The sequence below is a fragment of the Centrocercus urophasianus genome, unplaced genomic scaffold, assembly GCF_019232065.1.
Source record: "Centrocercus urophasianus isolate 14NV4802_14NV808 unplaced genomic scaffold, USGS_Curo_1.0 seq_10, whole genome shotgun sequence".
Classification (NCBI taxonomy): domain Eukaryota; kingdom Metazoa; phylum Chordata; class Aves; order Galliformes; family Phasianidae; genus Centrocercus; species Centrocercus urophasianus.
The window spans coordinates 25,464,947-25,537,035 of NW_024884142.1; the positions used below are offsets into that span (position 1 = coordinate 25,464,947).

The window sequence follows — 72,089 nt, forward strand, 5'->3', positions numbered from 1 at the left end:
TAACAATATGGGTACCAGTGCTGAGAAAACTGAATAGGCTTGTACCATTTCCACAGGGTTTAAATTTAACCTCGTTGGATGATTGGCTTACATTTCTAATCCGATATATCAGGCTAAATATATCCTTTGAAGACAATTTCTTTCCATGCAAATAAACACTGCAGGCTAAAAATGAGTAAAAATGTAAATTAAGAAAAATATTAAATTTAATTATAGAGAAACTCATCTTGCTGGAATATTGACCTGAAATTTACAAACAGAAGACACCTGCAAAAGAGAAAAAATAAAAGCAGAACTTAGAATGTTTGAATATATACTTACAGAGGAAGATTTTCAGAGGCTGTCAGCAATTTCTATCAAAGATTTACCTTCAGAAGCATCGCTGTTAGCTCTCAAACCTTTCATGTTTTATTACTGCATTTTAATCAGTAACTATAAATGGAGTCCCTGGATGATCCCCAGGAGCTATGAATCATTCATTATAACTAAAAAACTCTTTCCCTCCTCCCATTAAGACAAACAAATACTAAATATTTTCCAAAAAATCAGGACAACAGAACCTTTAGGAAAAAAAAATAATATTTTGGGAAACGCTGTAAATCAATACTCCAAAAACCTACAAGGTCAGAGAAGGAACCAACAGGAAGGAAGCTGAAATTACGACTGCTTGTAGTTTTTTTGTTTTCTCCTCAAGTCTCCTGAATTCCTGGAGAATGTGAATATCATAAAACTTATTTTGTAGACAGACATAATTTCAATTTAGTAAGCCCATGCTAGTATTTTGTATTTAAGAGAACTGCTCCTAAGCAAGAACCAGCTCTGTAGCACTATAAACATATTAGTGCAAGACATAAATTCCCACATGACAAGCAAAAAAGATTTGCTTTACTTAACGAAAGTTCCTATCACTGTTGGAATTTAGTGAGGTCTAAACATAAGAGAAACATTATAACCTAGATCACTTGGTTTTATTTATTTGCTAATGTAACTTGTACCAAAAAGTATAAATAGCCCTTAGTTCCTGGGGAAGTTCATGGCACTGTTTTTGATCAGTCACACAAGAAATTTGTTTTGTATCCCTAAGGGGTTCGTTCTTAATTCAGGCACTCCAGCTTACAAGAGAAACAAAATCTTCAGGCATGGCCTTTGTTGAATCCAAGTCCCATGGAAATGAGTCTCAAGGGTACAACATCTAAATGTAGCTTTCAGATGAGACAACTCAGCTTTGGAAAGGACAGCAACATGGAGAAATCGTAAAGATGCCACTGGTAAAATGAAGTACGAGCAAGGTGGAGGTGTCTGTAGGTGTGAAAACTGCGATTAACAAGTATCTACCGCTTGTCATGCTTGACGGCTGCATCCCAGTGATTGGCAAAGTGGAAAGATTCCCCCCCAAAATACTGAGATACTGTCAGTTAAAAAATGCCTTTAAGAAAGTACAGCTGTTATACATGAGGTTAGCTGCAGAACACAGAACCACCACAGGCTTCTTGTCTCATAGGTTTGTATGGCACTCACTGTCATACACTGAAGAGAAGTCTGCTGTTTGAGTTCTGTAAGGTCTTTGCTGGACCTTGTTGCCCTCTGACTCAGTAGTGACCTAATGGATCCCTGACCCTTGCTTCCAATACAGCCTGTTTTGAAGTCCAAAAACTCTAAGAAAGAGTTTACTTCACAGCCTTTTATTTATACTTCTGTGAGAAATGTTGCATCTGATTAGGATACTGGCATATCCACAGTGGTGAGAATAACATTCCTTAGACTTTCCCAGACTGCAGTCATCAATGTTAGAAAGTTAATACCAAATCAAAGTTATATCGTGGTATTTTAAATATATATGTATATATATAAATTTTTAAGACCACAGAGCATACTGGACGTCATAGCTATTAACCACTTAGGGTCTGAAAATATCTTTGGTGACATATGTGTTCATTGGTAGGTAAAAGAATTTTTCTATACAACTAAGAAACCATTCATAACAAGTCTTTTAAAATATCACTCCCCTTTCAGGAGTTACTTAGAAGCAGCCTACACTGACCAGTTAATGGCTAAAATCGATCATGATTCCAACAGTTATGCTGTCCGAAACAGAAACTTGTTTGAATGCATTCGTCTTTTAAGTTTAAGGTTTGGAATGTATTTCTGTCTACTCTCCAACTTCCTTAATCATTTTATCTCTAAAATTTTAGCCCAATCTTTAGCATTTTTACATAGTACGGAGTCAGGTTCTGCTATCAGACTCATCACTGAAAGCACCTGAGAGCAAAAGGGTACTGTGGAGCTTAGTAACCTAACTGTTTGGCCGTAGCTATATGATTTACTTGTATCTGATATTCTAGAAGTGATTTTAGTTCAGTCCAGCTGCATTTAGAAAAAATGAGTTACAGCTTTGATGTGCTCACTCTTGCCATGTCATTGCAGCAGAAGGCCTGGCCCTGCTGGCTGCATGATGAGTTTGTTGTTTAGTGAAACAGAAAGAGTGTGTATCCTGACAAGTCTGGCCTGTGTGCTTTGATGAATCAAGCAAATAATATTTCTTGCACTGAGATTTATTCAGCTAACCTCTCATAACTTCTCATTTGGCTTGCCATGTTTGTTTTACAGTTTTCCAATGAAGACCAGTTGTGTTCCTTTCACCATCCTTTTCCAATTAATTAAAAATATGAGTTGAATTAGTTTTTGTTCTTGCTATATTCAAGTCATGCTCTGAATAGCCTGGAAGCTGTCCTAAGCTGTGCCTTCACTGACAAAAGTAATACATACTAATTGTGTCAAGCGGCAGTCCTCCCAGAAGAACAAGCATGGACACAAAGATGCCAATTTTCCTGCAAAGAAGAGCAGGTAGGGTCAAATGTGACCAGGGGTAACAGCATAGAGTTTTGTAGCTGTCTTTTGGGAAGTGCTGGAAATGCCACTTAGCATTTCCACCTCTTCAGATTTTAGAACTGAACAACAGTTACAGGCTAATTATTCATCTACGGAAAGTATTACTATCCATCCACAGCCTCCCCAGCACATTTGTAGCAGCAGAAAACACATCTCAGATAGCTCAGAGACCAAATAACAGCTGCACTGGTGTTCTGATCTCAGAAAATGTGGTTCAAGATCAGGGCATGCATAGAGCAGTAAGGAAATGTAGAATATCACAAACATAATGCTCTGAAGGCATACAACTCTGGAAGAAATAAATATTAGGAAATTCTGCAGTGTTACTTTACAAAAGAATCCAGAAGTGTATCTGCTTTGACAGGCAGGTGCACAGTCAGCTCAGAAGAGTCTGAATTGAGATGAACAGATCCATGGAAGGGCAATGATTTTTGTATGTAGCTTTTAAGAAGCTGTGTGACTTCTCATTTCTTGCTTGAAATGCAGCACATAAGTAATCTTTATCCTTAAATTTACAAGGGCTGCTCTGAAAGTAATGCCTCCTATTTCATATAGGATATGAAATATATATATTTCCTATATTCCATTATGCTGGCCCAGAATGTCAGAGGTGGATCTTGGTGGTACGGCAGTAGAGATTGAACCTTCCCACCATTTTGTTGTCATGTGGCAAGTGGCAGCAGAGGAGCCATCTAACAAAATGGCATCTCATATGGAAGTGTGTGTGAAGTGAAGGTATGGAAAAGATTTCCTTCATGAAGGAAAAATGGCACCTATGAAATTCATCCATGCTTGCTGACCATTTATGGAGACTGAACAGTGGATGTAAGTGCAGTGGGCAGTGGGTGCTGCATTCCAGCAGTGGCAACAGCAACATAGAAGATAAGCCATGATCTGGATAGCCATGCAGATTTTTATAAGCATGGCATGCAGGCTTGTACATCACAGGAGAAAATGCACAGCTAATGGTGGTGACTGTGTTGAAAAACAGTGTTTTGTAGCGGAGAATTTGTTCTATCAAATAGTTTTATTTGCTCTTTGTACCTCTTGTAGTTCCCATGGAAATAAATATGAGGCATTACATTTGGAGCAGCTATCACCTTTCCAAGTCAGATACTTTTCTCCTCTGTTCTGTGAAATATCTGAAGAATCCCTAAGTACTGGAAAAATGATCACTATTCTTAGTTTCTTTTGTGCACAGTTGTCAGTACTGATGTCTTTAACTACTCATTCTTTGACTTTGTGTATGTAAATATTATTGCTGATCCACTTCTCATGCATGCTGCCAGAATGGAGCTGGAGCATCCTGGAAAACCAGCTGAGGAAAATGGCCAAATTGACTGTGGTGGTAGAAAGCTTTTCTGAGGGCAGATGATCCCCCAAAACAGGGCAGGCAGAAGTGTAATGCGGTATGACTGCTTCCTGAGTGCACTTTGCACCTAGAATGCTTGCTAATTTAAGTTTTATTGGAAATGCTGCATAGCTGTAAGCTTACCAAATGATGAATGATTTAATACAGAAGATGTTATTACTTTCTGGATCACTTATTGCAAGTATGATGACTGGATTACATCAGATGATGAACTTTACAGGATGAATGTTTTTATTTTCAAAGGTCTGTAGTATTATTAGGAAATCACAGAGAGAATCAAAGCTGCCACAGATAACCAGTCACACTTCAACGAAAGAGCAGCAGCTGAAAAGAATCAACACTCATCTTTAGAATTATCTAGACGTGTATAGACTTAAATGGCATGAAAGAAGGTTTACTTGGCTATACGTGGTTTGTTTTTCATTTGTGATCAGCTATAAGGAGATGACACAAAAATAATTCTGAAATCAAGAACAGCAATACCTTTCTGCTTTCCGCAACATACTACAGGTTTGCAACTGTGAGAATTAAAACTTTTGTCAATATGGTTCCATGACTGTCTCATTTCCAAGGCGTCTGTTTTAGTACCTGCAGCTTTGTAGTAGTTTTTTTACTGTAAGAATAGTTTCAGAGTAATTCAAGCCACAAGAGAAAAAAAGGCATCTTGTGACAGTGTTTAGTTCTGCTGCTGTTATCTCTAAAATTTGACTGTGGAAAAAGCTGTGAAATGCTCTGAATGTAAAACTCTAGCCACAGTCATGGTATTGGAAAGCACGGCATCTTGTGTGAAACTCTATTTGCTATTGGGAGAATTTGGTGTGAATTACAAAACCTGCAAAAATATTTCTGCAAGGAACAGAGTGAACTTAACTGCTTGACCTGCTGTGGAGTCACAGTATTATGCACAGTCCACCTCTGCAGACCTTAATGCACTACTTAGAAACTGTACTCTGGAGATCTTTTCCTGTGATTAAATTGACACTTTAAAAATCCAATGATTTGTAGGAAGTATGTGCAGAATCTGGCTCCACACTGTCTTATCTTGCATGCTTTTGAGCTGTGTCTAGCCACCAAACTTCTCCACTAATGGAACAGTCCTATACTTACATTACCTTGGCCATTTTGTATTTATTATAACCTTCAAGTTACCTACATTCTCTTTGGGTTAACAATGGGAGACCAGCTGATGATATTCTGGATCCCCATTGCAGCTAGAGTGCTCTGTTTTCACTGATATTTCTCTTCTCTTGCTGCTTACTACCATGATGGGCATGTTTCTACTAAGGAAAATTGTTCAGGATTGTCAAAGCTTTAAATGACACTCTAAAGCAGTGATTCTTAACAAACTTTCCCAGTCCCCACAGAAACAACTGATAGGTACTAAGAATCTTCAGACCAGAAAACTTCTAAAATGTCCTACACAAATAAAGAATCTGCCATCTTATCCCTTTATTCTGGTCTAAATATAATGCTCAGTTTCTCCAGGACTTTTCTTCTGTGCCTGCGCATCTTGCTAAATAAACAATCTTTTATCATATTTTTTCATACATCTACAATCTTTGGTTTGTATGTTCTTTGTTACCTTAGTAGCAGTAAAGTTCTGTATAATCTTCCATGAACATCTGGCATGACAATGAATCATTCTTACAATTAAAGCTTGGAAACATCACCTCTTCACCATAAACTCAGATTTTCAACTCCAGTCTTCAAATGTAGTGTTTCTGCACCTCCTATAAACATTGAAAACTGCTTATAAATCATTTTAATTTGTTTTCATTTAGTACATTTTTTATACTTACGTAAATGTTTGTACAAATCGGTCTTCAAGCCTTTAGAATGCATAGTAGAAATGAAGTTAAAACTATGGCCTAAGGACATTTATTTACCATTGTCAGCTGTAGAATTCTAATGGTCAGTCTTAACCTATACACTGCTTGAAAGTGCAAAATGTCATGCAGCAATATCTAATGGCTTTTACTCTCCACAAAATAGTAGTTCTTAAGACCCACGTAAAGGAAGAAACTGCTCTGCAAGCTTTGAAGTTTTTACCTTAGAAGTAAATTTAGAAGTATTCTTTTCCCTAACTTTCTGCATTACTTCCATGGTAGAACTATCTTCTTAGCATACATGATCTATAATGAAGCACTAAAAAAAGAAAATGAAAGGTTGTCTGGATTCCCAGTGTTTTCTTGCTCATGCTATATCACATTTGATCCTGAGAAATTACAGATGCACAGAATATTAGACAATGACTTAGAAAAAAAACAGAATCACTTGAAAATTCACTGAAATACAAGAAAGATGTGGAGCTGTTGGGGCAGGTTTGGAGGAGAGCCATGAAGATGATCAGCGGGCTGGAGCATCTCTCTTATGAAGTAAGCCTGAGGGAACTGGACTTGTTCAGCCTGGAGAAGAGATGGCTCCAGATAGACCTCATCATTGCCTTTCAGTGCTTAAAAGGAGCTTATAAACAGGAGATAGAGCAACTTTTTAAACAGGCAGATAGTAGCAGAACAAAGGGGAATTGTTTTCAAGGAGAAGAGGAAAGATTTAGATGAGATATTAGGAGGATTTTTTTTTTTCCTCAGAAGGTGATGTGGTGCTGGCAGAGGTTGCCCAAGGGGAGCTAAGAATGCCCCAATTGCAGGTGTTGAGGGCCAGGTTGGATGGGCTCTGGGAGTGTGATCCAGTGGGTGGCAACTCATGGCAGAGCAGTTGAAATGAAATGTACTTTAATGTTCTTTCCAATCCAAGTCATTCCATGACTCTATGAAAATCTTTTCTAAATGATGTTTGAAAGGACACTTTGACAAAGCCAATCCTTTCACAGTGAAGTAGTGTGGAAGCAGGTGGGATGCCCCTTTCTCTGTGTTAGACAGAGTCTATAAATAACTGTGGAATAAGGAAGATGAAGTATTGGCTAAGTGTGTCAAATATTATGGATGGATGACCTTCATTAGCTTTGACAATTTAGCTCAACTTGGAATGTAATACCTGGCCATGAGTTTGACAGCCCAGATTCTGTTTTGAAGTTCCAGCTCTAGGAACCTCCCAACCTGAGAGCTGCAGGGAAAAAAGGGGGACTGTAGAACAGTAAGAAACACTGATACTGGCTTGGCTGGCTGAGGGTCGGTTTGGGGCATTTGAAATGGAGTAGTGTGTTTGGATTTTTCTAACAGGTGTTTGTTTTACTTTTTCCATAGCTTTTAAGAATTTATGCAGCTCAGTCATAGGCTCAAGTGCATTGAAATGAAAGTTGTTTGCTTTCTAGGTGGAAAAGGAGACTATAGTTAATTCAGTTTCCAACAAGCATTCTTATGAAAGTAATGCACAGTTACAAACGAACCTTTTCAACGTTGGCACCTGAATTCTTGTTACGCGACTTCTCGGCAGGACAGTGAAGCCGGTAGAAAGTCTTCCTAATGACTTCTACAGGGCATAAATTAAGCTCTGAGCAACTGAGTTTCCTGATTATTCTTTATTGCTCTTGATAGGTACATTCCACAGAACACGTCATATTTTGAAAAATGTATATAAATATTAATTTATATACATATATAATTAATATATAGCAAATTAAAATGTAAAGAAAGCTTTAGGAATGTAGTTGGCACTTGGAGTTGTTTGACTAGGAAAAAAAAGCCAAGTCATAGTCTGCACTGAGCTCAGACAGTGGAAATTTACTGAGGCTGGTGATAGGGCAAAGGTCTGGAAGAGCTCCACCATTGGGGTAAAACGGTGGAAAGAGAGAGTTTAATCACAGGAAATGAGTAACCATCTGGCTGCATACAGAGAATTAAGAGGATGAAAGTTACAAGTATACTAACGCATTTAAGTCTAGTAACTATGTAAGTCTGAGTCCTTAAATAAAGCCTTCACAGACCCCAGAGCTTAGGAGGGCCACAGGGTTTCCTCAATCGCTTACTGATGAGCTGACTGATCAAGATTGATTTGGGGTTATTCTGTTGATTAACAACATCTGTTCTGTCCCTGCCAGTACTTGACAGCCGTACGCCTACACCAATGCATGAAAAGAGAAGATGGTGTTTAACTCCTCTGGGATGCGCAGCAGTGCCCCACCTGCACAGCAGGCTGCCCCACATCCCGCCACTCGCCCTGACAGGAGCACAGTGTCAAGGCCTGCTTGCGTGCACATTTTTCACCACTTCGCTGCTGCAAACGGCGGACTGAGGAGCCAGACCTGGGCCTGCCAGGGCAGTGCAGTGAGGACAGGAGGCTCGGGTGCAGCCAGGTGGGATGGCCTGACATGAGGTGGCCCACATAGCAAAGCTGCACGGCATAGCAGTGAGTGTAAACGCTCCATGCACTGGAGCTGGCCACGTGCAGCCAACATGCAGACAGGGCGCTGAGGCACTGCAGCCTTCACACGCGGACTGCGGCACTCGCCTCCTAAAGTAAATCCCCCTAAAACGCAGCCGTTCCGGCGCGTCGCCCTTTCGCTCCCAAAGCACAACAGTGCAGTCCCGCAGAACTACATTGCCCGTCGGGCGCTGCGCTCCGCCCCCACCTTTCCCGCCTCCCGCCGTTATCGCCTCTCAGAGACAAGGGCTGCGGGCCGGGGAGGTGCTGCCGGGTGGGCGGCGGTGGAGCGGCGCGCCGGGTCCCAGAGCGGCGGAGCTGCGTTCGCGTGGCGTGCTGCCCGTCGCCCCGTCCCGTGGCCGCGGTGCGGCTCATGAGGTGAAGATGGTGATCCGCGTCTTCGTCGCCTCCTCCTCGGGCTCGGTGGCGGTGAGTGGGAGCGGGGCTCAGCCCGCGGCGCCGGGGCAGTGCGGGGATCGGGCGGAGCTGTCCGGCGGCATCCGGCACGTGCGGGCGGTGAGATGGGGGGCAGCCGGAGACAGGTGAGAGGGGGAGCATCGGGTAGGGAGCGCCTCTCCGAGCGAGCAGCCCTCCCAGGGGAGGTCTAATTCCCGTCCAACTCCTTTCTGAAAAGCAGCGCTGAGTCTTTCTGCTTAACTGAAGCTCTGCTTTGATTATGTCCGCGACCTATGAGTGTCCGCGTTTCCGTATAAACTGACAGGGCTGGTTTCTGTGAAGGCAGTCTGAATGGAAGCTTTCAATTAAGTTTGCTTTCCGATGAGAGCCAAGGGAAGGACTCGGACGTAGGTGCTATTCTCTGTGCCCCAGCAGTGAAGGTGGCGGCGGCGTTTTTACACCAGGTGCGGCTCTGCATTTGCCCATCCCGAAGCTCAAAGTGCGCTCCCTTCCTTTTGCCTTTCGCTGTGCGCTGTTTGCTTTCAGTTCAGTGGCACGGTGACAGGTCTGTGTCCTGATATGTTTTGGCAGGAAAGATTCCAAATGCTTAGTAACTGCTTTACAGCTAATAGCAACTCATTATCCATTTCAGTGACCAAACAAGTAAATACGGAGCGTTTTCGGAACTCCAAGTCATGTTTGTGAGGCATCCATAGCAGAAACCTCTCCTTCCCTGCACATGCAGGTGGTCCAGCACTACGAGGATTACTTTCTGTTTTGTGTTCCCGTCTCAAACAATACTGCACGGTGTCATCATTTGATTTCGTTGGGGGTGGCGTTGGGGCTGCATAATTAGCTCGTACATATCTCCTCATCTATCCATTCTGCAAGTAGGTTATTCATTGGGGTTTTTGTCTCTGCCCTCCCCTTCCACGACCTGCTAACAAGATGCATATGCTATTGGTAGTAGCACTGTAGCCCATCTGTTAACGCACCAAAGCTGAGCTTGAAAAGGAATGCACATCAGTGCTGACTTTTTTCTCCTGTGTTCTACAACACAGCGACACATAACAACAGTTTGCATACTGGTGATAATCAGCTTATTTTTGTATAGTCACAGTATGTCTGGGTGCAACCCAGCCAGAGAAGGATAGGTAGCAGAGGGCTGGAAGGTACTGCTAGCCAGGAGCAGAGCTGTGACATCTATTTACTGTCTGTTCTTTTTTCCTTTTCATCAGTGTTTCCTTGACATTAGGAACCTTCCCCATGGCTTAAGGTCCTGCTGTGCTCAGTGTTGCATCTCAGGGGCTTTATTTCTGTGAGTTCTGTATGTCTATAGACTGTGTCTTGCTGACTGAGAACAGTGACAAAGGAAAAGCTGTTATCAGTGGGTTGTGTGGGAAACCACACCTGGAGAAAGGTGCAATTGCTGTATTCGCACATTTTTAAACAGGGAAAACTTAAATATGTTTTTATCCTCCTGAGCATAAGAACTATAACCAAGCAGAAGTGAAGTGAAACAAAAGTTCCTGTCATTCTCTGTCTCCTGCTCCAGCCTTCATCATAACTACAGCAGCTACTTTTTGGGATGCAGATCATGAGATGGGATGATATCCCTGTTCAGAGAGATTGGTGCCCCCAACAGGTGCTCCTTCATCTTTTGCAGAAAAGCAGTGTCAGAATCTATGGTTTAGCTTCTACCTGTAGGTCAGCTTGTGTCAAACTGTAGGTCTGCTGTTTGTGAGAGTGGATGTAACTGAGTTTATTATCTGACTTCAGTATGAGACCAAAAAATTCTGTATGCAATATTTGCTGATAAACTAAAAGCAGTGTCATAGGGACAGGATTTTTCTAATCTAACTAGAAATGTTTTGTTAAATTGCTCTTTATTTTAAAACAAAAAGTTCATCTCATTTCCTGAGCAATTTCCTTTTGGATTTCCTTGTTACCTGCAGTGTGCTGTTCAACCGGGGATGTTTTTCTGTCCTTTTTCCTCTTTGTGCCTGGAATAGGTCTGCTTTGAATGTATTTGCAAAAAGGGAGTGGTAAAGACAGTTGTTTATTTAAATAAAAGTAATATACAGCAACTTCCTCATGCTACTGGAGAAAGGGCTGATGTGAAGCAGTAAATATATTGAGCTAACTCTTCTAGCATGACTCCTTTTGAATACTCAGGTTGGATGATATGAGTCTTAACTGTGGTGTTCCTGAGAAATATGCTGGTCCTGGAGTCAGCAAAGACTCCTGTTTCCATAAGTATGACCTTTCTTGGCAACTTTGATGTGTTTATTGATCATGTTGCTTGCTGCAGTTTGTTTCAGGCTAAAGATAAACATACGTGATAGCTGTACCTAGTTGTGAGAATTCAATTCATAAAGTGGTTTGGGAGTGATTACGGAGAATGAGGAAGGGAAGTTATCAGAGTGGGTGGGAAGGGACTGAGAACAATGTGAACTTTCCCTCCCTTTGGTCACAGCCTTCTCCCTGCAAACCTTTCTCACATCTGAAAGTTCTCAGATCATTGAGAGGTTAATATTATTAGTATTATTTTACAAGAAAACTTGTGGTTGTAAATTTGTAATGAGCTTGAAAGAGCCCGCAGGTCACAAGACCCAGTTATGTAGCTATTGCTTGAGTGGAGACATTCTTCTTCAGTGCTTTCTGAGGGTGGACTGTGGGTTTACCCTGTGGAAATGCCGAAGAGAAGTTCCTGAGATCTTGTTGTGGGAAGGCAGGAGAGAGGCATGAGGCATCGTGTGTGTGTGTGTGTGTGAGTGTACTCTTCTAAATAGCACCATGTTGTTTTTTTTAAGCATGCATTAGAAGGATCCAGCTGAATCACAGTGGGAAGCCTATGCTTAGCCAGACGGGCATGTTTTTACAAGCTTTACCATCTTCTGCTTTTTCTGACCTGAATTTCTATTTGTTGCTGGACAGCTGGGTCTCAAATTCCAGGCACCCTGTGGGCTCTGGTGACAGGCCTTGCTGCTCCTCTTTATTGAAAGCAATGAATGTTATTTTATGACTAAGAGAAAAGCCACTTTAAAGTTAGTCTTTGCTTTTCTCTCCTAACAGTGCTTCAATATTTTGAGGAAATACATGGTGAAAACCAAGGACAACTAATTCTGAGGTGAATGTAATTTAATTCACTTCACAATCCACAATGCAGGATGTATTGACTTGGCTAAATGGTTTTCAGTGTTTTAAAGCCAGGTCCATCTTTGACAGGAAGCTGCAGTATGAGCAAATTACCAAACTCTGCCTGGAATTCCTGCAGCTATCTGGAAATACTGAACTGGAGGGGGCTTCAGTTCTCTTGCAATCAGAAGACCAAAGGTCAGGTAAAAGGAGGGTTGCTGAAGGGCTTTCAATGGAGAAACCCTCAAAAAACTGTCTCGCCTGTACTTTCTTCTTTCTAGTAATAATTTATGGCCTTGGAGGTTCCTTTAAGCTGAACATGTATTGTAGGGGAGCTGCTAACATAGCAGAACAGAGAGTAGAATCTATTCTGACTAGTGAGAGTTGCAAAACGCTTTCCCATCAAATTTTTTATGTATTCTTGAGATGCAAAAACAACTGAAATCAATTCCATTAATGTATGAGAGCAAACACTGCTCGGATATGTTCTTCATGAGAATGTGTTTAAGGGAACTAGAAGTTTGGAAAAACATAGCATGAGACAGTGAAAAAAATGGACTTTAAGGAATGATAGCAGATTGAACTTTGATTCTTTCAATCGAAGAGAATAATGGATTTTTTTTTTTTTTTTTTCAACTAGGAAGCTTGATAAAAGTGTAGCTGTAGTTATATTGTCTATACTAAATATTAGTTTTATGAGATTACAACTCTCCTTTTGTTTAAGCATATTACATAGATCAATGCATAAATGCAAACAAGTTGGAATTTTTGCTTTCTGGAATGATTTTAAACTACAGTATAAAGCACCAGAATGCCAAAGCAATCACAATCATGTTTAGTTGGAGACAAATCAAAAGCTAAGATTCTTAAAGCAAAGCCTATCTCCTACCGATAATGAGAACTTTTGTCTCCACCCTTATTTGTACAGTCCTTGCAACTCAACATCTCTCATTATGCTTCTCAGGAAGAACATGCTTCTTGTTTAGTGGCATGCAAGGTTAACTTAGAATGTATCACTTCTAGAGTATTTACCATCTTATTGGCCTTGTTTTTGCCTCTCTGCGTCTCCAAAAAGCTCAAATGGCTTTGCTGGTTTCTGTCAGTCCTGAGTGCAAGTTACTGTGGCAGTGGAAGCCTGAGAGCTTGTGGCTGACTTCTGCCAGGTGGGGAGGTCAGTGCTGAAGGCTCTGTCTGGTCCTTAAGGACCTCCTGTGGAACTTGCTCAAGTCTGAATTCTAGAGAAGTCTGAGTTCTAGGTGTATCCTCCTTCCCTATGATGGAGAGCACCAAGAACCTCCAAACAGTGGTTCAGAGACTGGAGGAATGTGTACAGCGGGGAGCCCAGCATGAGCTCTGCACACAAGAATACAAGTGGAATTCAGACCCTTTGCAGATGGTATTCAGTACCCAACTGTTGCACCATTCGCTCCATTGCTTTTCAAATATTTACCTTTCTTCTTGGCAGGTAGATTATGTCAGAAACAATGTCAGTACCTCGTAGAAATGCTTGAGGCTAGCTACATAGTAACACGAGCAGTAGGACTGTTTCTGACCTTTGTTTGCAATTGTAGCTGTAATAAAACTTCAAAGGAAGTATTGTTCTGACCGGGTTTCTGAAGACTGAAACTTGCACTTTGGCTCTCCATATACTGATCTGCTTTGTACAGACATATGTTTAAATGCCTTTAACTGCTGTATAATGCCATTCTCATCAAAGACTTAGCCCACTGTTTTGATTATATTCAAGTGGTCAGGAAATGGAAAAAAAAATAGTGTAATAAATGGTAACTTGCTTACTTTAAGTCTGTCTTCTCGCCCCCTTCTCCCCCCTCCCTTTTTCCTCCCTTTTTTTATTCTTCTTTTTTTTCTTTTTTGAGAGTATAGCAGTGTGAAAGTGACAGTGACCTGTTCTCCTTAATCTTCCAGCTACACCATCAAAGCCTGGAAAAGCACTTTTGTAACCCTGGTCATGATACCAGTGATTGTGGGGGACTGCATATGACAGAATTTGATTACATTAATTAAGATGAAGTAATTGAATTTATTGAAGTAATAACTAACTTATATGCAGCTTAATGGTATGAATGATTTTTGGAATATTTTATTTTCCTTGTAGTTTTGGGAACTGAAAAACAATTTGTGCCAGTAACTCACCTGCTTGTTTTCTGTAAAGCACAGCCCAGGAGGAAAGGCAGGGAATGAAGCACATGCCACTCTTCAGGCATCCTTGTTTTGTTATCTGGCACTAGGACATCAGCTTATAAACTGCCATATTTACAATTGTTATCATTGCATTATTCTCTGCCAGCACTGCTCCTTCAGAGTCAAGCTCCAACAGAGGAACAAGTGAGGCAGCTCTCGTGCTGTGAAAGCATTGGATCACTGCAACTGCCTGCTTCAGTGAAGCTGAACTGGAGCTCCTAGTACTAGATAACCTCATCTGTTGAATTCAGGTTGAAGGCACTGAGCTTTCCACGTGCAGTTTACTACAGGCTCAGTGTTTGCCTTCTTGTTGCTACAAAGGTCACTGAGCCAGGGGATGCTCATCTGACTTCTGTTACTTTTGTATACCACTGTTGGCTTCAGCTCTGAATTGCTCCCATCTGCAAGCAGTGTAGTCTTCTCACTAGCAGTACGGAGAAATGAATTTCAGGATGAAATCTTTCGTTTAAGATGAAAGAGCTAGAGTGTTGGTGGGAAAGCTGTATTGGGCGACTGAGGCTCTGTCCTTGTGCAAACCACAGCAAGGCAGTGCTGGTTGCGTGATTTACAGGGCTCCTTCAGGAGGAGACCTTAATTTCCTGTAAAGTACATCTTCTGGTGGACTAGAAACAAATTGCTGCAATTTTTGTGAAAGCACATATTTTCTGCATTCCTGAATACTTCTCCACTTTTATTATTTAAGGATTTGTAGGTGAACTTCAAGAAACAATGAGGGCATGCCAGTAAAGACAGAAACGTAAAGCTGAAGTAGCAAAGCTCAGAATAGAAAACTCCACACTGCAAGAAGACACACTTATTCAAAGTATCAAAGCATTCAAATCTTTGTCAGTACTTTTAAGTACTTGTAGTTACTAAGAAAGTACTACTTCATGTGTTAAAAAAATAATCCTTGCTTTTTTATGGGTATGTTGAATATTCCAGTTCTAGAATTCTTGTCAGAGATAATGTACTTCTGTATAAATCCAATTCACTTGTTAAATGGATGCTACTGATTTTAATTAAAAAAAAATCTAGAATGCATACTGTCGCTTGCCCTCTCTTAGATTCTCTCTTCTTCTTTTCCAGTTTGTTTATTTCAGATGATTCACACTCATATTTACTGGAAGAGGGTAATGTAAAAGAAATTAGGATTTGTGGAGAAATAATCAGTATTTAAGGTAGTTCTTTACTGCAGAAAATCAGGACATCTTTTGTCTTTAGCAAACTGAGTTCAAGCTGGAAATATAGAGTTGTTACTAAGCTGGTAACCTAGGCTGTCTATCATTTTACCAGCAAATTCACTAAGGGCAGTGGTTTTCTCAGCTGCAGCCTCCAGTGCTGGCTCCTGTGGGGATCTATCTCAAATGAAACACTGCAATCTTTGTTTTGCACATGGTGTGAAAGTTTGATAAGAACAGTAATGAACACAGAAATGTTGTAGTGCTTGGAAACTATCCCTAGTTAAAATCTACCGTGTGTCCAAAACCTCCGTCATGTTTCAGTAGGTCAGCATTTTCTTCCAGCTTAACATTTAGATAGTTTTTACAGGAGGTGGTTAACATTTAGCAATTCCCTGAAGCTGGTATGTTTCATACTTAATGATATGCAGGGAAGCATATAGCTAGTGGTGGTGTTTTCTCCTTGTTTCTCCTTGTGACTATTGATGAAAACAGTTTACAATTACTTTCGATTGTAATATTTGAAAATGAAAATCAGATTAATTTCAGTGGGGCTTAGATAGATGAGCAGTATAACCTGATTTTTCTTGAAATGCTGGCCAACTTCAAGTGCTTTGAGTGGAGGAAGGGGTGACTGATGTGCAAGATCAGCATGGGAACTCACTGAACATGGAGTTTGTCTCAGACAGAGGTACTGTGAGCACAAAACTAACTTTCTTGTCTTTTGGACCAGCATCTTGGGGTGAAATCTTTTGATTCTTGTCTTGCAAGGCTATGGTGGTGTTTCCATTTGGATGTGCTGCTCCATTCATCGCCAGTCAGACTGAGCTGAGTCTAAAGCTTGTAGATGTCATATTTCTCAGGTGATTGGTGTTATAGTGATGAGAATCTTTCAAAAAATGAGTTATCTCTTCCTGTTACTGATGATAGAAGGAAACAACTGGATTTTAGATCAGTGAACAAGTGTTTTTCACCTACACTTAATATTGTATGACACTGCAAAGTAATTGAATTTGGCACAGAGAAAACAGTAGCTGTGTTTCTGGCTAATTTATGAAGAGAAGCTCTTTGGAGGCACAGGTTGTTCAGTGACTCATGTTAATAATCAATAACAGCATGCCCTTCTGTTGCTGTCCATCTCCCCTGGGTAGCACAGAGCTTGTCCTGGCAGTTAACAGTTCCAGGAATTGTTGGTAGTTTTGTTCTTTTACCTCAGGATAACTAATCTCCATCACTCCTGCTAAGAGAATTTGGAAAACTGTAGGATGTTTCTCATTTCAGTACAAGGAGTAAACTTGTAGAAGCTAATGTCTAGGAGAAGCCTCTACAAATCTATTGATCTACCTTTGCAATGTTTATATGTAAGTGTGGATTTCTGCATGCAATCTTGGTGCATATGTATATATTGTGTATGTTATGCACGTACATAATGCATCTGCATATATATATGTGCGCATGCTTCTTGAAATTGCTGATAGATGCTAACTTAGTAAAATCTAAACATTGGTTTTTACATCCATGGAAGAGTGAAAACAACAATATTGTTGTGCCTCATGCTGGTTGCACCAGCATCTGGCTGGGCCCTGCCAAAAATGACCCTTCTTTTATTTGAATGGCTAAACCTTATAGCATTGTAAACATGGATTTATGTCTTTTGTGTAAATTGCAGTGCTAAAGCTGAGATGCTCACTCAGCTCTTATTCTGAGTATCTGGCCTGTGCTTAAGAGTAACTCACGGTGCTTAAGTAACTCATTTCAGATAATGAGACATCTTCAAAATGTCACAGTAGTTACACAAGTTTAAGTAATTCACCAATGTAATTGTAGTGGCTGATAGGGACATGTGGTGGCATAACTATTTCCCTTCCTCCGTAATGGAAGAATATCTCAGTGTTCTGAAGAGCTCTGGCATGGTTAGCAGTGGCACACGGTTAGTAAGTTTCAGACCTTACTGCTGATAACTTCAAGGTTGCTTTTCTGCCTGTTGTAAAGCCTCTGGAGAGAAGAAATGTCTCTTTGCTTGCAGCTCTTTGAGTCTGCCTTTGCAGCTGCTGAAAATGGGCTGGTTACACTTTGAGCTGTGAAACTGAGCATCTGAGTACAAAGACAAGTCCGATTTTGCCACTGCTGCAGGGTAAGTGATAGCTGTTGGCAAGAGGGGAGTAGCAAGCTTCTGCTTGCAACAAAGCCATCAACAACCACAGCGTCTGGCTTTCTGAGCATCCCATCTTATGGACTGTTCTGTCACAAACTCTGCTGGAAGAGTTTCTGTTGGAGGCTTTTGTCTGTAGGCAGAGACCTGAAACCACAAACTTGTACTGTGTGTCAAATCCAAATCAAAGCACGTGATCCTGTATGTGTCCTTTACACATGCTGATAAGTTCTTCCTGTTTGCTTTCGGCTTTTTGAGCTTTTACAAAGAGACAAAGCTTTGTTTACCTTCACATGCCAGGAGGTACAGCCTGGGATTCTTTTTACCAATCTTTTAACACAAGTCCCCTGAGTTAACCAAGTGGGTCCCTCTGGGAGCAAGAGAACACGACTGGAAAAATATTCACAATTTTTCGTTGATGGAAGTTCCATCACAACACTCATGAATTAGTTTACTTTATTTCTTGATGTTTTCATACGTTGCAGAGTACATTTGGTATCATCTGCACTTTCAAACTTTTTGAGTGAATATTTGGAATGCTTTCAAACTCAATGCTTACAAATTAATTAAATACTGGTTTCTTAATCGTTTAATTGGGTCTGTGTTTTTCAGACAAAGGCAAATGAATTTTCATATGCCAATTTGAAAAAAAGCTTTCTTTGATCTGATGAACAGTAAAGTATTATCAACCAAAACCTGTCTTTCTGTCACTGCGGGGCTAGTGCAGTTATCACCCCTGTCTCACCTAAACAAACCAGGATGTATGAAACATTTGATCTGGATCTGCATCTCCTAAGGCCAGACTATCTTCCTGAACAATCTCTCAGTGATCTGCTATGTTCATATGGAAGCAGAGGCAGGAGTGGCATTTGAAGGAATTAGAGAGCATCAGATTGTTCAGGAGGAGCCTTGTAGGAAGTCAACACTCATTAGAAGGGAGATGCAGAACTAGCCTCTGATGTGAGAAGGCAGCTGCCTCACGGCCCTGCTCTGTGGGAAGTCCTTCCTGCTCAGCGAGGCTGACTTGCCTGCACAAGGACTGGTTTCTAGCAAAGGTGCCCCGCATCAGGCCCTGGGGGAATCTGAAACTATTTGGGTTGTACTGAGTGATACCTTTGGCTGTGTGGAGGTGACTCCAGCTGGCCTCACAGGAGATCTACCTGCAGTTTGTGGGATAGTAATCAGTTGTCTGCTGTGCTGGGGGTGATCAAGAAAGGGATCTGAAGGTGTATATCCAGGAGCTATAAGAAGACATAATATCCTATATAACTATATCCATAATACATGGATATAGTTGTGTTTGTTGGTAAAGAAAAAGCATTGATGTTTATTAATAAAGTTACAAGCTTCACTCTGCTCTCAGTTGAAGCAGAGGTAATTTTGTTATTGATCTGAATAATAGCACTGGCAATCAGCTCTTGTTTAGAGACTGATATCAACAAAATCCATCATCCCAGTCTCACGCAAACATATTTCTAGAACTTTTCAGTAATGCAGTCCAATTTTATCTAAAACTTGACAATCTTCTGGAGCCACTAATGCATTTTTCTGTTGCTATTTCATATAGTGCTAGGAAAACCTTTAAATATCCTTAAAAACTTAGCTTAACCCGTTCCAAATGACTGGTGTTGCTGTTGCTGCTGTCACTTTAAAGTGCGTTATCAGAGGTGTGTGTATCTAGTTGGCAGTGGCACGCCTGTGCTGCACGGATAGTGGCTCTCAGAAGAGAAGGGCGGACGTAGGCAGATTCATTGCACAAACTTGTTTTTCACATCCTTGGGAGCATTGTGGAATCCTGATGTCTCTGATCCTTCAGGATTAGAAAGCAAATAAGTGCAACCATTGTCTTTCAGAGAGAGAGGCAAGATGTCTTTTCTAAGTGTTTGGGCTGACTTAGGCCCTCGAATGCACAGAGGAGGATTGGTGGCTGTGTGAGAAAAGTGCAGATATAAGCTGGTATTGATGTGAGAGCAGGTTCTCCATGAAACCCTGCATGTCTTGCTGGGGTTGGCAGTACTTTAACATGAACAGACCTGCTGGTCTTGCAGCTTGCCTTTATGTGTCTTTGAAACTCTAGGGGACTGTGAGGATGCTTCTGTTTGTGACATCGTGTGGCTCCACGTTATGAGACAACAGCGAGCTGATGAGCAGCAGTGAGCTCCAGATGGGTGCTGCTGAGGGGTGACTTCCAGAGACCCTGCCCTGACAAAACAAAGCTAATTTAATTACTTGCTCCACCTTGGGAGCTGCTAGGTGCCTGTATGCATTCTATTGGATAAATACTCCTGCACCACTGGGTTTTGATGCTTAAGCTGATGAGAAAGAAGAAACATGACCTACTTTTTGTTCTTTTCCAAAGGGTTTGCTTTTATATCTCATCTGCAGTACGTACAGAAAATACAGCTGGGAGTGCTTTCTTCATTGTTACAAAACAATGTGGCTGATAAATACATAGAACTAGTTCACAACACGTTCAGTGCTCTGCTGACTCACCATGTCACAAAAAAAAAAAAAAAAAAAGGAAAAAAAAAGCAATTGTTTGTTTTCATCTTAAAAGTCTGGGTGATAAACATATTACATAAAAGGAAGTGTAAATGAATTAGTTAGGGGACTCTTTTGTGTGTTTTATTTTTCTTTGCAGAATTTGAGTATTGTAACACTTGCATACCTTCCAAAACATGCTTATGAAATGGCTCTCTTCAGTGCTTTTTCACTCTAATCAACAACCAGATATTTAATATGTTCTAAGAAAATTAACTAAACATAGCTATCATGTTTTATTTCCCACAAAAAAAAAAAAAAAAACCAAAAAAAAAAACATAATTCAACCAAGCAAGCATGATTCACACTAACTGACACCTCTAAAACTCTACAAGTTTTCAACCATAGCAGTACTGGACTTTTGTGCAGCAAACTACTCTCTACCAACTGGGGGAGACTGAGATTCAAAGATCAGTTTTCTACTCTTCATTATTGAGCTGAGGACTGAATTTACTGTAGTTCAAAACTTGGCAACTTCTTATCTACTTGCTGAACTGGGACTTTACTGGGAAGAAAGGATACCCTTCAGAATCTACCTACAGAAATAAGCATATGAATAAAGATGATATAATGTGAAGGTCAGAGAACAGCTTATATTCTGTTAGGAGGAAAACTCTGCTATCACTAAAGAGAGGTGAATGAGTAAGGGTTTCAGTTGTCATGTTTATGCACACATTTTGAAAAGGAAGATAGATGTTACTAGTTGGAAGAGTTTCTTTCACAATGCAAAAAACTTGCTATAAACATGCCAATTTGACAAAAGAGAATAGCACAGAGGGAGTTTAGTGTAGAATACTAAACAGGAGTTCCAAATTATTCTCTGGCAACTTTGAGAGATGTCTGTTGGAAAAGTGCATGAAAATAGCACTTTCTTTTTAACCAGCCTCTTGAATCACTGAAACATATGGTAAACCATGAGCAAAGACGTCTGTATCTTGAAAGAAGTTAGCTGCCAGCCATGGTTTGATGTGTTAGTGTTTTGAAGTGAGTTATTCTAGTCCTGCAGGATGGTTCCTTCAGGAGGATGGAACTGACAACATGCTTTATGAATCCCTAACGCCTTGCAGGATGCTCAGAGATCCATAGAATTGTCAAGGTTGGATGGCTGTGACCATCAAGTCTAACCATCAGCCTATCCCCACCATGCTCACTAACCACTCATGGTGTCTTCTGTTCTGTGCTGGCCACCAAGGCTCCAATGTCATTGGAACTTCCGAGGTCTGGCTCAGCTCCTGTTGCAAAGTTTCCAGGTTTTGCTTTGTATTAGCCGTTTTTTATTTTCACAAGCAATGCTATTTTTTGGTTTTGCATTGGTGTCTTTTCACCATCTCTGCGTGGTGGTGCTGGTAGTTGATATTTCTGAATAACCTTCCTTTATGTATGTATGTATGTATGTATGTATGTATGTATGTATGTATTTGTTTATTTATCTATCTTCTTGGTCTTTCCCCTTTCTGTTTGGTCTCTGTCTGCCTCTGCTTCTCCATTACAGACCCACTGAAAAAAGGAACCCCCCTCAGCACTCACCTTCAGTTATTTTGAAGGCTCCTTTGTGTTTACTCGAACAGAGAATAAAATTTTCTTACAAACTGTCCTAAATAACTGTTCCCCTTCAACTTGTAGTAGAAACATTTCTACACAAAACCAGGCTGGATGTGGCTCTGGTCTAGTGGTTGGCAACCCTGCACATAGCAGGGGGGTTGAAACTAGATGATTTTAATGGTCCTTTTCAATCCAGGCCATTCTATGTTACGATTCTATGATTTAAATGTATTTTATCACAGTTCAGCATCTAACAATAGGAAGATGAGGCTAGCAGGCATTGGGCATGGAGCAAATTTTACTCTCTTTTGTTGTTTTTTTTTTTTTACAGAAATAACCAAAGATGTTTTCTTTTGCTCACTGCATGTAGTGAGGAGTCTTAAAACCCAAACCTGGCTCAACTGTAATTGCATTTTGGAAATGCTGGACTCTTTCAGAGGTCGCCTACTAAGTATTGTGCAGAGGTAAAGGTATGCAGATTGCCTCACAAAGCAGTGTCTCAGCAGCTCCCAGGGATCTGCAGACTGATTTTACATTAAGCTGAGCAGACTGAGCAGATTGCCCTCCCAGCTTCATAACTATTTCATATGGTACGTCCTTAATTATGCCTCTGTATGCAAGCGGCTGATTGCTGCTAGTGTAGCCCTGGGCACTGCAGGCTGCATGTGGCTGCTGCTCAGGGACTGCTCTATTTATTTTCAGCCCGAAACATTCTGGGGTCAATTTTTAGGATTTTGAAATATGAATATATAGTTTTTCTTCAGGATGAAGTGTTGAGCTATGTGGGGGTCTGTTCCGAGGAGACTCTTCTATCGTGTAACGTAGTGGTGACTTTGGCAGTTAGCCACTTATGTAAGTATTCCCACCAGCAAAGAAATACTGACTTTCTATCTTTTTTTTTTTTTTCCTACCCTCCTCCATCAAGGCACAGTTTCTCCTCTCCTTTTTCCCTGTGTGTGTGGCTGAGCTCTATTTTCCTGTGCCAAGAACAATGAATTAATCATCTGAATCTTTGTGTCACAGCCCTGCCATCTCTCTGCAGTAAAAATTGCCAGGGCCACTTGTGCTCTCCAGCCAAGCAGAGAAAGATGTTCAGCAGAAGCTCAGTTGCTGCATGTTGCAAATGTAATGGAACTGTGAGGATTTGCATGTTAATCTCAGAGTGTGTGAGATGACAGTGGCAATTCTCAGTGCAACAATCCCTTTGGGTATATTCTTTTGACTTAAAAAGGCAATGGCTCCACGTCTGGTATTTTCAGCTGTGGCAGTGAGCTGGGTTGTGTGTTTGTGTTACAAAATACTGCTTTTTCAGTTTGTATTTCAGGGACCTGTTGCTTGTCATGCTCAGCTTCTGCTGAGTCTTCTTGGGGTGTGGTTTTGCTACTGATAAAGACTGAGCAGATGGTAAAGACCTGACTGCCTCTCCCTCCCTTGTCCCACCGTTTCCTGCATTATGCTGCTGCAGGGGAAGCTGTAGGAGCTGCATGATAGGAGGGAGCAATGTTGCACCACCTTCATGACAGCCAACAGTGAGATCTGCTTAGCTGTGTCATTGTGCTGCATGCTGAAGGTGCCCCTGCCCAATGCATTGCATCCCATTCTCAGCTGAGTCAGTGAGGGGATAGTGTGACTGCTGCAGCACTAGGGTAAGGGCACGGATCAGGAAAGACTGACCAGGTTTGAGAAGGAAAGGAACAGCAGGACCACCTCTGCCTTGAGATACCCAGGTCTCAATGGATGCATTTTGGCTTCTTAATTGTCAGACTTCTAAAGTGCATTTGTAGGCTCTCATCTAATTTTGCTGAATTTCTAGGCCATTCTGGGCATGACTGGTGATGATAACACCCTCATTTTGTTATTCTGCTGTTAAGGGAGAAATAGGTATTTTGTTTTTACTGGAGGTCACTGTTCAGATTAGCTGGGAGATGGTTAAGCAGTGACCTGAGCTGATTAAAGTTGTATGGGAAGCAGTAATCTTATAGTAAAAAAGTTTTTTTCAGTCTAACAGAAAAAATATGGAAGTGTAAGTGGCTGAAATCTGGAGGTGAGGTAAATTCTGAATTGAAGCAGGCAGGGATTTTAAGCAAAGACAATTAGCTTTGGGAACAATTAGAAAACATTGCAGGTTCTCTGTCATTTACAGTTCAGGAATGGAGCTTAGGGGAAAACAATTTGCAAGAAATTTCCTACTCCTAAGAGAAATTAATTCAGGGATGCTGAAGGTCAGACCAGATAATCCCAATGGTCCCATCTGGCCTGACAGTGCCTCTGAAGCATTATCTGCAAAGCAGACTGTGGTGTAGTCTCCTGTACCTGCTGCACATCATCATGAATCACAGAATCAGAGAACTGTAGGGATTAGAAAGGACCTCCAGAGATCATCGAGTCCAACCCCCCTGCCAAAGCAGGTTCCCTACAGCAGGTCGCACAGGTAGGCATCCAGGCAGGTCTTGAACATCTCCAGAGAAGGAGACTCCACCACCTCCCTGGGCAGCCTGTTCCAGTGCTCCGTCACCTCACTGTAAAGAAGTTCTTGTGCACATATGTGTGAAACTTCCTATGCTGCAGTTTCCGGCCGTTTCCCCTTGTCCTGTCTCCACTCACCACTGAAAACAGTCCGGCCTCGCCATTCTGCCCCCCACACCTCAGATATTTATAGACCTGGATCAGGTCCCCTCTCAGTCTTCTTTTCTCAAGGCTCAACAGACCCAGTTCACTCAGCCTTTCCTCATAGGAGAGATGCTCCAGGCCCTTCACCATCTTTGTGGCCCTCCGCTGGACTCTTTCCAAGAGATCCCTGTCTTTTTTGTACTGGGGAGCCCAGAACTGGACACAGTACTCCAGATGAGGTCTTACCAGGGCAGAGTAGAGGGGGAGGATCACCTCCCTCGACGTGCTGGCCACGCTCTTTTTAATGCACCCCAGGATGCCATTGGCCCTCTTGGCCACAAGGGCACACTGCTGGCTCATGGCCAACCTGTCATCCACCAGGACACCCAGGTCCCTCTCCGCAGAGCTCCCCTCCAGCAGCTCATCCCCCATCCTGTACCGGTGCATGCAATTATTCCTCCCCAGATGCAAGACTCTACACTTGCTTTTGTTAAACCTCATCCAGTTTTTTTCTGCCCAGCTCTCCAGCCTGTCCAGGTCTTGCTGAATGGCAGCACGGCCTTCAGGCGTGTCAGCCAATCCTCCCAACTTCGTATCATCAGCAAACTTGCTGAGGGTGGCCACTATCCCCTCATCAAGGTCACTGATGAAGATGTTGAACAAGACCGGATCTAGCACAGACCCCTGGGGGTCACCACTGGTTACAGGTCTCCAGCCAGACTCTGCACCACCAACAACGACCCTCTGCACTCTTCCAGTCAGCCAGTTCTCAATCCACCTTGCTGTCCACTTGTCTATCCCACACTTCCTCAGCTTTGTTATAAGGATGTCGTGGGAGACAATATCGAATGAAGAAATGAAAGACAGGGGAGAAGGCCTGTATATATTAGCTGAGGTGGGCTTTTTTTTTGTATATTGAGCTACTGAACTAGTGATTAACTCATTTCAACTCTGTATATCAGAATGCACAGTTTATTATTGCTGTTTTTTAATCCACCTAAGCAAACTGTCTCCAATGCTGGGATGAATGGAGACATCTTTGAGTGTTTCTTTCCTGTCTTATATTTGTGAGTGAATAGAAATGTAAATTAAAAGCAAGACTAAATCCATGAAAGCAGAAGTTCAGAAAACAATCATCCTGCTTAGAACATGAAAGACAGCCATTGGATTATCATAGCAGACTGTTAGCTTAGAATTTTCTCCTCCGTGCTGGAGAGAGATTAGAATAACTTCATGTAAAGAGATACTGATTTTTGTTTCATGATCAGTGTTGCTGCTTAACCAAAAGATATAATAGTGCCTATTTGTGTTTGCGCTTATGGATAATATTGATTTCATAACTACGAGGGAATTAAAAAAACAAATCTATGTTTAATTGCATGCTTTGAAATGAGAGGCATAGGTTGCGTATTGAAGCTGGAGTTTCATGGAATATAGAATGAAGTGTGGAGGATTTTGAGACTTCACAGGGGGTGTTTATTTTCATGGTTTATCTTTCAGCATCTTGTGATACTTTAAGATGTATCAAAAGCAAAATATTTTGGTGCTAAGGCGGCGGTCTGTTATCTAAGGATATAAATGCTTTCACAAATTATTATATAAATAGCCATAAACTGAGGTTTTGTGATCTTGTATTTCTGATTGTATGAACACTTTTTTTCAGGATCCTTTAAGTTGCATTGAGTCCTAGAAAGCCAGGAAGAAGCAAGGTGCAAAGCTTAGTTGCATGAAGAGGACTAAAGCGTGCACCTAGTTTGTCACCTGAGGCTGCATTAATCCTCCCTGGGCTTTGGGCAGGAGCTCAGGTCCCCTGTGTAGGCTAGTGAGGAAGGAGAAATTGTCACTGCCCTTTGGGGCATGTTGGCCTGCTGAGGGCTTTATTTGGTTGAATGCTGGAGGTTTTTTTAGCTTGGAGTAATCACAAACAATAACTACAGGCAGGATTGTGAGGCTGACGCATGCCTGAGGCACAGATCCAGTTGTATGGGAAGACAAAGATCCTGTGGTTTTCTTGGGGAACAATCAGCTGGTTTCAGTTGCCACAGATGCTCTGAGCATCAATCTTAAACAACAAGGCATAATTTAATAGGATTTTTAATGTAAGCATTTTTCCTGCTTCAGTTTACAAACTTCAATCAAATCACTTGGAGGAGGAGATGATGTTGCCTCTCTGCCTAAAATTTTTCAAGGCATTTTGTTTCAATTTATACAGCTGCCACATCCACAGCTGATAACTCCTGCAGATGTCGTGTGCAGAATTGCAAATCTTCTGGCTCAAAAACCCCCCAACCAATTTATTTCCCTTCAACATCTTAATTAGTTTTATAAAAATAAAAGAGAGAGATTAGGAAGTGTGTGATTGTGGGAGAATTCTCATAGTGTGAAGGGTAAAATATGAGGGAGCTGCTTAAAACTGAGCTGCAGTTCGCTTTATAGTGAACTGGCAGACAGCAGATGAAATGATTACATATACAGCAAAATGTGGCTTGGGCATGGAAAGCTTTGCCCAAGGCTGCCTTGGTCTCACAAACAGCTTACGGCAGTGACTTGAATGTCACAGCATGCCAGGGATTGTCCCAGCTGTGCAGTCAGTGCACGGCCACTCTGAGGAGTGCAGGTCTGAAAGACTTGGCGAGGGCATGCTGCTCTGCACTGGGATGCTGCTCTGTCATCTGCTGGCTAGACCAACCTGTGAAGCTGATGAATGCCATAGAGGCAGAATTCAAGATGGTTTTAGCAGTACTTCATTGCAAACAAATGACATCTCCACATGTTTCTTTAGGTGTCTTATTTCTATTTTAATAAATGCTTGTTAATCGCCATTAAAATAAAATAAATCCTACTTTGGTCTTCTCTTGAAACTTTGCTCCTACACTGACCATAAATTTCCTTATCGCAGTTTTTAGGGAGGCAGTAGAAGTCAAGTATTGGTGCCAGCAGTGATGACAATGCAGGAATTTACCTGTTATTGATATGGTATTAATTTCATGCAACTTTTGGAGCTGCCTTCTGTATGAAAAAGTGATTCTTTTATGGTATGCCTAAAAACTAATATAGCTTATGTAAGAAATAGAGAAAAAAGCACCACCACGAACAAAAAAAAACCCAACAGCTACAAATTCACGTAGAAAGGCAGTAATCATTTAAGACTTTTGTATTTCTGGTTTGTTGAGATGGCTACTCTTTTAGTTCAAATGAGCAATGATACCATCACTGTTACCTCCAAAAGATGTGTGTTTTTGTGCTGCATTTAGGTGGATGCAATGGGCTGTGTGACAAGAGCATCTAGCACATGCACTTTAAAGATCCTGATTTCCAGATAGTATTTGGGTCATATGATGCCCGCAGGCATGATTCATCCACCTGGGCTTTATGCCAATCAGCAACTGTGTGGACAAAACACTCCAGGAATACTGTAAAATTATTAAAGTGCTATTTTTTCTTCAAATAATGCAGTTGATTATAGCTGTAAAAACACAGCATATAGCTTCCTTCTGAAGGAGATTGTTTCATTAAGTAGATGCAGAAGATACAAAATGAACTGAAGAGAATGCAGAGCAGGTTGAGACAGATGAGCACAGCTAGTTTTCCTCAGCTCTGCAGACTTTCTTTTCAAAGATTGCTGTCTTGCTATCACATCCTGTTTGAGGCAGAGATGATCTTCACCTGATGGATCTGCTTGAAGCCCTGCAAGCTGTTAAGAGCTGACCTTAGCTGCAATGAGCTAAAAACTTTTGGTGTTTTGCCTCTATTAGGCTTTCATATGAAGATGATAATCTCTTTGGAGGGAATAAGCCCTATACATTTAGTATGTACCTAGTGCGTTTTTTTGTGGTGAAATTAATTTTCAAGAGATGAAATCATGCTTATTTTTAGACACATGCATTATGCAGACGGACGCTCTTAATTAAAGATTCAACAAGCCTTGTTCAGGGAACCATGGAGCTGCATTTTTATGAGATATCTTGGTGTCTAGGAAAACAAATATGTGCAACTGATGGTTTTTTTTTTTCACGCATGCCAACATGTCTATCTCAGTGATCACCTATAGGAGTGGACTTTTCTCAGATTTGCTAGGTTGCTTACCTTACATTTCTATCTGTCTTTATGCTTCAAAAATTTAGCCCCCAGTCGTTTTGAAAACCAGCTATATCTTTTAATTTCTACTTCTTGTTCTCACACACTTCATTTATTTATCTTTTTAAAGATTCATCAGAGCGAAAGGCTGAAAATTCCACAGTGGAACTAGAGAGACAGCCTTCTAAAAATGGGATGAGAAGGTACCTTTGTCAACTTGTAGAGAAACAGCAGTGTTTAATGTCTATGAACTTAAAACTGAAAAAAAAATTCCCCTTTCTTCCTGAGTTCTTGACTTTCTGTCATGTGGAAGTAGGACAGGAGAGAAGGAATGTACTCAGGTTTGTAACACATCTGGGTTATGGTTGACTTGCTCTCATGTATTGTGTTTTTGTTTTTTTTTCTTTCATCTAGATAAAGAAGAGGCAACAAGATGTGGTGAGATTTCTAGAAGCCAATCGCATAGAGTTTGAAGAAGTGGATATTACGATGTCAGAGGAGAAAAGACAGTGGATGTATAAAAATATTCCTGAGGACAGGCAGCCTGCACAAGGCAATCCATTGCCACCACAGATATTCAGTGATGATCGATACTGTGGAGTAAGTAGTTGTTACAGTTGTCAATGAACAGTGTGGCTGTATATCCTAATACCTCAGCATGTTGGAATTATAGGATCATTGATTGGCTTCAATTGGGAAGATGACCTTAAAGATGATCTAGTTCGAACCCTGCTGCTGTGGGCAGTATTGCCAACCACTAAATCAGGCACTAGAACATCTTGCCCAAGGCCCCTTCACCTGGGCATAGAGCAGCTGACTACAACAGTCTGGTGCTTCAACCATCCAGCCAATTCTTTATCCACTTATTAGTAAACCTTCAAATCCATACTTCTCTGATTTAGAGATAAGAACATAGAGTGGGACAACATCAAAACCATTGTATACCCTCTTGGCCTTCTAAATAGGCAAAACTTGCTGTTGAGCTTCTTCAGTAGTACCTAGATTAATGTACAACCTATTGGTGGTAAAGTTCTTTTGTTAGACCACTGGACTATGGTGATTTCTGGTTTTGCTACTTGAGGGTAGCAAAAATTCGGAAGGAAATCTTTGGTACCACAATTGAGAACATTGACTAGATTGAGTCATATTGTTATTATAATTTAGCTCCCTCTGTGTTGCTGTTGCATAATATATGCATAATATAGTGCAAATTTCATTTATGCTCAAAGAACCCTTGCAGTCTGAATCCCTAGGAAAATTGAATGCTATTTGCTACTTGATTTGTAAAATAGTTTTATTTTTTCCCTTAAGAGAAGCAACGTGACACTTTTTCTGCTGAAAAACTAATAATCTTGAGAGCTTGTAAATCTGACAACAAATTGATGGGTGAACTGATTTCTCTGGTGGTGTGAGCTGCAATAACATCTATATCAGCTAGTGCAAGCTGAAGTGGTAGCCTTGGACTGTTACATTAAGAATGGCACCATATGGATGTTTTACTTCCCTACTTAGTCTGCAGCCCTGAGTCTTAGGCTCTCTTGTAGCCCAGGAAAACCTTCCCGGAACTTAGATTCTCCTTAGAACAAAGTTTAAAAAGATCTGTGTCCTCTCTTCCTTGCTACATTCTTTTGTACTTCAACTGTATGATTTGTATATCCTTCAGGAGGCAGGTTTTAAGGTATTTACTGAATTGTCTGATGGGAGACCCCCTGATTTAATGTACCACTCTCGATGCATTGAGAAGTGATTTTGTAAGGTTTGTATGTGAGTTTAGTAGGAGGATGAAACAGGAAAGTTTGTGTTTGGGTTGTAATAGATGGATCAGGGTAAACGTGGATACAACGGGATGAAGAGACATCCAAACTAGTTCTAACTTACTCCTGTCTGACTCTACTGCAGTGCAAGTAAGCTGCTGCTAGCTGATGGATCATTCAGATCTGCTGAGAACCTGTTAGCTGCACTGTGATGGCTAGCTTAATGCAGGAAGAGCACAAGAACTGATTCAGGATCCTCTGCAACAAATTACACAGAATCACAAAATTGCAGAGGTTGGAAGGGACCTCGAGAGATCACTGAGTGCAACAACTCTCCTGCTAGTGCTGGTCCCCTACAATGGGTTGCACAGGTGTGTCTTAAACATCACATGTTTGTTTGGAACTTCTTATGTTCAAGTTTTAGGCCGCTCCTATTGATACACACTGCCGGGAAGATCCTGGCCTCATCCATTTGTCCCCCACCTCCCTTTAGATATTTATAAACATTAATCAGGTTCCCTCTCATCTTTTCACCAAATTGTATATGATTAACAGCTAAGTGGCTTTTTTGAAGAAAAATATTTAACATCCCTCTGATATGTAAACAAGGCCAATACAAGACCTCCTACCTCAGCTATTTAACTCATACCTTCCTACTTCAGAATATAAAATGTCCATTGAAGAAAATTATCTGGGACACGGAAGGGATTTTGACACTCTTGTAGCAGCTCCTCACTTGTGGATATCAGCATTTATATTGTTCAGTGTGATTTTAGTGAACTTGGGTAGTGCAGTGTTCTAAGCAGTTGTTTCGTATCGATTCTGCATTTTTGCAGTTTTTCTTTATGGTATGTTTTAAAAAAGTCTTAGAAATTGCAGTTTGGAATTAGTGAGGCAGAAGATGTCATGCAGCATGTGAGATGATCTTGTTAATCTGTCTGCTCAGCTGATAGCTCTTCTGGAGCAGAGTTAATCTTACCAGACCTCACTGGCTACATGAACCCCTTCAAGGAGCAAATATGTTTGTTTTTGTTTGTTTGTTTGTTGTTTTTTTTCAAAGCAACATATTTTCTGGGATGAAGGAAAAAGTATGTGCTGGATCTTCAAAGTTCATTAGTTATCCTGCTAGCATTAATTAATGAAGTTCTCAGGTAAAAGGGAAGCAGGACATTAGGCAGGAGACAAAGGATGTCAGTGCTAGAAAGGAGATTATAATACTGTAGAAGTTAGATGAAATCAGCAGGCATTACACATCATGTCCCCTTTCTGATTTCCACAGTGAGGATTTCCATTGGTTAATCTTTACATAATATTAAACAACAACAAAAATGCTACTGCATAATTTAAAAATTAACTAAAAAATAACCACAAAAACTTGTTAATTCTGTTACATTGAAGCTTTCATTCCTGATTTATGTCCAGCCAGTTTCTATTCCATTATGCTCTATTAACCAATACTGTCTTTTTTCTGTCCCTGCCAGTTCCACAGTCTCAGCATACTACTAGGAGCTACGTATGTACTCGGTCTGACTTGCACATTATCACTGACAATGCAGACCTAGAATACAGACTGATCAGATCCTTTGCTGTTTCCATAAAAATATGAGGGCTAGACAAGGAAAAGAAAATATGCTTTTGTTCACAGTTTCAAGAGAGATTCATAGGAGTATGACATAGGAACCCTGAGTACATGTTATGTTCATAGCCATACAGTTGTTTTGGTTTTTTTTTTTGTTTGTTTGTTTGTTTTTTCTGTGAAAAGTCATTACTATTTGAAATAATAACTTTTTAGAATGCAACTGAAGTTTTTCTTCAGTGTTTCCAGTTAGTATCCCTGAAGTGTTCGTGTTGTCCATTAGAATATGGGATAGCTGGTATAGAGAGGAAAAAGGTTTGAGGTGACTCATCCCCCTCTCCTCCAAACAAATATGCAAAATACAGGGAGGGGGATCCTTCTGGCACTAACAGACCAATTCCATGTTTTGAAGCATAAGCGAGACAGTGACATTTTCCTGAGCTGCTGTAATTGCAGATATGATCATTCATCTGTCTTTTTCTTAATCTGACATCCACTTTCCAATTTTTCAGTAAAAAGCTTTGTTAATAGGATATTGAAATAGGAACTTTTTTCAGTGAGAATCATTTTTTTATTTCCTGTGAGCAAGCTAGATAAGAGCAGAGAGCAGACAATAACACAAATCATTTTGCTGATAATCCAGTATTATGTCGTAGCAGTGACACTATGATAATTTGGATATTTCTGTGACTCTACAATCTGTTATTTCATCTTAGTGATATTGCTGTAATATTGTATGTCTATGAGAGAAGTCTATATTTCAGACACCATGCACATGAACCTCATTTAATTTACAGTGGTGTGAATCTGAGGTGACTACAGTTACCTTGCTATAGCAAGTATCATGAAAGAGTTAGGAAATGTCAGTGCTTGAGTGCATGCTCCTTATACTCTTTGCATACAGAGAAGTAAAATTAAGATACTTTGGAAAGACTGTAAAAACTGAACTTTTTTTTCCTCAGAAGGCACCATGTGGCCTTTTGACAGCACGATTTTAGTTCTCTCCACTGCTAGAGTGTAGATAGACATTATAATTTTACATTGAACATCCCTCTCTACCATTTGTCAAATGAGTTTTACTGGAGTCCTTGTGTGCAGTAATGGAGGACAGAACAATGACTCCCTCCCCCTCCTCTAGCAGCTAAGGACCTACATAGATTCTTCTTCACTCACCTCCCTTTCTACCCCTGGCCCCTCACAGCTTCCTGCCCAGGGCAAGCAAGTGTGGAATTGGAGGAATGAGTAAAAGAACTTATGGGTTGAGATAGAGACAGTAAGACAGTGTAATAGGTAAAGGAAAAGGGAGAGGATGGAGCAAAAAACCAGTGGTGCAAATGTAATCACTCACAACCTTGAAAAGAGAACCAATGCCAACCTAGTCTAAAAGTGATAGCTACTTTGTTTTATTGCTTGCTGGCATTCAGTATCTATTTGGGCAGTTTGGATCAGCTGTCCTAGCTGTGTATGCTCCCAACCTGTTGCCCACTCCCAGCCTACCCATGAGGGAGGTAAGAAGGGAGCCCACTGAGAAATGGAAAAGGTTTTGCTGCTGTGCAAACACAGAGGAGCAGTAGCAAAACACTGATGGGCTATTTCAGTCACAGACCCAAAACAAAGCACCATAGTATGAAGACAACTCTATGCCAGCCAGACCCAGTAAAATCTCTATTTCTTATTCTGTACTATTTGTAGTTCATATCCAATACATCCTCAACACCCTCCTTCCCCCTGGTATTTTTATATATACTTAAGTATCATTCAGTTAGTCTATGGGCCATCCCCATCAGGTGTCTGTTCAGTTCATTTTTCCATGACTTGGAATCCATCTGTTACAGTGCTCATCCAGGAGAGGGGTTGGCTTGGACTGCTGGGCATTAAAGCTAGCTCAGGTTTGTTCACTGGCACACTTACCCAGTCCTTTACAAGGCTCACGCACCTTGCCACCCAGGGATTGATTTTCTCGGGTCATGTTCCTGGACAGCATTTCCAACTGGCTACTTAATTTTATGTGAAGTCATCATCAGCTGCAGTGCATACAATAATACTTAGCAATTTGGTTACATAGGGGTATTCAAGAAACTGGAGGCCCGTTGTGATATGGGTGGGAGCATCTGCCCTGGAGGAGCAGAAGATTTCATTCTTCCTTCTTTCATGAAATGGCTTTTGGACTAGAGGAGAAAGAGCTATTTGCCAATTGTTTCCACAAGATGGTTCCAGAGTACTGGCATGGTAGCAATGCAGGGGCCACATACAAGATTAGGCTGGAGGCCAATTTTTTTATCGTAACTCTCCCAGGCAAAGCAAAATTAAGTGATAACACTGCAAAAGATGAAAGCAGCCATTAACAACCCTTCACATTTATACAGAAAGAAAAGGAAAAAGCAGTGGAGCAAGTAAGAGAACAAGAAACTTGACTGAGAACAGCATTGTGATCAGCAGCAGAAAGTAAGAGCCTGCCAAATAACAGCGAGGTAAAAAGTTTGTTCTAGCACGCTATTATCAAGTCTATTGATGTCTTGAATGCATCTTGAGTTCCTGTTCAGGTGCCAAAGCAGGCTGCTATGAGTTAACCTCTGTCAATACCAAGCAACAGTACACCTGCTTGCTCATCTGACACTCCAAGCAGGTCAGGGCAGAGAATAGGAAGGGCAAAAGTGAGAAGAACTTGTAGGTTAGGGGAGACAGCTTAGTAAGTGAAGGAAAGGTGAAAAAACACCAAATAATGCAAACACAGTCACTCATCACATCCCAAAATCAGACCAATCTCCAGCAAGTCTCTGAACAATGGCTACCTTAGAAGACAGTTCTCCCTGGTGTTTATTGCTGAGCATGTATTTATATGGTCTGGTATACCCAATGGCCAGCTCAGGGAGTTGTCTCAGCTGTGTCCCTTCCCGACTTCACTGCAGGAGGCAGTGGAGAGCAGAGTTGGAAACAAAGACTTTAATGCTGTGCAAGTGCTGCTGGACAACAGCCAGAACGTTGGTGCATTATCAAGGCCAGACCCAAAGAAAACAAGAAATTAAAGACTGTAGTTCATTTTCTAAGTTTTCCTAACTCAATTATTAGCTTTCAAAGTTAAAGAAAAATTCAGTGCTCTATCTCTCATTCTATATTTCCCTAACAGCCAGATCAGTAAGTTTGCTCATGAGTTATTCAGATTCTTATGTAAAGAACTGCTGATAGCATAGACTATGACACTAAATCAGTATCCTGCAGGTTAAAAACACTGTTGAAAAAATGAATGGATAAATAATTACCCTGCTTACTGTTATCTTTCTTGCACAAACACAGGAAAGTCCAGGCAAATGGAGAGGTCATTGCAGACTGGTACATTTGAGGCAAATTCACAGGGGGACTATAATATGATGCCAAGAACTGAAATGCCTTAATTTTGGGCATGTGGCTTCTGGAGTGAGGTTTGTAGACGCTGAGCAGGGCTTTAGCTTCTTCACCTGATTGGCGAGGAGCTGCACCTACACGAATCCAACCAGGATCAGCAGTAGCCAGAACACTGGGCATGGGGAGTTCTTAATGTTGCAAGCAAGAAATACTGAAAAAGTGGTGTCTGAATTTAGTCCTGTGTCTCACACCTCCTTCTTCTGTTCTATTATATCTCCACATTTGAATTTGCAGTCTTGTTAGTCTAGAAGTGAATCCTGGATCTGTTCTGGAGGTTAGAAATCGCCCCTTTCCCTGTGAAGCTGCACTCTGATTTTAAGCTTGAAAAAGGTTTAAGTTAGTGCTTTGAAACAGTGATAGTTTTCTACACAGAAAATCTGCCACTGATGTGAAATTGTCTGAAATTTAGGCTAACCAAAATTAAAAGGAAATCTGTTTCCAGATGGGAGTTGTAGGGAAAATATTTACACAGCAGACTGACTCTTCTTTCTCTTCTTCTTCCTTTTTTTTTTTTCCCCTCTTGGAAGCTGTCCAGATGGTTTAGTGTATTAGGGTAAGCACTGATACACTGTCCAGTGGGCACAGCAGTAGAGACAGAGATAGTTGATATTTATTGTCCTTCCCTGAAATGCAATATGTGACTATCAACGCCATCAAAACAGTGAAGGCCTATAGACAAAGAAATAAAATAGGTCAATGAAAGGGGGTCAGTGTTCTCAAGAAACTATTCAGTGCACAGTCAAATACTGTTGCAGTGATTTCTGTGTACTGTTAAATTTCTGTCTTTTTTATTTTTTAAGATGCTTTTTTTTTTTTTTTTTTAAATGTGTAAAATGACAAGCTGGTAACTACTCTCTAATAAGGAGAAAAGAGAGAATTTAAGAAATCTGACTAGAGATCATTCCAGAGTTTCTGCTCTGGCCTGCCATTGTGGAGCTTGTTATGCAGAGTTTGAAAGATGTTTCTTTGGATCCTGAAGAAAAGTGGCATAATGCCCTTCCAGCATGACTGCTGTATGGTCTTCAGTTCCGGAGCCAGGGCAGTTGTGAGGCTAATGTGGTATCCAGCAAGGCTGCATACAGGTCCTTGCAGCCTTGCATGGATATTGTCCAACTCAACAACTTGGTGGTCCAGTTTAGCCTTCAGAAGAGTGATAATCTCACTAGATAAAAGTTCAATTGAATGCTCAGGTATTGTATAATGTCTGTTTAGATTAATGATTAATGCTGCTGAAATCTTCTTTACTGTAGTGGAGAGAGTAAATTTCTGAGCACTGCAGTTTTAGCCTGAATTTTCTGCTTTCTGAACATTACGTATAGCTGTTTCAAGGTAAAGTAGCAGGCATGTTCCTGTAAATTATCCCACCATTTAAAGGTAATAGCTGTCAAAGACTGGATACATTTTGGAGATATCTTAGTCTGTTTCAGATACTATTTCCTAAGTAGAGTAATACAGAGTGTTTATGTAGTTTGAAGGAATTAAAGATGACCAGTATAAAACTAGAACTGTTACTGTAATATAGCAAAGAATACTGCTTCATTTTTTATTTTTTTTTTTTAAATTACATTGATGTTTTACAGACATAGGCCACTAGCAGTTTTGTTTGTGATCTTAGCTCTCCTTTTGCCATACTTTTTTGGAGAAAAGGGATTTATTCTTTAGTGGGTCAGGATGACTTTGACTACTGACTTCTGTAAAAGACCCAGGCTTCTAAAATATGCTAAGGATGAGAAAACTCATTAAGTGGCAGTAATATACCGAGAGTGCATAGTATAGTGCAGGATATGGATGTAGCAGTGTACTGGAGCAGTACCTACAGAAGGCCATGGCAGTGGTCAGGGAACAAGAAGATGGAAACAAGTAATACACTACACCATTGTACCACTTGTAATCATGCTAATATAATTAAATTTTAAAAAACACTTTGAAGATGCAGCAGTTGTAGTTGATTTATAAGCAAACATTACACCAATTCACTGCAGTACCATTACAATTTTTGTGGCTTTCTTCTTTCTTTAATACCTTGCCATTTCTGTTCTTCCAAAGACCAAAGAAAACAAAGAAAAGGCTGAAAGATGTTTCTGACAGTCTCATTCCCAAAAGAAACAAATGGAAGAGGGGAATCCATTATTTTTCCTTCAGTGCTCTAAGATGTCACCTGATCTCAGTAAAAGTAAAATGTTCTAAGAGGAAAATCAACTAATGTAGTTGGCATGTCCATTGTAAAGTTATAGGTGCCTTGAAACATGATCAACATGAAATATGTGCATGCAGAGTTTTTGTGTAGGATGGTTAATTTATATCTTTTAGCCGTGGTTTCTTGTGAGAGGGTGACTACCACAGTTCACTCCCTGGTGTTTCAGCTCCTCCCTCCTTTCAAACTCGTGTCATTGTCAGATTGGATAATATTGAAATTGTCTAAACAGCTTAACAACATGATAAATCATAGAATCATTAAGGTTGGAAAAGACCTCTAAGGTCATTTGGTCTGACTGTTCACCTTCCACCGATACTGCTTACTAAACCATGGTACACAGCTGGATCATGTTCAGCCAAGTGTAGACCAACACCCTCAGGTCCTTAATCTCTTCACAGTCTTTCAGCCATTCTGCCCCAAGCCTGTAGTGTTGCCTGAGGTTGTTGTGGCCAAAGTGCACCTCTTGTGACTGGTTGCCAGCTGTATTTAACTCCATTCATCACCAGTCTCTGGGCCCAGAACTCCAGCTAGTGAGTCTCCAGCAGAGTCTACTTGTCCACGAGCAGCCAGCTTCTCCAGTAGAATACCATGAGTGACAGAGTCAAAGGCTTGGCTGAAGTTTAGGTAGACTACATTGAAGACCTTTTCCTCATCCACCAGTTGGATCACTTGATCATAGAAGAGGTGAGGCTAGTCAGCAGGACTTGCCTTTCATAAACCTGTGCTGGCCAGGTCCGATCACTCAGCTTCCTGCGCATGTTGTGTGATCTCACTCAAGATTATCTGTAAAGGTGCTGAAAAAAGTTGCTAGAAGGTGCACAACAGTGACATACCTGTTATCATCCATATTTCTTGGATGTACACTCAAATATTTCCTGCCCAGGTGGGCATTCTACCACTTTGATATCTTAATTTTGAGAGGCCTTTCTGCGCTTGGACTCCCTGTGCAGAGGTGAGGGACGTTAGCTCCTGGATATGTGATGACTGTGTATCCTTTAGTGATTGTTGAATGAATGGCAAACGTAATAACAGCCTGATTTTAGCATGTAACTGTCCAAATAGTAGAGCTGTAGCTGATATGGGCCTCCTTTTTATAAAAATATAAAATGTTTTTGGAAGCTACAACTGGAGAGATTACAGAAATAAGTATTTAGCCCATGGGAGAGGACTAACAAATTGCTTTGTAGAATCAGTTATATAAGCTCTTTAAAAATCCTGTCCATAGATCTTATCAGGAAGTTAGCTAATGGAAAACTAATGTTTAGACTGCCCTGTGTTGTGCAGGAAAGATTTTCTTAGTTTTGTGTATTTATATAATACTGAGAATACACGTGCACATATGTTCATTCTCCAAGGAGAGCTGTGCTGAGTAAGGCTTTCCATTGTAATCCTAATCAGATCAGTGAATGAATGTCATCTGTCCCCGAGAACTGAGCTGCCCTTTTTAGGAAGGATGCTAACAGCTTGTTCTCAATGGCCCACAGTATTCACTTGGTCAGTAGCAGAGTGCTTGTTCAATGTGTTTAAATTATGAATTGCCCATTATTTCTTGAAGAGTACCTTATCTCTTTTATAAGAATAGAAAGGTCATGATCACATATATATATATATGTTAAAAAAAAAAGGTTGCTAAAGAGAAACAAGTTAAAAAAGCATGGCAATAGAGGTCTCTTTATATGCTGTCCAATTAACGATTACATTTTTAAAAATCTGCATCAAAAAGCAGTGCAGGCTACTGGGCAGGCCGCTTGTTTTTCTACTTCTCTGTGTGGTGAACACCTGATAAACAATAAGAATCTGTTCGAAATGTTTAACAAGTTCCCTCTTTCTCTTCTTGCAAATTAAAAGCTAATGTGAAAAAAAAAAACAACTTGCTCTTTTAAAAATGCTTACTGGAAACATTTCTCTCTGTGCACACTGTCTTTGAAACTGCAGTAGGTAAAAAGTTTCTATTCTCAATTGCATTAATGTATAGACAGTGTCTGCATAATTGCTGACTAGTAGACAAAATTTGCTTTGTGCTAATGTTTTACTTTGGCCCAATGCCATCACTCTTTTGTTATTACCCTTGAAGGACAATTATTTACGCTGATCTACAGCATCATCAGTTTTTACTTCGATGTGCAGCCAATATTTTCTAGCAGCAATTGTAGTGTTATTTAAACAAGTCTCAGTTTACCTGCTTAACAAATGGTCAGCCACATTATTTATGGCAGTGTCTGTAATCACAACATTCAAATGATTTGATCTCATAACAATAGGAATACAGCACACATAAAGAGTCTGCATTATAGTCAAGATGCGGCTGCTCCTGTAGCCAGGTTGAGCTTTGTGAACAACTTGGTGGTTGCTGCTGAGAAAAGAAAAGCTACCCTGGAAGTGGAACTTCTAAAGAGCAGAGATTTCCCAAGGGCCAGCAGCTTTCCTACCAGGATAAGCTGGCATAAAACCCACATAAATGCCAGGAAGCTGTAAGGCATTTGTGTTGTAATAAGCCATCAAATCCTAATTACCAGAATGCTCTCTACCAGGTCAAAGAATAAGCAGCTCTTGCTTCACTGTAGCATTTGGGCAGTGAATGTGAATTACCACCTGGGGCAACTTTGCTTCTGAAGACCTTTTCAGACACAGTCTGTCTCTATCCTGGTTGGAGTCACACAACAGGAGCAGGGAAAGCAAAAATGAGCTGTATGCTACTGTCTTGAAAGGCCAGCAAGGTCTTGCATTGCTCTGAAGGTGAGCAGTTGAAACTTAAGTGTTGTTAGCTTTGTTTATTTTCAACAAAGCGAGAGCTCATTATGTCCGCTAATCTGTTCTCCAGTAGCTCCTCCTGCATCTTTACTGCCCTGGTGGTAAAACAGAGGCTGTATCCTGGTCAGACTGCTTGATGATCAAGCTGCTGCCACCTTTACAGATGAGAAGCCAAGTCTGAAGCAGTCATGTGGCTGGTATCCTGTTAAGCATTTTCTGTCTTGAAATATCCTTTTACCAACCCCATTTGTTGTCCCATTGCTTTTCCATCCCCTCAAACCATCCAGAGATATTTTTTTTTATCCTGTCTAGCACTCCTTATTCTATGTAACCTTTCAAACCCTCATCTTCATGATTTATCACTCATATTTTTTTGTCTTTTCAACTTTTCCAGAGGGATTGAGCGTCTCTGTCATTGATTATTCATGTCCACTGTCCCATTTATTTTATTAGCTACTAAATTTGCCATGGTTTTATATGTTAATAAAGTGTAATTAGCAGCTCTGGGAAGCACAAGGATTGTAATAAGTAATACAGTCACATTTCTGTCTGTGCACATAGCTGCCTTTTGCACTGGGGCTGTGGGTGCCAGTTTGCCACATCTGTGCACTTTTTTAGTTTATCAGCTGATTTCTGAGTGTCTCCAGGGCATGGGTGTACCAGGGTCAAGACAGCACTACTCTGCTGACTCCAGCAAAGCCTCTGTGCCTGTGGATTTGGCAGCAAGGACATGGTAGTGAAGCCCAGTGCAGAGCAGGGAGCCATTGCCTTGCCAAAAATAGTGGATGGTGGGTTACTTCATCTTTAGGAGTCCCATGGAGTGTTTTAAAGGGGAACCCCTTAGACTGCAAATGTGCTGTGCTCCTGCCTGACCTTAGCACCATTTTCCTTCCTCAGCCTCAGTCACTGTCTTTCTATTTGGCTCAAATATCCACAGACCTCCTTATAAAGGTCAGGTGAATGATGGGGTGTATTTAGAACATGTTATCTTTCATATATTACCAGGAAAGCCAGAGATACTCACTTTGAACTCTTGCCACACACAGGAGTACAGCAAAACTGATGAGTCCTTGTGACTATAGTACTTGAGATCACGTTTCTCAAAAATCTCTTAAGAAACTGCCTTACCAAAGTGATTTCTGTCAAATTTTATAGAGTTATTATGCATTTTTGTAATGTTTTTTCAAAGTATTTTGAGGTCATATATTTTCATTGCAGTCATTAATAAGAAAACTCCTGTTTGAAATTTTATTGCTGCTTTGAAAGTGTGGTGCTTTTTCTTCCTAACCCGCAGTAAAGCATGAAAGTGTCAAAAGCATTATAGTGAGTTTTGTAATGCAGATATTTCAAAGCATGGGAGAAATTTCTTCTAGCTGATCACCTTTAGGTCGTTCAATGTTCTGTTCATTTTAAAATGAATGAATGTGTTGGGTTCTGTGCTCTTATAATCATATTCTTAGTTCATCTCATTAGTTAACCTTCAGGGTGTTTTTAGATAGTGAGTCCAGGTCTGATAGTCAGCAAAAATGTGGGATAAATTTAGGCGTTCTTCTAGAAGTAAAAATTGATAATTAGCACTTGCAGAAAGCTTTTGATGATTGGTTTCTGGAGGTTAATGTTCATAGATACTGGTGCATGAGCCAGTCGCAAAGTCACTGTCAGAGCAAGGAACGCAGCTCTAATCCTTATGATGCTATTTTCTGGCTGTCACTATTTCCACACCCTGTTTTTCTTTCACATTTCTTATGAAAACATGAAAAGAGCATGGTCTTAAGTGGTGATGGATGTAAAGCTGATTGAGACATCAGGATTAGGAAAAAATATAGGACTTGAAAATGCTGATGCAAGATGAGGACTCAACTGAGCGATCTTCTCTTGGACACTTCTGAGGCAAACAAGTCACTGGGGGCTCATAAAAACTGTTTGTGCTTTTGAAAGGAAAAAAAAAAACTCCTGGCGGGCTGTGAAAATGATGTTTGCCTTGAGCCATGCAGCTGCAGAAATGCTTGCTGTAGCTGCCTGCCTGCAGGTTGGTTGCTAACAGTCTTCAGGTTTAAAAAGAGTAACCTAAGCCAATTTAAACCTGCCTGAATGCCAAAAGGGTGCCCTTATTTTTCTCACTGTGGGTTGTACTCATCCACTGCTCCCCTACCTTTGTCTCCAGAGACAGATGACACATGTAAGGATAAACCCAGGGTGAAAACAAAAGGCTAGTTCTCAGATCATACTGTCTTCACATGTGCTTGCTTATACAGCTCATGCTCCTCATGGCTTTTCATCTGCTTTAGCAGAGCCAGGCTGGATCCTTTTTAGATTTAGCAGCATCTGTGCAATTTTCTGGTTTTATTCTTAGAGGTCAAGGGCTTAATTGATTGTCTTTTGGCAGAGCTGCAGTATTTAGGTAAAAAAAATTAGGTATTTGATGATTACATTGCTCTCTTTTCATCCGTGGCATTGTTGGTTTTGCTTCCAGTAATGTTTCAGCTCATACCATGGCCTAGTTGTGAGATCTGTCAACTTTATCTGGATTTACTTTGTGCCTATTAATTTTAGATATATGTTAAATCAGAAATTAGCATCAGCTCATCACCCTCAAGGATTTTTCATTAATGGAAACATGTCTATTTCCTCTATTTAATTGTATGTTGTCAAAGTTAGGTAGAACAGGCTGTCCCTAAAAGTAGTAAGGAAGGAACTTACAACTGTCTCATATATCTCCATATGTTAGCATTTTAAAACATAATGGTAATAGTTCTGTGCTCATAATGATAAGCAGCATCTGTCTGCAAGGTCTATTTTCCAATCCATGATGCTGATCAGTGCAGGAGACTGTAATTTCCTATGCTCCGGTGTGGCTTTATTCCTTCAGGCATTTAACTCCCCTGGCAGTGAAAGCAAATAAACTTGGCATTTCTCATAGGGCCCAGAGAGTAGGTGGCATTCATTGGAAATTGTGTATCACACTTGGAGAAACATTTTTTTTTGCTTCCTACTTAGGAGCTGAGAAGGCAAAATGTAAACACGAGTGATGGTAGGCTAGGCTTTAGTAAACTTTGGTTGGAAGATAGAAGGTTCTTAATCTTACTATAATGATACACCATACAATACACCATTATGGCCTTCCAACGACAGCCAAGTGAAAGATTTTTTCCTTTTCATCTAGAGCTTCTTTTGCTTAACTTACATGGTCCCCTGTGATTGTGGGTGGCTTGTGAGTTTACAGGTTCAGGAGAAAGCAAAGGTGGAAGGAAACAAGTGGGCAAAGCAGATAATGCTGGGCAAAAATTGAGGTTGAATTTCAGTGATAGCAGCACCTGTAACTATTACAGTGAGAAATCAGTCTCAAAAACTAACAAGATCAGAGGATAGGAGCAAAAGGAGCACTAGCTTTTGAGGTCAGGAGCATTGCAAACCACTACCATGCAGATGGCAAGTATGTGGAGGTGCAAAGACTACCTGTACTATTCTGTACTGAAAGTGTACATGTGCACAGTCAATATTTAAAGGGATTTCTCTTAGTGGATACATTTAAGTTAAGTGTAACTACTGATTTTAGATATTTAGAAATAATTGCCACATAATGAGCATATAGCTGACATTTCCTGACACATACATGGTATTTTACTTGTCAGAAGTAGTTAAGTAGGGAAGTAATATTCCGCTTTATAGCCATGTGTAGAAGGAAAGGAGTCCGAACTGGGTGCTTTTATTGTTTGTCAGTGGCCATAGAGGAAATCTTTACTAAACTGCTAAGAAAACCTGAAACTTCCTGGCTTCTTGCTATTTGCCAATTCACTAAATTGTGCTCTGTTGTTCACTATTTTCCTTAAAAACTGAAGTCTATCAGCTTTCTGATGATAGAAGAGCAGCAGTTGTCCTATGCAATAACAGTAAAAGCAGTAGTAACACTTTGAGATCAGACACTGATTTTAAGCAGCTCAAACCTAAAATGAGCATAGTTATGGCAATGAAACTTTTTTTTTTTTTCAACCTTTCTATAAAATAAAATTCTTTATGGTAACATTTCATTTATAATCATGTGATGTGTCCAAATCTGAGGTAAAATTGCTGACTTCAAAGGATGAGAGTTGTAGTGAAGTCTCTTCCACCACAGAAGAAGTGGAGAGGTCATCTGGAGGTTTCCACATTAGTTTTTTGTTTGCTGAAATGCATGTTGGAAACCTCATAGGAAGCTAGTTTGAATTTTTGGGCACCTAACTACTTAAAAATATATCTGCAGTGGATTTCTTGTTCATGCAAATCCATGTTTATATTTCTCTACCAAGTAAAGTAGTGAAAGGTGTTTCAGTTAGAGAATATGTGCATTTTTTCATTTCCTTTGGAGTTGGTGATGTCATTACCTTTCAGAATAAGTTTGCACGGGAGAGAATGGGTAAGTATCAATATTTTCCTGAACTTTGTTATGTATCACCCTTAACTCTGATCTGGGAAGATCAAGCAGGAAAACACGAACACAGATGTTGACTCATTTTTTTTATTTTTTATTTTTTTCTTCTAGGATTATGATTGCTTTTTTGAATCGAAGGAGAGCAACACTGTCTTCTCCTTTCTTGGACTGAAACCTAGTTTGGCACCTAAGGTCGGTGTAATATGGCAGACTTTTCATGGAATACTTGAAATATTGAGACTGAACTTTCCTTAAACTGAATGAACTTTGCATCTAGATGCACAGCTACCATGGTAGCTATTCGTGTTAATGAGGTAATTGAAATAGTCACAAAGAGAAGTAAAGCATTTAAAATAAAAAAAATTCACATAATGAAGTTTGAGAAGTATATTTTTGTGTCACATCATCAGTGTAAATTGATAGCAACTGGCTTTTTTAACTGGACAGAGATAGTCTTGATCACTGGAATGTCTGGAACTTAAGTCACCAAAATGTCATTGTGCTGGCCAACAAAGACAGCACTTATGATTATGCATTATTGTTTTTTTAAATGCTGACTAGATGGAGCAGCCAGGAGTTGCAGAAACTTTTTGGGTAATAATTAAAATGTAAAGAATACGAATTTGCAGAACAGAATACAAATCCAGTAAACATATTTCTGTTGAGGACAGTATAATATATGAGGTTTTATTGCCACCTGGAAGCCTGAATAATACCTTCAAATGGCTGTATAGAGCACCTTTGAGCATTAGATTAGAAACACAGGAGAGGATTTTCTTCCCTTTGCTGCTGTAATACAGCTGTGGTTGGTAGTAGTGCTGCTTCAGGCCTGGATGGTAGCTCTTTTGTATATACAGAGTTACACATCTGTCAGGAGTCTATTTCTGGACTGCCTGGAGGAGAGGAGTAGGAGGGAACTTCATCAGGGAACCACAAAAGCAGGTTATTTTGGCAGCATGCCTTGCTTTGGAGCTTGAATAGTCCTAGGAAAAAGATGTTCTACTGCAATCAGAAATAGCAGCTGGTATGCAATAATATTCCTGGGAAAGAGCCTGCTACAAACCTGGAGGATTGTCATTACAAGCTTGGCTAGAACACTCTATCAGTCCGATATTGTTTCAGAGGGATGTGTCCTTAGCTGTTTTGTGGACCAGGGGTAGGAACATCCTATTGTGAGAGTTACAGACACAGAAAATGAATATGTATTCATAGCGTTAATAATCTTTTTTTCCCACTCTCTTTTCTTTTAAATAGGAGTCATAACCCCAGAAAACCTCTCTGAAGTATCAACAACTGCATCTTCTGGATGAATGACCTTGTTCTTTAGCACGTGACAGCTTCACTTATGGATCACTGTGATAGAGCAAACGTATCCTTACTAGTAGTCTGCTTGCTATAAGATGGTGCTCTCCCACCAGTGTGGAGTTAATAAGATGTATATGAAATAGGATTAAGGCTGGGCTACGCATCTTCCTTTTTAAAAATACTCATTGATGGTAGCACTTCTATCTTTGCATTGCTTTTGCAACTAGCACTGATATTCTAATAGACACATTGGTTTAAAGATAAGAAGTGGAAGTGCAGGGCTTCTGTCATTCATGAATAAATTCATACAGACAGGTTCCTTATGTTTTTAATTCTACCAACTACTGTTTCTGAAATTACCTCATCAGCACAGTTAAAATGCTGGTGGTTATTAGAATGATTGTGCTAACTACTATCCAGAAACAAAAAAAACTGTTGATCTTAACATCTTAAGATCTCAGTTCAAGCCAATAACTGCTGTATTTTTATTCTACATTTATTTATTATTATGTTTATGCTAGATCATTTTTATTGTAAGAAACATGAGTTGCTAACCTTTGTCATGTAAACCTGATTTGCCTCATGATACCGGTTCTTTAAAAACAATTGTTATCATGAACGGGGTGCCAAAGCAAAATATCTTGACATGGTTCCTTTTCCAAATGAGTGTGAAATGCATGTGAAATCATGTGATGAAACTGTACTGGTTAGTTCAAAAGAAGAGGTCTCATAGCTAAAGATTACATCGTTATCTGTTTACCAAGAAAGATTAAACACCCGAAATTGGACAGTTGGACTGTCTAAAAATGAAATTTTGCCAAAACTTTGAATTGACCTGTTATCAAGCACATCTCCACCATTAGCCACATAAGAGTCAGAGAGATACTTTTGGAGAGAGCGTTCAGTCCTCTATATTGGTAAACACTCTGCCACTGCCCATCAGCATACCTAACTCGCCAGGCTGTTGTCCTACCTATGTCCCCATGTATGGAATGGTGGAGGTGCCTCAAAGACAGTGAGAAAACTGAGCTTGTACTTTGCTGGACGAGGCCATGAGAGTCAACTCAACTGAGGAACAGGAGCCAGGTGGAGATTGTTTCAGTAGAACTGTTAATGACAAACATAGCAGATGCAAGGCCCATGACTTGCCAATAACCATTACAAAACGTGTTCTGGAAAGAAGTCAAATTGCATTCTGTGTTTTGAATCAAGTCTGGCTGTTAAAATAAGAGCTATGCTGTAAACTGTCTGATTCTTAAATGACTTCATAATGACTGGATAGTGCTACTCAAATGCACATCCTCACGTCTTTGCATAAATGAAGGACAACCAATCATGTGGGAAAGCCTTTTTACGATCACAGAATCTCTGAAGCCCAGCTTCTTCTAAAAGGTGTCAGAAATGAACCCTGTCTGTGTAACAAATCTCATGTTCTATAAAAGTCAATAAACATGCCGTCCTATGTGAGTTAGTTGGAAAGGACAACTAGCGATCATCTGGTCCAGCTTTCTATAAACCAGGACTCACACCAACACTAGCTCAGGTCAGATGTGGACTTGTTTAGCAGTGTTAAAAATGTCCAGAGATGGAGGTCTCATAACTGTCTATTTAAGCAGTGCTGCAGTAATCTCCTACCATCCAGCCTGTTCTCCCAGATAGTAACTTGCAGCTATCTTTTCCAGCTCTCACAGGAGGAGTTTGGCACCACCTTTTTGTGACCCAAGATAGTAGCAGGGTACCATTAGATCACCTCTTAGTCTTCTTGCTAGACTAAACAAATGCAGCTTTGTTAAACTCTCTTCATAGACTCTGTGTTTCAGGTCCCTGACTGCTTTGGTTTGGTGGAGGGCTACTCTCTCCAGTTTCTCCTACTGGAGAAAAAGTGTATAAAATGTTTCAGAAGTAGCACTCATCAGTACCAAGTAGTGCATTGCTGGCCTATGCCCAACCTGATTTTCACCAAATCCCGCAGTCACCACCTCGAGGACAGAACTTTGCTTTTGTTCTTTTCAAACTTCAGGAGGTTCCTGTTAGCCCAGTCATCATGGCTATTGAAATCCCCCTGGACTGAAGCTCTGCCAGCTGTTTTCAGCCACTCAAGTTCTATGTTGTTCGCAGTTTGCTGAGGGTACATACTAGATATTTCTCCAAGTCCCTGCCAAAGATGCTGAATGATAGAACATTAGCCTCTCAGATTTTGGATAAGAGCCTACTCAAGACTATAGAGGTATGATTTGAGAAATGTTCGTGACTACCAGTTTCTGGAGTAAAGAACTGGTTACCTTCCTTTCGGTGTTGTCTCAGTTACAAGCTGCTTACATCTCTGTGACTTTTCCCTTTAGTACAAAGACAAGAAAGCTTTATAAAAGGAGATGTTAAGCTTTAAAATGATATCCATCCATAAATCTTTGGACCCTCTTTGGTCCCTCTTTAGACCCTTGTTTATCTCTTCAGCTCAGCTAGGGGAGCTAGATGGAACAAGAGCACGCATGGATTTCGTGTCCATGGTGGTATTTACCAGACAAAGTCTTGGTTAGAGCATCTTCTCTAGAGGACCCCTTAATGGGGGTTGATAACATTCATATGTATGTCTGTGTGTATACAAGTATATATATATGTATTTTTAGGATTTATGTTGTATGTAGTAAGTTATTATTTCACTCTTGTCACCAATCCCATATTTTCATGAGACTTGACCTTTAATATAATATAAGAAGGGAATGTGACACGAGATAGAGCTGTACATTAACAAGTTCTATGTAATTATTTTTTTTTAAGTTTAAGATTCTTTAACTTAGAAAAAGAATACAGATATAAATTGAGATAATTACACAGTTAATTACAGAGAAGCCATCCTGGATTTATCATGTACTTGATATATTGTAAACTTAGAAAACTGCCTGAAGTCCCACTTTTGAAAAATCGACACAAGTGAGTAAATCCACTTGAATAATCCCAGGGGAAATCCCTGGCTGCCTGTTGCAAAAGGCAAAATCTCACTGAATTCTCCAGGGATGAAATTAGTTTTATAGAATTCTTCTTGAACACTACTAACTATAGAATAGAAATCTCCAGCTCAATGGAGAGCAAGTTCTGTCACAGCCAAAAGGTGAAAGTAGCTTATTTCAGAGCATTCCTGTGGGTGCAATCAGTTGTATGGTGGGCAACACTAGCTCCGAAGATATCCTGCTTGTTTGCGTGGATTGGTGGTGTAAGTCCCTTGGAATGTTTGCTTTTGAATTACAAGAGGCTAGCTAAAAGCCAGAGAGTATATATGTTGCTTGAATGTGAATTTTGTCTGTTGTGCAACAGCCTTATTTTTGTAATTAAAGCAAGTAGAGTTCTAGTTTGTTACACAAGATGATCTGGAATTTTTTAAACCAGTTTTGTAATAATGAGATGTAACTATTGGATAATGGAAAAGTTCTGTGGAAATGAGCTGTTTATTGAAAGAAATAGAAAATTCCTAATTTTGTTTAAAATATTTTGCATATAAAGGTGATCCCAATTTTTAGCTAATATTTGTAATTACCCCACTTTTTAAAGGAGAGAGTAGTGTGAGCTAAACTTTAAATATTTATACCTAGCTGAAGTTGTTGTGTGGGCCTATGTGCGTGCACACGTTCACTGTATCAGTGGCTTTATAGAGATGTTTTTGCTTGTGCCACACACTGCTGGATAGTGCCTTGTCAGAGAGGGGGCTGTTACTGTAGGGTCTTCTCAGATGTGCTCAGCTTTCAATTCACAAATGGGTAGTTTCTATTATCTCTATTTTTTTAAATAAATCACTATGTTGATTCTGTGGCCTGAGTCAAGAGACACGTGCATTGGCTGTTTAGAATCAAACCTTCCAAGGAAGTGGATGTGGAATAAAGCCCCTAAATCTATCTCTATGCTTTAAAGTAACTCTCTTATGGAAGCATTGAGCAGCCCAAGTGTTATCACTAAAATGGAAAGAGGCTGCCAACTCTTTGTGGGTGTCTTTTTTTGTCCCTCCCAGTTCCTCCACCCCAGTCAGGCCTTTCATTTAGGGAGTCCAGTTCTTGTTGGAATCCCATGATAGCAAAGTGGGAGCCTGAGATTTTAGGCAGTGACTTGAGAACTGCCTTCACAGGAGCACAAGACGGGGATCTTCACCAGGTGATGCCAAATCCTGTCAGTTTTAAGCAACTTCCCCACTGGTTTCTCTAGAGCTTGGCGTGCGCAGTGCAGGGAAGTGTAAGCACGAGCTGCTTGCCTCTTCACCCTGAGGAATTTGGGAGGGGAAATGGAGAGCTGCTTCTTGAGGGCATTCCTTCAGCCAGGGCAGATCCACCTCATTCCTTTCATCCTGTTCTTTGCCTCATCCTCATATGCTTCATCCCATCCTGCGCATACCTGTGTGCAAAGCTCCTGCTCCCCACCGCTTGTAACACTGCAAGAGCAGAGCTGGTGCTCGCCTCGACGCGGCCTCGGTGTTCTGTAGCTCGGTGCGGGAGGGAACATGTTGCATCCTAGACTGTGTACACGTGGAGTTTGAAATTGTGTATTAAAACTGTGCTCGTCTAATAAAAAAATGTAATTCGGAAAAGGCGTTTGGACTGTGTTGTGTGTGCCAATGAAAACCACGGCGAAACGCCGCTCTTTGTCCTTGCTGCGGCTCCCTCTGGTGACAGCCCGGTGCTGTGGCTTGGGATAATTGATAGGCACTATGGAAACGAGGCGTGGCTTGGGCCAGCAGCTCTACTGGGAGTGCATGCAGTCCTCTCTATGCCACAGTGCCTGCAAGAGATAGGGCTGAAGGCTTGTTTTCTTTTTGCTGCTCTTAATTTGTGTGCTAATGAGAAGAGGAGAGAAGAATGTAGTTTGTGAAGAGGCAGAGGTGAATGATGTACTGATTTTGGCTGTAGGAACTAATATAGCTCATTTACTTTTAAGTATGATATGAGCAGCATACTAATATGTTCATATATACAATTTTTATCGTTTAATTATACACTTTCTAATTAAAATTACATCTGAAGAGGATATAACTTTATGATGGAATCATAAGATCTTTTGAATTGGAAGGGACCCCTAAAGGTCATCTAGTCCATCTCCTCTGCAATTAACAGGGACACCTACAGCTAGATCAGGTTGCTCAGAGTCCCATCCAACCTGACCTTGGCTGTCTCCAGGGATTCCTCATCCACCACCTCTCTGGGCAACCTATGCTGATGCCTCACCACCTTCATGATAGAAGACTTCCTCCTTATATCCAATCTAAATCTTCCCACCTATAAGTCTGAAACCGTTTCCCCCCTGTCCTATCAGTATTTTCTGCCTCAGCTTCCTTTTTGAATATACCCCCAGTGCCCTCTCTTTACCCACTGCAAGTCTCTCTGCTTGGATGGGCATTGCAGAGAATGCACAGCTCTTTCTGTGTGTGGGGGAAACCCAGACTCACACAACCTGAGATGTGAAACAAGTCTGGCAGAACCAACCTGCTGGTGTGCACTTGTCATGAAGAGATTTAAAGAGCGGTGGTGGCAGCAGGAGAAGCCTTCAGAGTTATTTTTGGCACCCAGATGGCACAGCAAATCTGCTCGGGGAGCCAGTGCAGGCAGGCTTGGAGGCTGCTTGGAAGTGATGGGACTTTCCCAGTGACTTATCCCTGGTTCCTTGCTATGCTGAAGGCTCTTAGGTGCCCCTTGGGGTCTACTGTCTCCAGTGCTGTGACCAATTGGTATGGGCTGGACATTATAATCATAGAATCATAGAATCACATAGAGATTACATGGAGGTGGAGGAGGCTGAGGTGGTGCCAGGGCCTCTGGGCAGTGGCAGTGTCTCATCCTGCAGTGGGCTGCTGGCACCTCTGGGACCTGGGGGAAATTCAATCCCTGGGATGAGGAGTTCTTCTTTGTACAACAGTAGCACCACAAAGCACTTCTCAGCGGGTGCTTTAATTATTGCAGCAAGCAGAATTCATAATTGAGAGATGAAACAAAGACAGAGACGGTGTTGGTATTTGCTTTCAGTATTTGGCAGAAGCCTTGTCACTTAGCAGTTTCTCATTTTAGCACTGCCTGAGCTAATGCTCCAGTTTAGCATATTTCCAGGGCATGTTGTGTGGGCAGATGAAAGAGCTGCACTTGCTAAATACATGAATTAAACATTCTCTTGACACACTTTAACCTTTGATTAATTCAAGGTGTCAGAAAAATCGATAGACAGGGATGTGTTCCTTGAACTTACACCACCTGCAGGGCTAAAACGAAGATCTTGGAAAGACCTGAAATATGCAGCAGTCTTTTAAAAACCCCTTCTGCTCTCCCCAGGCATGTACCAAAACTGTGACTCTCACAGCAGCTAAGTGCTGTCAGCTGAGGCTGAGGAGCTCAGCCCCTTCCCGCTCCTTGGCCATCTCTCCTTCATTTCCTGTCCGCCTGCCCGTCAGGCCAAAATCACCACATTTTCTTTTCTTGCTCTTGCTGTATTTGCTCTAACATCTCTTGTCATGTCTGAATCTCATAAGTGGGCTTACAGCATGTTTATTGGTCTGTTGTCTGTCTTTTCCTTGTTTCGCTCTCAGTCCTGGCTTCAAACAGCCTCTGTGTGGTGTTCAGGCCCTTTTGCCACCCTGCATGCCCATCTCCCCACCTGATGTCACCAGCGGGAAGGTGATGAAGCAGGGGAGATGCTGTGGGATATCTGGTAGGCAGAAATCAGACCAAACAGTGGCTACTTCAGTTTTTTTTCCCCCAACTTATGAGCTGGTGAGGATTTTGATCACAGTAACTTTTCAGATTCTGCTTTGCCATTAAGAACTGCTCAACGCTTCATCATCCTCTCGCAAGTGAGCAGTCACCGATAGAAAAACCAGTTTGGTGCTCAGATTGCCTTTAAGCATCTCACCTAAAATGCTGATGTTACAATTTTTGGCCTGTGAGACATCAGCACTGCTATTTCTTCCGGGGATCTGCAGCAGGCTCAGTGTCCTCTCCTACGCAAGGATTTAAAGTCTGAGGCTAGCCAAACCAACTTTGCACCAGTGGACATTTTCTAATTGTATCCTTTAGGACCCCAAAGCCTAAGGGCTTCATCTGACTGGCTGATGGACACTGAACTCCAGGAGAGTGTGCGTGCGCTTGCTTGGCACCACGGTGTCAGCAGGTGGCTGCAGGGCAAGCTGAAGAGGTAACTCTGTCTCAGGCAGCAGCCAGGAATGCTGTGAGATCCTGTCATCACTCCTTTGTTTGGCATATTTTACGCTTGCCTATAAAATGTCTGTAACAGTTAAGAGAATATATTGCTGAAGCCTCTGTTAATGGAAGCTAAGTGAGCTTTTCAAATGAAAGAAAATAAGTAGGGAGGCTCCTGGGAAATTAATTTTAATTTTAGAGATGTATTTTCACAGTAGGCTCCTCATCACAGCACACCTAAGATGAAGACAAAAGTTTTTATAGCCAGGCCACCTCTTCATGTCTTTATCCTACATTTTGCAGATGTGGGAAACAATACAAGAGTTGAAAGCAGCACTTCATACAATTTACAGAAAGCTTTGGTGTCTCATTTTAACTCTTTGCAGCTCTTTGGAGTGGGAGGGCTGGTTTTGCACCAGGAGATGATTGGTAGTCTTGCCAAGACAAGGAGACACATCTCTATTCAGGGTGGGGGAACACGAGCACAGCAGCTCTTCAGATCATGCCAAGTTGCACCCACTGGGGGCAGTCCACTGGAGTCAATGGATTATCCCACGCCTTTCTTTTTTCTAGCATTCAGGAACAAGGTGTCCTCATAAGAGAGTGTGAGTAGAATAGCAAAAGGATGAGTAAACCATTTTGCAGAAAGCTAATAAAATTTTTAGAGCAATTATTTGAACTCCTGACAGAGCTCTTCACTGCCAAAAAAGAGCATGTGTGAGAGGCCTCTCCTTGCATCAGCACACAGACGTGGGGAACACCCTGAGAATCTCAGTGTGGCTGTTGTCAGACAGCAGTTTAGGCTGAGATTAGTGTTTCTGTTAGATGCATCAGGCTAAAATTCTGTAGTTTGACACAGATTCAAACCATTATAATAGCACAATTTTCAAATATTTAAATATTTGCCACTTCCCTTCAACATCAATGGTGCAATCAAGATCATAGCAGATCATAGCAGTGAAGTTCCCAAAATTTGATTCCTAAAGCAGAACCTAAAACATACGTAATGAACACTTGCCTCTGCAGAGAGCTGAATCCTTATGTGACTTGCTTCCAACAAAGAACTAACCTGACTTCACATACCAAAGAAGAGCAGAACATCCTTGAAATATTCTTGATGGAAAGATAGGAGAACCAGAGAAAAGAACAATGCCATCATTCCTTAAACAGTTGTTTTTAATAGTGTTTAATGGACAGCTAGCAGCATCTGCTGCTGACTCTGTGTGGTTCAACTAAAAGAGGCCACAACCCTCTGGAGTTTACAAATGCTTTGTAGCAACTGAAACAGTCTAGCTGACATCTGCTTTTACAGCAGATTTCCCATAGCATCCAGTCATTCCAATTTGTTCATAATCGAATGACATCAGACACATCTGCCTTAAAAGTGGAAGCAAGCCTTCCTGAGCAGCAGCCATAGCTGCATGATCTTTAGTTAATTTTCAAAGCAGTGGGACCATCCTTCCAAAATGACCTTTAATTAATCTCCCTTTTCTAACTACCTCTATAAATACTGCCATTGTCTGTGTCTTGTTACCACAGTGAATTAGTGAACTAGAAGCAATAAAGAATGACCTTCTTTTGCATGAGATTGCTGGGGACGGAGCTGCCTCTCCACAGTGCATCGGTAGCAACAGGAAGGAGCAGGAGAGGCAAGCAGAAGTAACACCAACACTAAAAAAATCTGACCTGGGCAGAGCTGGAATTTCACCTGGAGGGAAGGAAGAACAAGCATATAGAACAAGTGTTCCTTCCCAGTGACCAACTCCCTTCATTAAATGTTTTTAAAATGATGATGCATAGTAATAAAGTTTCTCCCTAAGAGCAATCAAAGTTCTTCCTGCCCTTTCCTGGGAAATGAAATATCACTGCCTTCTTTTTTTTTCTCAGTTTAGCTTTGCTTCCAAAGAAGCCCAATTTCACCTACATTTCTCTCTACTCTCCCATTGGCTATCCTGGTAACAGTCTAATATTTTCAGCTTCACATACTGCTGGTCTCAAATTTGCTGTCAGTGGCACACCCCTCTGAGAAGGTCATTGCTGGTCTGCAGGAATAAAGGAGGGCACCCAAGGCTTTTCTCCTACTGAAATTGCTATAATAAATTATTTACAGCCTCAAAAAAAAAAAAAAAAATAACTGCAAATAGAATATACCTTTCTCAGCTATTATAAAGGGAAATTGTATTGCTCCCATCAGATGGCAAGTAATACGGAAAAATATTTCACTTTTTACTACTTCCTTTAGTCAAACTCAGTCAAGATGATGCATCTGCAGAATTGGGATGGTATCCCACTCACATATGCAAGGCAACAATTTCTGATGGAGAAGCTAAGGAGGAGCAGGATGTGCTGTGAGCACAAGAAGAATGGAGAACATAGTACTAGATGATATTTGACAATTGACTAGTTTGCATACGAAGAAAAAACATGCTTGAATTTAACTGGAACCAACCAGAGGCATCGAGGCCAAAGTAGCATGCTATTCCTCAGAAAGCATACAATACAAGCAATGTGAAACCAGACGGGGGAATTTAGAAGCTTTTCTGAGGCATAAAGACTTACAAGAGCAGCCTAGGAAACCAAATCTTTAATGCCATATAATGCTGAAATTGCATAGGTAATAGTATAAGAAGTACTGGATTTAAAAATAGTATAGCAAAATAAGGGTAAAATATTTGCATTTTTAGGAGGCTGAGTGGAGAAAGGGAACTAAAGGTTATAAGAACACGCTAAGAGAACTGGAGCTATTCATCCTGGAGAAGAGAAGGCACCGGGGAGACCTGCAAGCGGCCTTTTAGTATCTTAAAGGGGGCTTAAGAAAGAAGGGGACAGACTCTTCAGCAGGGTCTGACATGATAGGACAAAGGGAAATGGTTTCAAATTACAGAAGGGAGATTTAAACTCAATATTAGGGAAAATGCTTTTTACAGTAAATGTGGTGAGGCACTGGGACAGGCTGACCAGAGAGGTGGTGGATGCTCCATCCTTGGATACACTCAAGGTCAGGCTGAGCAGAGCTCTGAGCAACCTGATCTAGCTGTAAGTGTCCCTGTTCATTGCAGGGCATTTGGACTAGATGGCATTTAAATGTCTCTTCCAACTCAAATGATTCTATGGTTCTAAATCAGTTATAGAACAAAAGGCAGGAAAGTTCATGGTGGGAATGTGGACACATACATGAAGATCTGATGCTGATGGGCACATTCAATGCCTTTTGGGGCACTGGAGGAGAATGCTGGCTGAGCTGCCAGACTCTCCATCAGGTATGTTTGAGAGACTTGTGTGGAAGACCAGAGAAGGGAGTGGAACTGTGCAGCAGTGTGATGTGAAAGGCAGAGCAGGGATTCAGCGGTCATTGTGTTTAATGAGCAAGTATGAAAGTGATTAACTGTAACTCAAAAATTACCACTGTACCACTGTAAAGAATGATAGAAGGGTGAATCAGTGAAAGTGCTCTGCTCTTATTTAATTAGTTGATTGATCAGGTAATTGGTTTATTAGATTATTAGTACTGTGATGGTTAGTCAATAAGTGTTACAGTCTCTTAAAAACCTCTCTCCCAAAGCTGCAAAATAGCTGGGAGAGCTGGCCCTTGAGGCAGTGGTAAGCCAGCCAGCCCAGTGTTTGTAAAGCATCCCTGCAAAAAACCATACCAGTTAGCAATAGGGACAAGCTATCTATTTCTTTATTTCAAAGCAGAAACAGTTATGCACCAGCAGGGTGAAGGCAGTCAGTTTCTATCAGATGAGAGGGGAGTACAAAGTTTAAACAAAGCTGAGAACAGGGAGCCCAGAGCTACTGAGGGGAAGCAGGTGAGTCTGGACAAACTGGAGTGGAAGTGGCTGAGGTATTATCTGCCACAGAGTAACAGCTTCCCACTGGAGCTTTCAGTCTCACAGATAGGTAAATAAAATCGTAGGCAGTCACTGCAGAATCATAGTGCTATCACCCATTCTAAAAAGAAAAAAAAAATCTGAAAAAAAATCTCTCTTATTAAAAAAGAAAAAAAGAGTTTCAAAGATCCTTCTTGTTGCTGAAAAAGCCATCTTGTCATTTAACACAGTCTTCTTAATGCATAGACAGTTAAAGTGAAATGTTTGTTGACAGACACATAGTTATTTTGGGTTTTTCTCTTTACCATGAATGATGGTGAAACACAAATGCATTTAGAAAGCGTCGAAGTAGCATCCATTATTTATGAGCTGGCTGGTAAACAAATAACAAGGCATGTTCCTTGTTTACCAGCTGTTCTGGCAGATAGCAGTTCGACACTCAACATCATCTGATCAACAGCACGAATGTCTCTGTAGTTTTGCACATCAACATGGATCTGGGAATGCAAAATGCTACAAGGCTCTCATTGGGTTAAGCAATCAGAAACTCTCCAAGCTTGCCCATAATCTGCTTACCGAGTAAGCTGGTCTGGAATCAGGCAGAAGAGTTCCTGCTGACCTTGCCAAGAGGGTCATTTCAGTCCACACACAACTTTAGGAGAATCTGTGCAAATGTGGCAAGCTGGCCCCGCTCAGAACGGCTACCAGTGCATCAGTCAGAGATGTGTTGTTCTCTGGCTTGCATAAGCATTTAGGAGAAATGTGTGTGTGATCACAGAATCACAGAATTGTAGAGGTTAGAAAGGATCCTTGGAGATCATCATGACCAGCCCCTCTGCTGAAGAAGGTACCTCCCTGCTAAAGCAAGTCATGTTGTTAACTTGAGGAGACAAAATTGACTAACAAATCAACACAAAATCTCCTGTCCACTGTATTACATTCAGATTTTTTAAATACATGTAAACATATGATCCAATTCAAGGGGGCTGATTAACTTGTTAGCTAGTTACACTTTCAAACCAGTTAGGTTAGGGTGTATAGTGGTTCTTGAAAATTCATTGTGATATGAAATTATTACATCAATGTTCAAGTTATTACTGAAAATCTGACATTATTTGATCTTTTATTTTAAGTATTTGTTTATACCTCAGATGTGTTAGCTATAGGAACCAGGGATCTGGTTTTTCACTTCCTATTCCATGGAGAAAGTTGCCTTCAATCCCAGGGGTTCTTGAAGGCCAGTTTTACCAATAAAGCTCAAGTAAGAAAGAGAAGTCACTGAGTGCCTCATCTTCTTTCATCACCTTCTCAGTGACTGAGGTGAGACTGACCAGCCTACAGGTCCCTGGATGCTCACTCTTGCTCTTCTTGAGGACAGGAGTGGTATTTGTTCTCTTCCAATCCTCTGAAAACTCAATCATTTCTGTAGTCTTCCAAGGATATTCAAGAGTGGCATTGCTCTGATACTGGCCAGTGTCCTCAGCACATGTAGGTGCATGCCACCCATCCCACGGACCTGTGTTTGCTCAGTCTGTTGACATATTCACTAGCCTGATCAACCTCCATGGAGGGGAAGCCTTGCTCCAGACTTCTGAGGACGTAGGGCTCCTAGAGGCTGGTTTTACCAGTAAAGACAAAGCAAATAAGGCACTGAACTCAGCTTTTTCCATGCCCTTTGTCTCAGTCATCAGCATGGCATCACTTCTGCTGCTAATACACTTTAAAAAGCCATTTATAGCTATTGTTGATCTTTGAGTACTTTACTGGATCCAGCCCTGGAGGGGTTAAATTAGTCAAATCTCTTTCCATCTGAGTTATATTCCCACAGAGACTTCCCACATTAAATGTTATCAATCTTCTTCTTCTTTTTTTTTTTTTTTTCCCAGTAATTCTGTATGATTTTCTATAATCATTTTTCTGTTACTGACATAGATTTGTTTTAAATTGACAACATACTGTTGGCAGATAATTGTATGTGACTGTTTGGGATGATTTCTTACTCCTTTGGAAGAATTTGCAAAAGAAGCAAGCTGTTACAGTTTTAAGGGTTTCATGTTCGTATTATCCTTTAGGCCTAATGTGTTGGGGAAGAGAGAGAAGTTGAAAGTTAGAATTTCTTCCTTCACGTGTACCTTCATTTTTGTAAAGTTGATCAAAACAGATTAGAAACACTCAGCAGAAATATTTCCCTACTTGAAATCATTTCTGTTTTCTGGCTCTGAAATGTTTTGTTTGCCTGTTTTTGTTTGGTTTATTTATTTGTTTTCTTGTTTTTCTTCCAATGAAAATGTAAAAACATTTATATTCTTACACTTATCTCTATTGTGATTTTTCTCCGGAGGCACAAGTTATTGCAGAGGCACACATTTCATTCTAATGGGAGAACAGTAGACTGAAACCCCCAGATTCATCTGTGGCCCTGTGTTGCTTGGACTGTGCCTTGATGGCCCTCACACTGCCGTCGCTCTTGAAGGGCCTTTCAGAGTTTTTTGCCATCTCACAGGACTTTCAAGATGCATTTCTTTTTGCTGTGATGCTTGCTTGAAAAATTCCCATCCAAATGCCTTCGGCTGAGGCCGCTTGCTCACCTTACTGGCTTCTCCATCCAGCCATCAGTCACTACAGTTTGCTGCCACTTGCATAGTGTTGCTACATGGTTTTTTTTTAGCTCTCCCTCATCTCCTGTTTACAGCGTGGACCTCAGTGAACAATGGCTGAACCAGGGAAAGAATGTGATCTGAATAAGAGGAATATTGGCCCAGACAAGTGGCTTTGGGTCTGAGGAGGACTGACAATTCAGTATTGTATGAAGCCAGTCTACTGTGAAATGAGGATTTTGGTGGTCGGGGGTTGGTGGTTTGGTGGTCAGAGAGGATCAGAGGCTTCTCCAGAGTTTGATGAAGTAGCCACAGACCTTATGAAATTCTGAAGGATCGTGGAAGGAAGAAAATAACGTTCTTGTGAAATGAAGTCATATTCTATTTCTCATCTTACACATAAATGAGAAATGAGAAACCAGCACGTGTGGGAAGTGGAGAATGAGGACAGATTTCCATATGCTGGGAGCCAGGAATTCTTGAATTTCTGTTTGTTTTTAAGCTGGATTTGGCAAAGATTTGTGCAAGATTTATTCACGGTTTTACAGGAATTATAACTCCATTCCCAATTTAAAAACATTGCTGTGCCTCATCCATTCACCCCTCTGGAAAAAGATTGAATTATTTGTGCTCATAGCAAACTTCATCTCCTGTGTCTCTACCACCTTGCCCAGACATTAATACAGAACTCCTTAAAAGTCCCTTTGGGGAAAACCTGTACTTACTCCAACAAAGAGGTTAAAAACATCTCAGTGTGCAGGGGCAGACACCTGCTGTGATTCCTGATATTTCAACAGACCTCTGGCCATTCTGAAATTGTGTCCTTTTTGTTGGGCTCTATTCTATCAGCACTTTCACAACAGAAATACTGAAAGCTTTTAAGAAGCCAAGTAAACCAGACTGCCTTTCTTGCTGCCATGGATGCATTCCTTTTTTAAAAGTGGGTTTTCTTCTGAAGAATCCTCACTTCTCTGAAAGAAGACTTCAGTTTTTCTGAAGTTTGTGCTATTCTGGCTTGACAGGACAGATTGGCCTCGGCTTGGTTGCCCATAAAGTTATGTTTGGTGTGTCAGGATGCTCCAGGCATCTACCTGCCTGGGTTCTGAGCCACTGCCAACAGCACCACACGACATCTCAGACATCCTGTGATACCTTGAACAACACAAGACATGGCTATGTGGGTAAACATATGGTACTACCTTCATCATTTCTGGGACGCTGGCTGATGGCCCGTGATCCTTTGAACTTTCTCTGGTGAGAGGCTGGAGAAGGAAAAGGCATTGCAAATGTCTACTCCATGTAGCTCTCTGAGGGTTTGCACATAGATTTTTTCTTGAAACAAACAAACAAAAAAAAAAAATGATGATGGGAATATCTGATTTTATCAGCTATATACAGACTCTGAGTTCATTTAAGATTCACACTTGAGAAGCATATGGATTCATTCCTTTTAATCACTGATTTTTTACTAACTCTACATATTCTGATATTCTATGTCTTGACATGGTAAATATGCCTTTGCTTGCAGACAGCCTGCACAATTAGTCCTAAATATCCACTGGGAAGAAAGTGTTATATGTGCGTAGGTCTAGTTAATTTGAATTCTGCTAACAGCTTCATTTCAGTTTATTTTTTTCTGCAGTTAATGACCAAAGCTACACACTGATGACCACTTTTAATATATTTTCTCCAGTAACGTTTGTGTTTTCACTACATTTCTAGCTCTTATGAGGCTACTCATCAAATTTGTATTTCCAGTTTGATTTTACAAATCTTGGCCCATGTGAACCTCATGAAGTTCAACAAGGCCAAGTAAAAAGTGCTGCATCTTGACGTGGGGCAATCTCAAATATCAGTTTGGGCTGGGGGATGAATGAATGGAAACTCGACACAAAGGAGCTGGGAATATTAGTGGTTGAAAAATTGAATGTGAGTCAAGAGTGAGATCTTGCAGCCCAGAAAGCCAACCATATCCTGGCCTGCACTATAGCCAGTAGGTCAAGGGAGATGATTCTAACCCTCTGCTCTTGTGAGACCCCACCTAAAGTACAGCGGTCAGTTCTTGGACCCCCAGAACAAGAAAATCGTGGAGCAAGAAGAAAAAGAAAACAAGTAAAATTGTTCAGGCAGCCAGGCCTGCTCCTTCATTCCCAGACTGAAGTGAAAAAAAAAGTGTTAAAAACCTGGCTTCTGGTAAACTCCTAAAAGTGAGTGTTGTTGATTGCATTTGCAAATGGAGAATACTGCACATTTTTTCAAAACATGAGCTTCTGGACTAGATAAGTGCAATTAGATGTACATTTTTTAAAGAATAAAAGAATGTTTACTTCAAGTTCTAAATTAAATGAACTTTAAGAACAGAAGTGATTTTTCCGTATCAAGATACTATTAATAGTACAGTGTGAATGACTTATTACTTCAAAGCTGTTATAGGATAATCAATTTGGATATTTTTAGACAATGAAGAAATTTTTTTAGTCCTGCCCAATTGGTTCAATTTGAAAGGAAATTCTCATAATTTAATAAAAAAATGTAAAATAGTGAAAATTACATATGTGATTTACATCCTAAGCTCTCATTTTTAGGAGAATTTTGACATTCAAAACTGAGTGGTAAATCAAAGTTGATTGTGAAGTGTTTTGTCAGAGGGGATTGGCCAAGGGCATCCACTGCCCTAGGAGAAGCATGAAGTCAGATTCCTGAACTACCTATTTTAGAAAATCACAGCAAAAATTTAAATCACTGGGCACAGAAGAGCAGAAATATTATCTAATAAGAGTTCATATTAAGTCTACCCACGTCTTTCTCCTAATCCTCTGTCTCCCTTCTCTTATTTGATCTCCACAACTATTGTTGCAATGTAAAAAGCATACCCTGCTTTAATAGGGCTTAGGTACATAATTCCTTCTCTTCGGATGGTAACGGCCATGCGAGTATGAGAATGGTGAATTCAGCCCCTGGACAGCATGGGAAGATATTTCATGATTAATGCAGCATGAGAGCCATGTTTAAGAATTATGCATCACTATTATTCACAGTTTAAATTTGACCACAAAGGTTAAATGAGTGGCCTGCACTCTATGTGGGGATGAAATCTGGCTGTGGCCCAGGCAGCACAGCGTGGGCTGATCTCTAGGACTGATCTGTGCCTCTGAAAATTGCTACTTTGAGTCTTTTGCAAGGACAATATGGTAACTTCAGTCCTGTCTCTTGTGCCTGAGTGCCACAGATACCTAAACGACCAAGTATCAGCTCTGAGATGGCTAAAATTAGTGATATATTTTGTGCTTTTGATTTCCAGTGATGTACTCAGATTTACTGTAGCTAGTGAGGACTAAGAATGTACAGATACAAACATGTTCTCCCTGGAGACCATTTAACCCACCCTCTAGCATACCTGAAGCATCCTCAATGGAAGTCTCAGTGACCTAAAAGCTTCCTTGGTGGAAACCCCTCCTGCTCCCTGAGTGACCCATGCTAGGGCTTCATCTCCCTCATGGCTGGAGTGCTCCTTCTGATTTTTCAGTTGCAGCTTCCCAGCTCTCTGTGGCTAAGGCTCGTGCTCTTCGTCTTTGTCACTGTAAACACGAGAATGGATAATTCCCTTTCTCTTTTTGATAGACTTTTAGACATTCCTTACTCTGTCCTTCTGCACTCATCTTCTCTGCTTAGCAGTTGCAGACCTGCGGGCTTGCTGTTCATTCTTTTCTCCTCTTCTGAGAGGGGCTTCTCTCAAAGTCTTCTCCATTTTCCAAGTGCATTCATCTTTTATAATTACAGCTTTGAAATCCTAAATCTAGTTGTCATTTACGGTTCCTTCTATCTTCCATTTTCTGGCAAGTAACTCACAAAGTAGCTTCTCAGAAGGAGTCTACGCCATACTTCTAATCCATTTTGCATTATTTTTAGTTGACTGCCACAGATAAAGCAGCAGGAATGTAAGCTGTGTGATTGAAAGGTATCTTTTATAAAGCCAGGGGATGCAACCTGCTCCTACCATTTCACTGAAAGCTCTGCTCTAGTAGCATGTGTTATCTCTGCTGGAAAGCAGTCACATTGCTTCTCTGGGTGATATGCTCCTGCAAGGATTTGTTAGTGCAGTCGCAAAGAAGTAGCAAGGCTGGAGCCTGCTTTTCGTTAAAAGACAATGTGTACCTTATTTCAAGTAAAGTATCTTAGTTTTGAAGTAGGTAGTAAAAAAAAGAAAGTTTACTCCACAGTGCCTGCCCCTACACCAACTTTTATTCTAATTCAGAGTGCCTATATTTCATATATTTCCTGTAACCAGCCTTATAGTATGAGGGAATCTGAATCCCATTTCTCTGGAATTCTAGATGCATTTTTGAATTCCCATATTTTCTTTTTCTTTTCTTTTCTTGTCAGGGAAGTCAAAGCAAGAGCAGAGAGCTTTAGGGGAGTGTTAGCCTTCCTTAGCCTGGAAGACCTGTAGCCAAATCCTTCTGCACTTACCAACCAAGATGGAATTAGTATATAATTGTTTAGTTGGAAAAAAAAAACAAATATTATCAAGTCCTGCCTGACCTTTCGGGTTTAAGGAAAAGTTACAGCATATAATGGAAGCATTATTTGAATGCCCCTTGAATACTGACAGACATAGGGTATCAAACACCTCACTTGGAAGCCAGATGCAATGTTTGTCCTGTGCCTGCAGGTTCTGTAATTGGTGAATGAAAACACGTGTATTTTCACTTTGATTGCAGTAATGCCTCATCCTCGCTGCATAGCTCAGTGTTGAATGATGTAGTTGCATGGAAAAAGCAAAAGGTCTGGAACTATTTTTTGTTTCCATAGCAGTGATTAAGTTTTTAGCTTTAAAAATATGGGTTGAGTACTCCAGGAGAGATTGATCTCTGCCAGGGTCCCTTGGTTGTCCTATGCCAGCATGGGGCTGATGCAGGAGAGGTGGCCTCCAAAGTGTCATCTTTTCTTCATGGACATGATGGCAGAATGAGGAGTATCAGCACAAGGCCTGGGGGCTCACCACTCACCACAACCCTGTCATTCTAAGGGGGATGTGAGGTGTTACAATTTTAGATGCAGAGGCTGGTGGTGGTTGTTTTGCAGCACAGCCTCTTCTGAAAGCCAATAAGAGCAGTGAGAGAGTGCTGGAAATAAGAGTAGGTAGTGCTTGCTGCTATTTTTGCTTATATCCTTACCAACCTGCCTTGTTTGTCCTGCCGAGACCTTTGAATTAGCAGGAGACTTGGTGATGCAAAAGGCAGAACTGCAAGTCACAGTAGTTCTAGGAGTAAGTGGATCAAAGCTTCACTGTCAGGTTGAGGGTGGCCCTGTTTCCCACTTCCAGCTGCCAGAGCACTGCAACAGCATTCAAGCTGTTTTATTCTGACGTGAATTCTGGAAAAATTCTGTATTGTTCTTGAGCATTATTTGGAATTGAAATGATATCTGTTAGTTTGTGTGAGCAATCTGAGCTTGTGTAATACATGAAATATTTGACATCTGATCTTAGCTTGTGAGAATTCTGAGATAACATGAGGGAAAAACATGACTTAGCTGACTTTATTTTCTCCTTCTACAGTTTTGAAATTCCACCTAGGGCTTGCCATTCTCTGCCTACTTTGGGGCAGTATTTCTTACCAGAAACGTGCATCTGAAAATGTAAATGACACCTTTGCTTGAACCTCCAAATAATGCATTGACCTCTGCAGGTACTTATCTGGATCCAGACCAGGGCAACTCCCAGGGACAAGGGCTCAGCCTGCAGGGAGGTGCCTAGGCTGGGGCACACACCTTTTGGTGCTGTCTCTGGGGACATGCTGCACTCATTGCATGCCTGAGTTGCTTCAGGATAGACAGCCCTGAGAGAATCTCAGAGCACATCTGCTTGCAAAGCAGAATTTAAGCAACGAATGAGAAGGATGCAGTAAGTACATAAGCTGCCTTACTTGTGAGGACATACACGGTAGAATTAATTTTTCAGAGGATAGTCTGAATGACAGTGCCAGAGGCACGGAGCTGGCCCCTGTCAGACAGCCCCTGTGCCAGTGGTCACTTGTGCATAGCAGAAGATAAGACGGGGATGTGCACCCCAGCTAGAGACATGAGGACTGGGTATTTTTTCAGGGGCAAGTGCTTCAGATCGAACTGGGGAAGCCAGGGTTTTAAAACCGTATTTGCATGATTCGGGAGAGCACCTGAGCCTTCTGCTTGGCTCAGCAGGCAGGCTCTGAGAATACCCTTGGGTCAGCAGGACCTTGCAGACACAGGAGGCAGAAGATGCCTGGCTGGAAAATCCTCCTGCAGATGAGTCAGAAGATAAAGCTCTGAGCAGTTTAGTGGTGCCAGGCTCCCCAGGGAGACAAAGCTGTGGCAGGGAGCGGGATTGGGGAAGAGGGAAGCAGGGGCTGGGAGGTGTGGGCAGGCATTTCCTCACCCCCTGGAGATAAAACGGAGTTGTGTTTGCTTTGGGTTCTTTTACAGGCACTAATCCTCACAGGAATAAAGTAAATTGTTTGGTGGATTAATATTCATGCTTCATTATATGTATGGAGTATTTATGCTTGGACCTGTATTGTTGTTGTGGGAAAATGCATAACGCGTTCCTGCCTACTATTAATCATCTTTCTGTTCAGAAAGCTTTTTCTTTATGTTTACCCACGATATATGGTGTGATTAAGTTATTTTAAAACATGATGGATGGAATTGTTACCTCTGTTCTACCCATGGGTTGATATTAGCATCACAGATAGCATGATCTGGCTGCATGGATGCTGATGGGATTGCTCTCAGCAGCCTGCAGGCTGGCCTGATGGTGGGGAAGGTGTCTGAGTGCCTGAAACACACCACAAACTCCCTTCATCTGTGCCGTGGCCACATGACAGTGAATGCAGAGAACGCCAGTGCTGGATCTCACTGCGCTCCCCCAGCACACCCTCATTGCCAGATGGGTAGCCTCAGGCCAATTTACTGCCTGCAAGCCAAACCTTCCTCCAAAACACTAATTTATGAATAATTTTTTTCCTCTGTGGCAGCTGTTACCCCGTAGCATGGCTGCTTCACAAACATTAATTAACAGATCATCTCCTTAGCACACAGTGGAGAGGCACCGCAGGCCTCATCTCTGGCCCTGCTGGGCACAGCGCCATGAGGCAGACAGCCACCCATGTGTGGTTGGCCCTGCTGGGCTCACAGCAATGGCAGGAGGGATAAGGAGGAAGCTCTGGTGAATTCTGCTGAAGTGTACATGAGCCTAAGATCTTCCCTGAAGCCCTCCTTGGCAAAATCCTGTGGTACTGAGAGTCTGGAGAGGATGCTGTTGTTGTTTTTCTCCATCCTTTCTGGCACACCAATGTGCTGGACTAGAAGAGCCGTTCTTGGTACCCTGGGACTCACTGCCTTAACAAAACCCACCAGGACATCAAACAGCTCCTGAAGTACCCAGTGGTGAGCATCAGAGCCATCAGAGCAGTCATTTAGGTTACTGGTGGCAGAAGGTGGCATACTGCTTCCTTGATTAGTAGAGAAAGAAATATAAAGCAGACCTGCACTGGGATAAAGCTCAGCAACCACTAGTCATAGAGGAACATGATCAGAGCACCTCTGACAAAACTAGCACGGAGATGTTTCCTTGGCTTCACATAATTGCCAAATTTTTGTCAGCTGTAGTAGATCACACACATTTTCAGTGCTGTACAGGCAGACAAATGCTGCTTAAAATAACCTGCATCCAGCAATTCTTCCTTCAGGAGCTTATCCAGGAACATTTTCAGTGTACTGATTAGCGGGACCAAGCTCTCCCTTCCCACTCATCTCATTAAAATATTTAAAGGAATACTAAGCAAATTAAGACTGTTTACTAAGTGACTAGTCATGCTCTTCTCCTTGCTAGATGACGTTTTGTTCATCTTATTTAAAGAGAGGGAGAGGAAATTTCAATAAATCAGAAATCTGCTACTCTCTGAATCAGGAATGCTTCCCTTTGCTGAAGAAGATGAGCTTTAACATGTGATACAGGTGTCAGATTGGATTAAATATTATGAAATAAGGAGTGAAATAGGGAGCAAAATTATGATATGAGGTAAGTTGAAGAAGCATCTGTTTCAATTGGATTTTTTAAAATTTAATAATTGGGTCTGCCAAGATGGTAATATTCTCAGATAGAAAATGAGAAGTCTCAGAGTGAGAATTTCAGGGTCTTGGCATGAAATCTACAATACCTCACAGTTTTTATATGATAAATATGTCTGACGTTCAGTAATGGGATATTAAAGTAGGCATCAAACATAGCCCATTTCAGTTGCTCGCATGTGAATAATGCAGCCTCTTCTTGTCAAAGTCAATGGTCTCTCTTCATCTGCTCATCCTTTTCTGATGCCAGCTGCATTCTTAAACGCAGGACTAATCTATACATTCCTCAGAGTGCTATAAAATTTATGAGAGAGCAAAGTGAACTGCATCCAAATGGTCCACTCCCAGGCTAACAGTTAGCAAAGGAAAACATTTCTTCTACAATGATGATTTAAGAACCCTGATTTTAATATATATGAAAGTGATATCAATGAGTAGATATATGCTATATTCTGGACATGTAAGATGTTACTGGAAGGTATGAATTTGAGAACAGAGCAGAAAACCATGACTTCTGCCATAAGTACGGCTCCTGCAAATAGATGTACACATACCAGCTTTAGTCTGCCTTTCTATATGTATCCTCCATAGCTTTCAGCCTACCAAAACTCTTTGTCAATGACTGTCCCTTTCTGAAGCCATGAAATTCTGTCAGCAACATTTTGGAGATGGGAAAGAGGGACATTGAGGACTGAATTCATGAGAGCTGAATCTGAAACACGACCAACCTCCACGCCAGCTGTGTCTTGCCCTAGGTTATGAACCAACCAACTGACAATTGACCAGGGGCCTCCAGCAGTGAAGGTAGGCTTTGATTTGGAAAAATACATCTATTTCAGTACCTCTAACAAGAGCATTAATAGGAACTTTTGTGTGGGAAGAAATACTGATGACAGGTGCTTCTGATGGAGTCAGTGGTGTCCAGGAGCGGAATGTAGCTGCACAACCATGCTGTAAGTGCCTTACCTCTATCAAGATCAAACCATGACATTTTCTGACAAGGGGAAGTTTAAAGCACTGCTGATAAATGCTGAGCAGAATGAGACAAAATGGCAGACAGGGAAACCCTGAAGAAGAGGGCATGTGACGTGGCCATGACATCCTGAGCTCACTACTCATCACTTTGCAGGAACAGTATGCTGGATGAGGATTAAGAAGGGAGAAAGAAGACAAAGAGGAAAAGGCGAGGTGAGGCTGTGTGGGAGAAGATAGGGGACAGGCAATGTAGCAATGAACAGGATCAAGTAGGCAGTACACTCTGATTTTGCAGTACTCTCTCCTTAATTTGCAAGCAAGCCACAAAGAAACTCTGCTGGAAAACAATATTAAAGTTGTTGATTTTTACAGAAAAAAAAAAAACAACAAAAAAATACCTATTAATCAAGCAAATGGCACTCCGAGGAATTGGACAGTGTGGGAGAACAAATTGATTTCAAGAGCTGTATGTTCCCCTATGTGTCTCAGCATTTCAAAGTGTACGTAATACCCAGTTATATTATTTGTTAGCCTTTTAAGTTGGAATTGAAATGCAATTAAAACAGTACTTGAGAGAGCCATACATTTTAATTAACGACTTGCATTGCTGAGAACTTGGAAAACAAAGAGAGTATTGTCCATTTGTAATGAGTAAATCAAGACAGATGCATTCCTGGCTGTTCATACATCAGTATGATGACATAATGTAGTAAATCGAGAAGCCCATCCCTGCTGCAGTATCACTAGTTTTTCTTCAGAAATCCAACCCAACAGGTGTGTATAAGTGGATTAATGGATGAGCAGGCATCCATTTTTAAAAAATGGGACCAGATGTATGTGAAGGGATGGGGTTCTCCTGCTAGTCTCCAAAACCAAATTCATTCCAAGCTGAAAAAGAGGTGTGTGCTTAAGGCCTGCAGTTTGCTCCAGCTCTATGCGCCTGTTGGAGCCTGATAGCAGGGAAAGTGCTGGGAGAGGGCCCAGATAACCCTGCTGCTCCCAGGGGACAGCTTGGATGTGGCATCCCTCTTCTGGAGGGCAGCAGAGCTATAAAGCACATATCTATGTGTATGCATACATCAAAAACTACAATCAGGCAGGTTTGCAAGCACACCTTTCTCTCCCAGGCCTTAAGTTCATAAACATTTTACAAGATGAGCATCTTGAACCTAACATTTACCTGGAATCATATTGACACACTGAAAAAAAAACCAAACAGACAAGATTATTAAATTCTCCTAAATAAACAGTAAAATGGGAACTGATTCACGTGTTACAAGTCAATGAGTTTTTCAAGAATATTTGCATTAACTCATGTTCATCACAAACCACATATATTTTGGCTAAGGAGCAAGGATCGCATAGAAGAGATTTCTACAGCTTTTTACAAGGGGAAAATCAAACCAAACAAAACCAAAAATGATCAATAGAAAAATTTCACACTGAAGTGAGAGACTGCAGAAAAGCAAATACACCAACCTTTTCAAAGTACATTTATAGACCTTAAAATTACAAACCACTGAGGTAACAGTTTGCAGAGAAGACCATTTTGTTTTTTTTTAAGGTAGATCAGTGTTTCCTGGACTAGGTAAACTCTGGGAGAAACTGACAACAAATAGGCTCTTGGGAAAGAAGATGATGGGGGAAATTGGCTGTTGTCAGTATGAGAAAATGAGCTTTAGAAGAAATAATTTGAGCTGTTCTGTCCCCTTGTTCACCTCTCAGTTAAATCTAACCATTTGGGAGAAGAGATTGACAACCTCTGGGTCCATAATCCAACAGAAGGCTCTGATTTTGGTGTTCCCAGAAAAGCATAGAAGGGTCTGAGATAGATAATTCCACTTAAATCAGTAGTCTGTGCATTTTGAATGTTTTGGGTATTTTTAGTCACTCTATCATAAACCGTATGAAGCAGAAATTGATGGACTCTAGAAAATGGGCAGAAAACAAGGAAGCAGAGGGAAAAGCCTTCTAAATTTCACCCCAGAGTGGAGGTATCCACCTGGCTTATGGTTGCCCGCAGAAGGGCAGTTAGGCTGTAGTCAGTCTGCCTACAAGGAGGTGTCGGAGGGACTGTGGGTGGGCACATGTATTCCTCTGTCTGGTTTGCAGCTCTTGGTGTGGGCAGGAAACATAGAGATCTGCACATCCACACCAAGGACATCCTGGGCATGTGTGGGTGCAGGAGATCTGTGTGTACATGGGGGAGGCTGGGTCCTGAGCAGAAAGAGAATTTTGCATTCTGCCTCCCATCACCTGTGCCTTTTCATTAAATAAAGTTTAGCATGGAAAATAACCATTCTATTCTGTTCTATTTATTTATTTATTTATTTATTTATTTATTTCCAGCTTTAAATAGCTGTTTTTAAATGCATTGCTAAGTTTTTCCAGCAACTGACAGCCATAGTAACATGCAGCCACTTCAGGGTGCATTATTTACTGAGATGTAAGGTGGGTGGCCCTTGATCCACACCTGCATACTCCCTTGGGAACCAGTAAAGCTCAGGTACTTCATTTCCTGGGAAGTCTGATTTAGAGTGCAGCTCTCCTGGTATCATCTCAGTAGAAACTGAAATGTCACGTTGACATCAGACCTGCAAAGTGAAGCCCAAACTGTTACCAGTTTATTTTCTGTATCAAGAAGCTGAGAGCAGGGAAGTACATATGAAAGTTACAGAGGCTGGATCAAAGGCAGCTAATCAGAAGCCTAGATAAGTGTGCTGAAGGGAAGACAGGGCGATACAGTTTAAACAAAAATCACTGTGCAATTATTTATACAATCAACATGCTGTTTTATAATCCATGATGAAATACGTATTTACTGTTATGCTGTGTTCCAAAGTTTGATTTACTTACACAGTTATGTCTTAATTGTAACATTTTATTGCAAGACAAAGCAAACAGTCAGTCCAGCCCCCACATCGACATGGTGTCACTGATTCCAAGGGCAAAATCCCCTTCCCTAATGATCAAAGACAGAAGGCGAACTTGAACTTTCCAAGAAACTGTGGTGGAGTTTATAAAAATGGAAATGGTCTGGGCCTTTGGATCATGTAGTTAAGGTAACACACCGAAAATACTAAAGAAACTTCTCCTTCTTTTGCCATGGCTGCAGAGCCCTGTGGGCACTCAGACCTGACTGCTCCCCACCTCAAAGTACATGTTCAGCACATTCACTGCTTTTATGCTACCTGTTCTGTAGGTGAAAACCGAGCAAAGCAGCCAGGGGTGTAAGTGGTGAAGGAAGGGCAAATTCATCCAGTTACTGTGTTACAGAACTGGGAATTTGCATTATCACAAACTGAAAGGGGGTAAATTCCTCTCATCTGCAGTTACCCTTGAACATAAATTTCCTTTATGTGTGAACATAACTTTCCTTTATTCTTCATTTTTGAATCCTATCTGCAGGTGTATTCCTCAGAGGAGGCTCTGATAATGACATAACCCAAGAACTATATATACATATGTATACTGGAAAGCCATTTGACAGCAATTAATAAGAGAACATCAATTAAAAATGAGAAGAGTTAAAATTTTCAGTAATTCATCCGCTCCATTTGTACATAAAGCCATTAGGTGGGACCAATTACACACATTGTCCAGCA

The 72,089-nt window shown here is 41.0% G+C and overlaps 1 protein-coding gene across 1 annotated transcript; it reads left to right on the top strand.

The window, feature by feature from the left end:
• Positions 1–8,809: 8,809 nt before the first annotated feature.
• On the top strand, positions 8,810–50,374 carry SH3BGRL2 (SH3 domain binding glutamate rich protein like 2). Its single transcript, XM_042817563.1, has 4 exons — positions 8,810–9,010; positions 28,832–29,017; positions 44,617–44,697; positions 45,760–50,374. Exons 1-4 carry the CDS (start codon positions 8,966–8,968, stop codon positions 45,766–45,768), a joined length of 321 nt encoding a protein of 106 aa, XP_042673497.1. The 5' UTR covers positions 8,810–8,965; the 3' UTR covers positions 45,769–50,374.
• Positions 50,375–72,089: the final 21,715 nt, after the last annotated feature.

Bases quoted from the DNA above. Each gene is read 5' to 3' on its own strand.
- SH3BGRL2 (XM_042817563.1), top strand. From the start codon at position 8,966: ATGGTGATCCGCGTCTTCGTCGCCTCCTCCTCGGGCTCGGTGGCG. The intron at 9,011-28,831 runs GTGAGTGGGAGC...TCTTTCATCTAG, and splicing joins CCTCCTCGGGCTCGGTGGCG to ATAAAGAAGAGGCAACAAGA. The intron at 29,018-44,616 runs GTAAGTAGTTGT...TTTTTCTTCTAG, and splicing joins GTGATGATCGATACTGTGGA to GATTATGATTGCTTTTTTGA.